Source organism: Oncorhynchus keta, chromosome 15 (assembly GCF_023373465.1).
Source record: "Oncorhynchus keta strain PuntledgeMale-10-30-2019 chromosome 15, Oket_V2, whole genome shotgun sequence".
Taxonomy (NCBI): domain Eukaryota; kingdom Metazoa; phylum Chordata; class Actinopteri; order Salmoniformes; family Salmonidae; genus Oncorhynchus; species Oncorhynchus keta.
Window position 1 is genome coordinate 13,380,351 of NC_068435.1, and position 72,089 is coordinate 13,452,439.

At 44.1% G+C, this 72,089-nt stretch overlaps 2 protein-coding genes across 5 annotated transcripts; both read right to left on the bottom strand.

Annotated features, from left to right (window-relative positions):
- Positions 1 to 11,825: 11,825 nt before the first annotated feature.
- On the bottom strand, positions 11,826 to 38,651 carry LOC118394435 (phosphatidylinositol 4,5-bisphosphate 3-kinase catalytic subunit alpha isoform-like). 4 transcript variants are annotated; one of them, XR_008065003.1, is made up of 21 exons: positions 36,924 to 38,651; positions 36,520 to 36,729; positions 35,700 to 35,950; positions 35,033 to 35,278; positions 30,992 to 31,077; positions 30,546 to 30,651; positions 28,653 to 28,805; positions 28,128 to 28,262; positions 27,642 to 27,766; positions 27,335 to 27,416; positions 26,931 to 27,095; positions 22,817 to 22,920; positions 20,360 to 20,531; positions 20,010 to 20,116; positions 19,696 to 19,817; positions 19,220 to 19,298; positions 18,354 to 18,524; positions 17,870 to 17,987; positions 17,023 to 17,174; positions 14,828 to 16,621; positions 11,826 to 14,783 (listed from the first exon to the last, which is right to left on the bottom strand). XR_008065003.1 is itself a non-coding variant. In XM_035787627.2 (21 exons), exons 2-21 carry the CDS (start codon positions 37,273 to 37,275, stop codon positions 16,351 to 16,353), a joined length of 3,207 nt encoding a protein of 1,068 aa, XP_035643520.1. In that variant the 5' UTR covers positions 37,276 to 37,334; positions 38,250 to 38,651; the 3' UTR covers positions 11,826 to 16,350. The 4 variants fall into 4 exon arrangements, 3 of the variants coding, with proteins under 3 accessions (XP_035643520.1, XP_035643521.1, XP_052319377.1); XM_035787627.2 differs by having other exon boundaries at positions 11,826 to 16,621; positions 36,924 to 37,334; positions 38,250 to 38,651; XM_035787628.2 differs by having other exon boundaries at positions 11,826 to 16,621; positions 36,924 to 37,334; positions 38,121 to 38,651.
- An 11,483-nt stretch (positions 38,652 to 50,134) lies between these two features.
- On the bottom strand, positions 50,135 to 59,015 carry LOC118394436 (calcium-activated potassium channel subunit beta-2-like). The gene is made up of 5 exons (XM_035787629.2): positions 58,971 to 59,015; positions 55,928 to 56,056; positions 55,535 to 55,705; positions 54,973 to 55,168; positions 50,135 to 52,161 (listed from the first exon to the last, which is right to left on the bottom strand). Exons 1-5 carry the CDS (start codon positions 58,979 to 58,981, stop codon positions 51,877 to 51,879), a joined length of 792 nt encoding a protein of 263 aa, XP_035643522.1. The 5' UTR covers positions 58,982 to 59,015; the 3' UTR covers positions 50,135 to 51,876.
- Between the last annotated feature and the right edge of the window lie 13,074 nt (positions 59,016 to 72,089).

Sequence of the window (72,089 nt, forward strand, 5' to 3'; positions counted from 1 at the left end):
TACGTCTCTAGGTCTCTCTTGATCTCTCCCACAGCCATACCCTCCTCCTCGGAGCTGACAGGTGGTATATCCCAGTACAGGGCCAGCACCACGAACTGGAGTAGGATCCACATCAGACACATGACGGTTTGGAAGAGGGGGAGGAGAGGGAGAGGAGAGGGAGGAGAGGAAAAGGGCAGGGAGGGGTGCTGAGATGGTTGAGTAAAACATTTCAGCATTTTAATTTGTGAGGGTGTTGAGAGTGCAGTGTTTTACAAATGTTTCCAAGTGTTTACATTGGTTTTATAAAGTATGTATGTGTGAATTGTGATGAATTAGTATGCATATGCAAGTTTAATAACATCATATACTGTAGGCTAGTGTTAATGTACCCACTAACTCTGATGATGGTGGTGATGGTGATGGTGGTGGTGGTGGTGATGGTGGTGATTGATTTGGTGATGGTGTTGATGATGGTGGTGGTGGTGATAGTGGTGATGGTGGTGTTGATGATGGTGTTGATGATGGTGGTGGTGGTGGGATGGTGATAGTGGTGATGGCGGTGATGGTGATGATGGTGATGGTGTTGATGATGGTGGTGATGGTGGTGATAGCTTTGGTGATGGTGTTGATGATGGTGGTGGTGGTGATGGTGATGGTGGTGATGATGGTGTTGATGGTGGTGGTGGGATTGTGATAGTGGTGATGGTGATGGTGATAGTGGTGATGATGATGGTGGTGTTGATGGTGTTGATGATGGTGGTGGTGGTGATGGTGATGGTGGTGTTGATGATGGTGGTGGTGATGGTGGTGATGGTGGTGGTGATGGTGATAGTGGTGATGGTGATGGTGGTGGTGGTGGTGATGATGGTGGTGGTGATGGTGGTGATGATGGTGATGGTGGTGGTGATGGTGATGGTGATGGTGTTGATGATGGTGGTGGTGGTGGTGGTGATGGTGATGGTGGTGATAGCTTTGGTGATGGTGTTGATGATGGTGGTGGTGGTGATGGTGATAGTGGTGATGGTGATGATGGTGGTGATGGTGTTGATGATGGTGGTGGTGGTGATAGTGGTGATGGTGGTGATAGTTTTGGTGATGGCGGTGGTGATGGTGAGAGTGGTGATGGTGGTGATGGTGGTGATGGTGATGATGGTGATGGTGTTGATGATGGTGGTGATGGTGATGGTGATAGTGGTGATGGTGGTGTTGATGATGGTGGTGTTGATGGTGTTGATGGTGGTGGGGATTGTGATAGTGGTGATGATGATGGTGGTGATGGTGGTGATGGTGTTGGTGGTGATTGTGGTGATGGTCGTGATGATGATGATGGTGGTGATGATGGTGGTGGTGATGGTGGTGGTGGTGGTGATGGTGATGGTGATGGTGGTGGTGGTGATGGTGTTGATGATGGTGGTGGTGGTGATGGTGGTGATAGTTTTGGTGATGGCGGTGGTGATGGTGAGAGTGGTGATGGTGGTGATGGTGGTGGGGATTGTGATAGTGGTGATGATGATGGTGGTGATGGTGGTGATGGTGTTGGTGGTGATTGTGGTGATGGTCGTGATGATGATGATGGTGGTGATGATGGTGGTGGTGGTGATGGTGGTGGTGGTGATGGTGGTGATAGTTTTGGTGATGGCGGTGGTGATGGTGAGAGTGGTGATGGTGGTGATGGCAGTGATGGTGAAAATGGTGATGGTGTTGATGATGGTGGTGATGGTGGTGATAGCTTTGGTGATGGTGTTGATGATGGTGGTGGTGGTGATGGTGATAGTGGTGATGGTGGTGTTGATGATGGTGGTGTTGATGGTGTTGATGGTGGTGGGGATGGTGATAGTGGTGATGGTGATGATGATGATGGTGATTATGGTGGTGATGGTGGTGATGGTGTTGATGATGGTGGTGGTGGTGATGGTGATAGTGATGATGATGATGGTGGTGATGGTGGTGGTGGTGTTGGTGGTGATTGCGGTGATGGTCGGTGATGATGATGATGGTGGTGATGATGGTGGTGGTGATGGTGGTGGTGATGATGGTGGTGATGGTGGTGATGGTGTTGGTGGTGATTGCGGTGATGGTCGTGATGATGATGTTGGTGGTGATGATGGTGGTGGTGATGGTGGTGGTGGTGATGATGGTGGTGGTGGTGATGGTGATGATGGTGGTGGTGGTGGTGGTGGTGGTGGTGGTGGTGGTGGTGGTGATGGTGGTGGTGATGGTGGTGGTGGTGGTGGTGGTGGTGATGGTGGTGGTGGTGATGGTGGTGGTGATGGTGGTGGTGGTGATGATGGTGGTGGTGGTGATGGTGATGATGGTGGTGGTGGTGATGTTGGTGGTGATGGTGGTGATGATGGTGGTGGTGATGGTGGTGGTGATGGTGGTGGCGGTGATGATGGTGGTGGTGGTGGTGATGGTGATGATGGTGGTGGTGATGGTGGTGGTGATGGTGGTGGTGGTGGTGGTGGTGGTGGTGGTGGTGGTGGTGGTGGTGGTGATGGTGATGATGGTGGTGGTGATGGTGGTGGTGGTGGTGGTGATGGTGATGGTGATGGTGGTGGTGATGGTGGTGGTGGTGGTGGTGGTGGTGGTGGTGGTGGTGATGGTGATGGTGATGGTGATGGTGGTGGTGGTGATGGTGATGATGATGGTGGTGGTGATGGTGATGATGGTGGTGATGGTGATGATGGTGGTGGTGGTGGTTATGGTGGTGATGGTGGTGGTGATGGTGGTGATGGTGGTGATGGTGGTGGTGATGATGGTGGTGGTGATGGTGGTGGTGGTGATGGTGGTGATGGTGGTGGTATTGGTGATGGTAAACGCTGACCCTGCAAATAGAGACGATACCAAGGTTGTGTTCATTAGGCATCAAAAGGAGGAAAAGAGACTTAAAAACAGCCGGTTAGCGTTTTTCATCGTGAATCTTGTTCTGGAGGCACAGACACAAATGTATAAAAACTGATTTTAAATATAAGCCTAACCTTAACAGGCTGAAATTTCAGGTGGTCTTTCCAAACAGTTCTTACACTAAACAGGAATTATAATAATTTTCGCCATTTCACAGTGTTAATAAACCTCATAGTGTGGAAATATATATAAACTTATACACAGGAAAATATATTTTTTTCTGCACTGGGCCTTTACGATTAGATACACTTGTTTTTGTTGTAGCAGATGAAGCCACAGGACTAATAAGAGTATGATGACATATGAGGAATAAAGAGTGACTGACCAACCAGGAGGCCAGCTTGGCGACATGTCATGATGGAGGCGAAAATGGCTGCTCCGTGTGAAGAAGCAAAAGATGGAGGAACCTGCTCCTGCGCCAGTACCTGTGGCATCAACACAGATTAAATAGATCTAGATTGTGTGACCGAATCATTGACTATAAAAATAACAGGACCACGCCATCCATCTCTTTCTCTATCAAGCTCTCTCTCTCTCTCTCTCTCTCTCTCTCTCTCTCTCTCTCACACACACACACACACACACACACACACACACACACACACACACACACACACACACACACACACACACACACACACACACACACACACACACAATTGTAAATCATTTACTTACCGTTCAAAGGACTGGGTATAGGCCTACAGTGCAGCAACAGGAAAAACCACTAACACTCACAGAATTTTTATGTCTCACTAGCTACAAGTAGACTGGAGAACAGTAGCCATTTTGAGTAGCCCATAAAATGCAGGTTTACCTGAGGGAGATTAATATGTAACTTCATCATTAGTTGTATCATCTGACGCTGGCACTAAGCCCTCTTTGAAATGTGGTCTTTCTGTGGCTCAGTTGGTAGAGCATGGCGCTTGTAACGCCAGGGTAGTGGGTTCGATTCCCGGGACCACCCATACGTAGAATGTATGCACACATGACTGTAAGTCGCTTTGGATAAAAGCGTCAGCTAAATGGCATATATTATTATTATTATATAATTGGTCTCAGGAATGAATTGCCTACTGCTGTTGCCATGAGTGCAAAGGGGTGCACTGTCACATGGACTTTATCGCTGCTGTTGCCATGAGTGCAAAGGGGTGCACTGTCACATGGACTTTATCGCTGCTGTTGCCATGAGTGCAAAGGGGTGCACTGTCACATGGACTTTATCGCTGCTGTTGCCATGAGTGCAAAGGGTGCACTGTCACATGGACTTTATCGCTGCTGTTGCCATGAGTGCAAAGGGGTGCACTGTCACATGGACTTTATCGCTGCTGTTGCCATGAGTGCAAAGGGGTGCACTGTCACATGGACTTTATCGCTGCTGTTGCCATGAGTGCAAAGGGGTGCACTGTCACATGGACTTTATCGCTGCTGTTGCCATGAGTGCAAAGGGGTGCACTGTCACATGGACTTTATCCCTGCTGTTGCCATGAGTGCAAAGGGGTGCACTGTCACATGGACTTTATCGCTGCTGTTGCCATGAGTGCAAAGGGGTGCACTGTCACATGGACTTTATCGCTGCTGTTGCCATGAGTGCAAAGGGGTGCACTGTCACATGGACTTTATCGCTGCTGTTGCCATGAGTGCAAAGGGGTGCACTGTCACATGGACTTTATCGCTGCTGTTGCCATGAGTGCAAAGGGGTGCACTGTCACATGGACTTTATCGCTGCTGTTGCCATGAGTGCAAAGGGGTGCACTGTCACATGGACTTTATCGCTGCTGTTGCCATGAGTGCAAAGGGGTGCACTGTCACATGGACTTTATCGCTGCTGTTGCCATGAGTGCAAAGGGGTGCACTGTCACATGGACTTTATCGCTGCTGTTGTTGGAGGTTTGGTTGATTTATTCATGAAACACCACAAAATCTTAACCTGGTAACAAGTCTGCACATATTATCAAAAGTAAAACAAAAGGCTATCCAAAATATTTCACTTTCCAAGGACTCCAACCCCAAATCCCTGCATTTCTTTACTGTCTTTGCAACATCACATCAGCAGGCTAGCTGAGAGGGTTGAATGGAATCGAATATTTTTCTTTATGACTCCCAAGTTGTTCATGTCTCAGTTCAATAAATCACTTGGTTCTTTGTTTGCGTCCCAAATGGCACCGCATGGGCCCTGGTCAAAAGTAGTGTACTATGTAGGTAATAGGGTACCATTTGGGATGCGGCCTTCATCTGCCATGAGACAGCAGGCTCCTGTCCTCCTGCCTGGAAACAATTATAGGCTGTGAAGCTCACCAACAATCTCAACGACATTGGAGTAGAGGATGATGGTAAACGCAGACAGGCCAGGAACCAGGAAATATGGAGGCGCCTCTTTATTGTACACTCTTAGAAAAAAAAGGTGCTATCTCGAACCAAACATATTTATTTGGCTGTCCCCATAGGAGAACCCTTTGAATAACCCTTTTTGGTTCCAGGTAGAACCCTTTTGGTTCTAGGTAGAACCCTTTTGGTTCCAGGTTGAACCATTCTGGTTCCAGGTAGAACCCTTTTGGGTTGCATGTAGAACCCTTTCCACAGTGGGTTCTACATGGAACCCAAAATAGTTATTCCTGGAAACAGAAAGGGTTCTATCTGAAATCAAAAGGGTTCTCCAATGGGGACAGCTGCAGAACCCTTGAGAAACAATTTGTGTCTAAGAGTGTAGGGAGGATGACAGCTGAGAGAGAGAGAGAGAGAGAGAGAGAGAGAGAGAGAGAGAGAGAGAGAGAGAGAGAGAGAGAGAGAGAGAGAGAGAGAGAGAGAGAGAGAGAGAGAGAGAGAGAGAGAGAGAGAGAGAGAGAGAGAGAGAGAGAGAGAGAGAGAGAGAGAGAGAGGGATCATTGACTGTATGAATTAGACGTCTCTCTTACCATATAACCACATTTGAAAGAGCAACATTTCTAGTGTTTGTTATTATACATGTTTTAGATTGGAATATGACAAAAGCCAACAAAAACATACAAATAATATGACAGACATGTTTTTAGTCACTGTGGGAATATGAAGTGTCAGCGGTTGAAATTAGCTTACTATACTCAATGCACTTAACTGAAAAATCAATATAACAGTGAGCACTGGTGGAAAAAATACCCAATTGTCAAACTTGAGTAAAGATACCTTAATAGAACATGACTCAAGTAAAAGTGAATGTCCCCCAGTAAAATACTACTTGAGTAAAAGTCTAAAAGGATTTGGTTTTAAATGTACTTAAGTATCAAAAGTGAATGTAATTGCTCAAATATACTTAAGTATTAAAAGTAAAAGCAAAAGTATAAATCATTTTAAATTCCTTGTATTAAACAAACCAGATGGTGCCATTTTCTTGTTTTTTTTTATTTCCTAAAAGCCAGGTGCACACTCCAACACTCAGAAATCATTTACAATAGAAGCATGTGTGTTTAATGAGTCCGCCAGATCAGAGGCAGTAGGGATGACCATGTGTTTCCTTGATAGTGTGAATTGGACCATTTCCTGTCCTGCTAAACATTCAATATGTAATAAGTACTTTGGGTGTCAGAGAAAATGTATGGAGTAAAAAGTACATTATTTTCTTTAGGAATGTAGTCAAGTAAAAATAAAAGGTGTAAAAATATAAATTGTAAAGAAAAGTACAGATACCCCCAAAAACTACTCAAGTTGTACTTTAAAGTATTTTTACTTAAGTACTTTACACCACTGATAGTGAGAAATGTACGATTCTTCTTTTGACGATAATCCATCAAATAAAATGTTGTTTCTGGCTATTGCGTATCCAGTTTTGCCTCAACATGTTGCACAAGTAATATTCAACCTTGTCCAGGAACAAATGTAGCTAATTAGAGGGATGATGACTCCATTAAGCCTTTTGCCTCAGTTAAACATCGGAATTTGGGGAATAGAGTTGCGGAATGGCATCTTCAGGCTATTGCCGACAATAGTCTGATAATGAGTAGGCCTAGGTGGGGCTCTATCCACTTTGTTCCCACAGGTAGTTGTCCCCACAGGTAGTTGTCCCCACAGTTAGTTGTCCCTACAGGTAGTTGTCCCCACAGGTAGTTGTTCCCACAGGTAGTTGTCCCCACAGGTAGCTGTCCCTACAGGTAGTTGTCCCCACAGGTAGTTGTCCCCACAGGTAGTTGTCCCCACAGGTAGTTGTCCCCACAGGTAGTTGTCCCTAAAGGTAGATGTCCCTACAGGTAGTTGTCCCCACAGGTAGTTGTCCCTACAGGTAGTTGTCCCCACAGGTAGTTGTCCCCACAGGTAACAGGTAGTTGTCCCCACAGGTAGTTGTCCCTACAGGTAGTTGTCCCTACAGGTAGTTGTCCCCACAGGTAGTTGTCCCTACAGGTAGTTGTCCCCACAGGTAGTTGTCCCTACAGGTAGTTGTCCCCACAGGTAGTTGTCCCCACAGGTAGTTGTCCCCACAGGTAGTTGTCCCCACAGGTAGTTGTCCCCACAGGTAGTTGTCCCTACAGGTAGTTGTCCCCACAGGTAGTTGTCCCCACAGGTAGTTGTCCCTACAGGTAGATGTCCCCACAGGTAGTTGTCCCCACAGGTAGTTGTCCCTACAGGTAGTTGTCCCCACAGTTAGTTGTCCCTACAGGTAGTTGTCCCCACAGGTAGTTGTCTCCACAGGTAGTTGTCCCCACAGCTAGGTACTATAGGAGCCTCGGCAGAGCTGGTAAAAGAAGACATGCCTAGATGTCAGCATTGGGGTCATTATCCTCCATGAACCCCTATAATCCAATTAGAAAACAGCCCAGATGAGCCGTAATTTATTCAAATACCTCAAGGAAAATGCAGTTTGCTTTCAGCAATCGGCATTTGAGCTCTGCATCTCCATAAAGGTATAGCCAATCTCTTCTTCGGCCATGTTGTGTTAAAAGGTGTAAAACACACAGAACATGATACATGACATGACCAAAAGTAAGTGGACACCTGAACATCTCATTCCAAAATCATGGGCATTAATATGGAGTTGGTCCCCCCTTTGCTGCTATAACAGCCTCCACTCTTCTGGGAAGGCTTCCACTGGGACTTGCTTCTATTCAACTGCAAGAGCATTTGTATTTGTATTTACTATGGATCCCCATTAGTTCCTGCCAAGGCAGCAGCTACTCTTCCTGGGGTCAAGCAACATTAACACAGATATACAATTTTAAAAAGATTACAATACATTCACAACAGATTTCACAACACATTAAGTGTGTGCCTTCAGGCCACCACTCCAGATTTACAAATGCCACGTGTATGTGTGTGTATAGTGCGTATGTTATCGTGTGTGTGTATGCATGTGTCTGTGTCTATTCACAGTCCCCGCTGTTCCATGAAGTGTATTTTTATCAGTTTATAAAATCTGATTCTACTGCTGCATCAGTTACCTGATGTGGAATAGAGTTCCATGTAGTCCTGGCTCTATGTAGTACTGTGCACCTCCCATAGTCTGTTCTGGACCTGGGGACTGTGAAGAGACCTCTGGTGGCATGTCTTGTGAGGTATGTTTGGGTGTCCGATCTGTGTGCCAGTTGTTAAAATATTCAACATGTCAATACCTCTCACAAATACAAATAGTGATGAAGTCAATCCACTTTGAGCCAGGAGAGATTGACATGTTAGCTCTCTGTGTACATCCAAGGGCCAACTGGGCTGCCATGTTCTGAGCCAATTGCAAAAGTCCCTCTTTGTGGCACCTAACCACACAACTGAACAGTAGTCCAGGTGCAACAAAACTAGGACCTGTAGGACCTGCCTTGGTAATAGTGCTGTTAAGAATGCAGAACAGCACTTTATGATGTACAGACTTCTCCCTATCTTAGCTACTGTTGTTTCAATATGTTTTTACAATCCAGGGTTACTCCAAGCAGTTTTGTCACCTCAACTTGCTAAATTTCCACATTATTCATTACACAATTTCATTGAGGTTTAGGGTTTAGTGAATGATGGTATTTCTGCCTGTAATTAAGCCCTTTTGTGGGGAAGAACTCATTTTGATTGACTGTACCTGACTCCCTAGTTGGTGGGCCTATGCCCTGTCAGGCCTGCCCATGGCTGCATTCCTGCCCAGCCATGTGAAATCCATAGATTAGGGCCTAATTATTTCCTTATAGGAACTGTAACTCAGTAAAATCTTTGAAATTGTTGCATGTTGCATTTATATTTTTGTTCAGTAGTTCACATAAGAATCAAATATACAGTGCATTCAAAAGTATTCAGATCCCTTGACACAGTACTTAGTTGAATCACCTTTGCAGCGATTACAGCCTCGACTCTACTTGGGTATGACGCTACAAGCTTGGCACACCTGTATTTGGGGCGCTTCTCCCATTCTTCTCTGCAGATCCTCTCAAGCTCTGTCATTTTGGATGTTGAGCATTGCTGCACAGCTATTTTCAGGTCTCTCCAGAGATGTTTGATCGGGTTAAAGTCCGGGCTCTGACTGGGCCACTCAAGGACATTCAGAGCCTTGTCCCAAAGCCACTCCTGCATTGTCTTGGCTGTGTGCTTAGGGTCATTGTCCTGTGGAAGGTGAACCTTCGTCCCAGTCTGAGGCCCTGAGTGCTCTGGAGCAGGTTTAAATCAAGGATCTCTCTGTACTTTGCTCCGTTCATCTTTGCCTCGATCCTGACTAGCCTCCCAGTCCCAGCCGCTGAAAAACATCCCCACAGCATGATTCTGCTACCACCATGCTTCACCGTAGGGATGGTGCCAGGTTTCCTCCAGATGTGACACTTGGCATTCAGGCCAAAGAGTTCAATCTTGGTTTCATCAGACCAGAGAATCTTGTTTCTCATGGTCTGAGAGTCCTTTAGGTGCCTTTTGGCAAACTCCAGGTGGGCTGCCATGTGCCTTTTACTGAGGAGTGGCTTCCGTCTGGCCACTCTACCATAAAGGCCTGATTGGTGGAGTGCTGCAGAAATGGAAGAACCTTCCAGAAGGACAACCATCTCCACAGAGGATCTCGAGAGTTCTATCAGAGTGACTATTGGGTTCTTGGTCACCTCCCAGACCAAGGTCCTTCTCCCCTGATTGCTCAGTGTGTCCGGGCGGCCAGCTGCAGGAAGTTTTGGTGGTTGCAAACCTCTTCCATTTATGAATGATGGAGGCCACTGTGGACCTTCAATGCTGCAAAACAAAATTGGAATTGGTACCCTTCCCCAAATCTGTGCCTCGACACAATCCTGTTTGTAGAAACATCTCAAGGATGATCAATGGAAACAGGATGCACCTGAGCTCAATTTCGAGCCTCGTAGCAAAGGGTCTGAATACTTATGTAAATAAGGTATTTCTGTTTTGTATTTTTAATACATTTGAAAAAAATTCTAAAAACCTGTTTTCGCTTTGTCATTATGGGTTATCGTGTGTAGATTGCTGAGGAGTTTAAAAAAAATCCATTTTAGAATAAAGCTGTAATGTAACAAAATGTGGAAAGCGTCAAGGGGGCTTAATACTTTCCAAAGGCCCTTTATCATAAGATGAATAAATTGCACACACAGACGGCTGGCGGCACCTTAATTGGGGCGGACAGGTTCAAACTAATGCCTGGAATGGAATAAATGGTTGTGTTTGATACCATTCCATTCACTTCATTCTACCCATTAACACGAGCCTGTCCGCCCCTCAGCAGCCTCCTGTGATTTCACATGATGGTCAAACATATTGTAACATATTGTAAAATCCTCCATCACAGAAAATATAGAGCTTACTCCTCCATCATGCTCAGACTCAGGTTACTAATGGACATAGGCCTAACTGTACTGTAGGCTAATGCGTTATTGAGTTGTCTTTCCCCATTCACAAGCTGGCGTGGGCCGGATGCCCCGGGGCTGTTAAACAATTATGTCATTGAGTTAATATCTCCACATGTCCATATGTTTTCCTTTTACATAATCAACATTGCATGAATAATACAAGTTGTTTTGGTATAGTAAAATCATGAATAATTGATTCATAAATGTATGTTTATGAAACTCCTGATGTCACGGTCATATAGAATGTGATTGGACATTTCAGTCTTTCCACCAACAACTTGGGAGACCAACATGACAAGGAGGCTTGGCAGAACACATCCAGTCGGGTAGGACAGCCTTTAGCGGCCACCTGTATCTTGTGTGTGTGTGTTGTGTGTATTCCATATGCTTGTATGTCACAGGAAGATCCTCCAGGAACAGGTGTGGGTAGGGGAAGGGACAGGGCCAAGGCCCAGGTAATAGTAACAGATCGTCATCCTGGGCTTCACCATATACTCTGGTCAAACCACCTAAACAGGTTGGAAGGCTTTTACGTCCTGTGTTGGAAATGACAGGCTGTGGTCTATCTTGGGTTAGGTATGAAAAACATATTTGGCTGGTGGCCTGGCGAAGCTCAACCAGAGACTGGAGCTGGGTAGTGAGGCAGCAGCGGGTAGGCAGACACTGACGAAAAGCTAATTCTACCAGCTTCCAAGGTGGTCTAGGTCTCCTATGTAGGATAACTCACGTCAAGGTGACAGTGGCATACTACAATGTGTATTTGAACATAGTCAGTGACAGGACATGGAGATTATATACTGTGTATGTGATTCCCACTGTATGGAGAGAAGTCAATGGGCTGATGTAGTGTGAAATGGAAAAGAGGATGATTACATTACCAACTCTCTCCTGGAAAGTTAGTTTCATGCGCTAGGACTATAGGAACTCCTACTGCATGTCTGAATTTGCTGATTTTAAGGAAAAATGTTCCTGGACTGGTTACTCATAGCAGGTACTTTGTCGATATGGGGCAGCAGTTAGCCTGGGGACGAGGCTAGATCTTACTGACGAGGCTAGATCTTACTGACACTGAATGTATCAAATTGAAACAATTTAGGATTCATTTAAGTCTTTATAATTATATTTCTTTTAAATCATGAGATTAATGATAAAATGAGGCAAGAAATGGATCATTAGAAATGACATTTATTGGTTCTCAAAATATCTGGGGATACAGAGCAAAGATTTTTTTTTTTTGTTGCAAACAGTACAATGAGTGAATGAATACAGAGTTCTATCCAGACATGGTATATGAATTAGTTTGAAAGAATAATGAGTGCATAGTACAGGGATGAATAGATAACTCATGAATAGTGGGTTTGAAAACATGCAGGATAGCTTTTCATCATTGTGCTTTTACACTGTACTTCTAGCCAGAGCAGAAGACCTTCAGTGAAATTCCACTCGATACATTCTCCTCCTTACCAAGCTCATGTTGTCCATCACTAGTGTCTCATATTCCAATAACTACAAGCTGTCTAGTGGGGTGTGAAACGATGTACTATGCATAATTCCAGTTTTTTGTTTTGTTTAGTGATTATATTGAGTTAGTCTATATTTAGAATACAAAAATATATTATCTCTGTAGTTACTCAAGGAAAGCGATTTACACACATATAGTTCATGGGTGCCAGACATTATTCCCTGGCCCCAGGGTAGTATTGCTTATCTTCATGGTGTGATGACATTGTACCTCACAAGTAACAAAATGTCATTTAAACATGAACTTCAAGTAAACAACACTTGGTTGAACAAAGTAAGTATCTTCAGGGACCTCATGCATTAACAGTGGAAATAAAAGGATGACATTTAACCACAACAAAAATTAAAAGGAAAAATGTTCTATGATAGCGCTTGCATATTGTTTGTAATACGGTTATTGTAGTTGTCTTGTTTTGAATGGGACCTGCCCAACCATCTGTAACCTGCACAGAAACACATACCATGTAATTTGGTAAAAACTGGCAAACAACTGACTAATAAAAGTATATTTATGCATAAGGAAAACTGCAGAATCCACACTTAAAGGGCAGTTGTCAGGGAAGGCAAAACCACAAATCCACCTGTTACACTTTTATTTTATTGATCTTAAACAACTTTACTGATTAGGGAGTTCATATGACAGAATGCTGGGGAAGTCTGGAATAGGGTCAAATCTATACATACTTGTATTCTGAAAATATAGGATGAAGCAAATTCCAAGTCACCAAATAAAAAACGCTCCAAAAGCTTTCTGAAAATGTCTGGTTAGATCTGAAGAAAAAACAACTAAAGTGTAAGGCAGGGTACAAGAGGCTCATTAAAAAAAAAAATTTTTAACAGTTCTTCCGTTCTTCCAGAGTCATCCTGTGAGGGAAGAAATCAGTGATACTGTCAGTGCATAATTGTGCATTCGTCTTCTGTGTACTGTCTCGTCTGTAAAGTTGATAGACATCTTTAATGCTGTGTATATGATTAGATACTCCCATCGACTCTACTTTGCAGTACAGTACATTAAGATCACAAATTGCATAGTGTAACAGAACTATAACATTGCACATCCATTTTGCCCCCATTTCCCTTTTAAAAATACAACCCGAAAAAACAACAAAACGAAGAGGATGAATTCAATGAATTTACAGTTACAGGATAAATCTACAGTAATTTTCTGTCGGTCATCGTAAACTTCTGTGTTGCATCCAACTGGGTGCTGGACGGCAGCCATTTTACTCCAGAACGCTGCACACGCATCATAATACTGATAGACAAACAAACAAATACTGTAGAGATCAGTGCTACAAAGGAGATACACAGGGATTGGAATAGTAGTGACTCATGGTTAGACTGATAAGTCAGATGTAGTTGGGGAGAGATATATATATATATATATATATAGTACTTTGGCTCAGTAGAAAATGAAGACTAAAAAGGAATAATGTATGCATACAAGACCATTGGGATACTTCTGTACAAAATCTCAAACTTTGAGGTCACGAAACATGACCGTTTCCATCTGTGGAGGCGGGGGGGGGGGGCGACGACACACACACATACACACACACACACACACACACACACACAATGTGTGATCGTCAATTGAGATCAAACACGATTTGTCAGTTCTCTTCGCTAATCTTACAGTTGACTGCAGACGATGAAAAGGACATCCTAGTGTCTGTCAACCATCCATCACTGGGAATTAACAATGCTGGTGGTATTCTGGGTCGTGTTCAATGGGCACCAAGAGGAAGAAAACATGATTGAAAGAGACTGCCAAGATTTGTCCAATAAGAATTTTTGTTTTGTTTTTCCGTATCAAACAATTTTCCGTTGCGTGCCCTGGGCAGGCCTTCACGGTATCCTGGTGTTAGCAGGGCAGGCCTTCACGGTATCCTGGTGTTAGCAGGGCAGGCCTTCACGGTATCCTGGTGTTAGCAGGGCAGGCCTTCACGGTATCCTGGTGTTAGCAGGGCAGGCCTTCACGGTATCCTGGTGTTAGCAGGGCAGGCCTTCACGGTATCCTGGTGTTAGCAGGGCAGGCCTTCACTGTATCCTGGTGTTAGCAGGGCAGGCCTTCACGGTATCCTGGTGTTAGCAGGGCAGGCCTTCACGGTATCCTGGTGTTAGCAGGGCAGGCCTTCACGGTATCCTGGTGTTAGCAGGGCAGGCCTTCACGGTATCCTGGTGTTAGCAGGGCAGGCCTTCACGGTATCCTGGTGTTAGCAGGGCAGGCCTTCACGGTATCCTGGTGTTAGCAGGGCAGGTCTTCACGGTATCCTGGTGTGTTAGCAGGACATGAACCTGGGCAGGCCTTCACGGTATCCTGGTGTGTTAGCAGGACATGAACCTGGGCAGGCCTTCACGGTATCCTGGTGTGTTAGCAGGACATGAACCTGGGCAGGCCTTCACGGTATCCTGGTGTGTTAGCAGGGCAGGCCTTCACGGTATCCTGGTGTGTTAGCAGGGCATGAACCTGGGCAGGCCTTCACGGTATCCTGGTGTTAGCAGGGCATGACCCTGGGCAGGCCTTCACGGTATCCTGGTGTTAGCAGGGCATGAACCTGGGCAGGTCTTCACGGTATCCTGGTGTGTTAGCAGGACATGACCCTGGGCAGGCCTTCACGGTATCCTGGTGTTAGCAGGGCATGAACCTGGGCAGGTCTTCACGGTATCCTGGTGTGTTAGCAGGACATGACCCTGGGCAGGTCTTCACGGTATCCTGGTGTGTTAGCAGGACATGACCCTGGGCAGGTCTTCACGGTATCCTGGTGTGTTAGCAGGACATGACCCTGGGCAGGTCTTCACGGTATCCTGGTGTGTTAGCAGGACAGGACCCTGGGCAGGTCTTCACGGTATCCTGGTGTGTTAGCAGGACAGGACCCTGGGCAGGCCTTCACGGTATCCTGGTGTGTTAGCAGGACATGACCCTGGGCAGGTCTTCACGGTATCCTGGTGTGTTAGCAGGACATGACCCTGGGCAGGTCTTCACGGTATCTTGGTGTGTTAGCAGTACATGACCCTGGGCAGCTCTTCACGGTATCCTGGTGTGTTAGCAGTACATGACCCTGGGCAGGTCTTCACGGTATCCTGGTGTGTTAGCAGTACATGACCCTGGGCAGCTCTTCACGGTATCCTGGTGTGTTAGCAGTACATGACCCTGGGCAGCTCTTCACGGTATCCTGGTGTGTTAGCAGTACATGACCCTGGGCAGCTCTTCACGGTATCCTGGTGTGTTAGCAGTACATGACCCTGGGCAGGTCTTCACGGTATCCTGGTGTGTTAGCAGTACATGACCCTGGGCAGGTCTTCACGGTATCCTGGTGTGTTAGCAGGACATGACCCTGGGCAGGTCTTCACGGTATCCTGGTGTGTTAGCAGTACATGACCCTGGGCAGGCCTTCACGGTATCCTGGTGTGTTAGCAGGACATGACCCTGGGCAGCTCTTCACGGTATCCTGGTGTGTTAGCAGGACATGACCCTGGGCAGGTCTTCACGGTATCCTGGTGTGTTAGCAGGACATGACCCTGGGCAGCTCTTCACGGTATCCTGGTGTGTTAGCAGGACATGACCCTGGGCAGGTCTTCACGGTATCCTGGTGTGTTAGCAGGACATGACCCTGGGCAGGCTTTGATATAGGAAGGGAAAAAAACGGCCATCATATCGGTATCGGCTGATAATACAATAGATCGCTTTCATCTTAAAAATGACATAACTTTTGCAAAATGGCTGTTTACAATCGTGGTTGTTCCCCTAATTTTACAAAGAGAACTGTGGCTATATTGCCACACCAATATGAGAAAGATAATGTCCAGTAAATATGATTATCGCATCAGTCCGTCATTTCCCTATCGATGCATCCCTAATATCCACTTTTGGCGCCTCCTAGTGGATGGTGTACAGATGTGCATTTCCCTCAGAGCTCAGAAGTTAGCAGATGATGTAGCGATCCGTTCTAGCCTCTCAATTCAGCAAATGGTTTCTATCCATTCATAGCTCCATCCGTGGACGCTAGCGTTGTCCGCTCTGCCATCTCAGCTCATGGCATGCTTAGCTGGCGGATGGTGCAGAGATCCGCTCTAGTCTCTCCGTTGACACACAGTCCAGGCGGATGGTGTAGAGATCTGCCCTTGTCCTCTCTGCGTTGCTGCTACTCTCCGGGCAGATGGCCCCCTCTCAGTTCATGGCGTGCTGGCGGATTGTGTGGAAGATCCAGTCCATCTTGGTGGTCCAGCCGCCGTGGTGGGCGTCGTTCATCTGCTTCATAAAGTAGTCCAGGGCCTCCTGCTCCGTCTTGTCCAGTGCCAGGGTCTTGCGGATGTAAGCGATGTCATCGAAGGACTGCAGTTCGGGCATCCCCGAGCCCAGCATCATGGAAAACAAGTTGATGAAGAGGTTGGCGTGCTGCCGGATGGCCAGGTAGGCCTTGTAGCACATCTCCTGGAACCTGGTGGGAATGGAAGGACAACGGTGAGGGACGATTAGTCTGGGAAATGTTGAACCTAGCTGGGTTAGGAGATGTATGTATGTATGTATGTATGTATGTATGTATGTATGTATGTGTATGTATGTATGTATGTATGTATGTATGTATGTATGTATGTATGTATGTGTATGTGTGTGTGTGTGTGTGTGTGTGTGAGATAAAGTTGCATTGTATTACCGGTTGGAGTAATGATATCATTCTGTAACACAATGACATGTACACATCCATTTAAAGCAAAGGAAGACAAAAAGGGTACGGCATCATATATTCAAGCACGTACCTCGACCTTTAGGGTAGTGAACCTAACACCTAATATTCACTTATAGGAAAGCTAACATAAACACAAAATAGTGAAACTGTACCTCTCAAACTCCCTGGTTTTGGTGCACTCCTGGGTTCCTTTACTGATGACGATTAAGAAGTCCTGTGTCAAGACGAAGGGCACCCGCTCTCGCTTGTAGCCGAACTTCTTCTTCTTGTGATCCAGGAAATGGCCAAAGTCTATGTGGAATAGCTGCAAGGAGAAAATATTTGTACAACTATTTTTTAACCTATAACTAAAGAACGTCAAGAGAAAAGAGTAGTGTGTAGGATTGCAAAAAATCTGGCAAACTTTCACAAAATTCCCCAGTTTTTCAGAAATGCTGGTTGGAGGATTCCCAGGTTTCCTGCTTATTCCAGGAATCTTCCAACCAGTTCTACCTGCTACATAGAGCGTGTTGTTTTGAGAGCGGAGGAGCATCTTTACTCCATTCTCCCCTACTGCACCACAGTCATCAATTATGTGTCAGTACAACAGCTTAGGTCCATTTTTTGTATTTTTTAAATTTTATTTTATACATTGTTGCTAGTGGCCATTCTAAATGATCCTGTAATTACACAAGTTGTTTTTGTTTATATTCTGAACCTAGCTAGTCAATGTAGCTCGCTAGAGTTTCTCCTACTAGCTTCTTGACGTCATAAATCTTAGTAAAATAACCAGGGGTGTGTAATCGAGGCCATATGCAACCAATAAACAATTTCTCGTTATTTCAATTCACAAGATATAAAGATCGGTGCGTCAAGAATTGAACCTCAGAGTCTTGAGCTTGGATCCTGCCATTGGACGTGACATAGCGCAGGCAGGGAAGCAGCTTTCATTGATTTTAAAGGAAGCATTTCCTCAACGGCTGACGGCTATAGTGTAGCAGGGCCGTTAGTCTGAAGTACCTGTCCATCATCTTTGACCATGATGTTGCTGTTGTGTCTGTCACCGATCCCCAGGATGAAGGTGGCTACGCAGTAGCCCGCACACGACCGTGTGAACAAGTCAATGGCCTGGTCGTACCTGGACAAAGTTTAATGGGTTTTCCATGAGTCAAATGGCATTTAACTGAAGAGGAAGTTGTAATAATAGGAATACCAAACACAGTACAATCCACTCCTAAGCAATTCCAGGAACCCTTTGCCCTGTGGAGAATAAACTTGATATGTTGTCCCCCAATAAGCAACGGACTGTTCCAAATAGTTTCACTGCTTGGAACTATGAAATGTCTCACCAAATCTCTATCCATTACAATAGTATCATTTAGAATTAATTAGGATTGCTTCGAATGAAGCAATGTAGAAGAACAAAGCTACGTAGGGCTACTGGGCATTCGTTCTATGTGGTGTTCAAGTGTGGCTATTGGAACCTAGCCCAGGCATCACTCACATCTCCCCCCTGTTCTTGTCCTTGAGCCACTGGTGCAGTGTGTGGCTGTTGAACTGCAGCGCCCCCTTCAGGCCTCCTTTACACTGGATCTGCATGATGGTGTGGGAGTTTCTCACCACCTCTATCAGGCCCACGCAGTCACCGATGGACAGGCAGCCGTACGGCAGCATCCTGAATGACACAGAGGAAGCAATAGGATATATTTCAATTGATTTAAAACAGGAAATCCCATGAGACCAAGAAGCCCTGCACACAATCATACAAATTCACAATTCCAACAGAAATATACAATATTTACAATTTAAGAAAAGTAACTTACAAAATATGATCATGAAAAAGATTGGATGGGTCTATAAATCCCTCAAAATACTACAGTCAAACACATCTATGCCTCCGTCTATCCAGCCATCGACACAGGCTTAAAACTGCTTCTTTAACCTGCCTCCTCTCCTTCATCTACACGGATTGAAGTGGATTCAACACGTGACATCAATAAGGGATCATAGCTTTCACCTGGTCAGTCTGTCATGGAATTCCAACCTATGAGGTTGGAATAATACTGTGGAATTGTGAAAATTATAATAAATGCCCTTTTAGTGTAAGAGCGGTTTGAAAAGACAGCCTGAAATGTCAGCCTGTTTTGGTGGGATGGAGTTTTGGCCTGCCTGTGATAAATTAGATAATAGACCAATAAGAAAGCGACCTGACTTTCAGTCCACCCACATGGACATTCTTCCTGCTCGTATCTCATTTAGGCTACACGTGTCGCTCCTAATTTTAGGCTCCTGCTATTAAGGAGAAGAACACGAAGGGTGAAATCGACTATTCATGCGTGCTGCTGCTGAGCGGCTACAAAGAGACAGTACCTGAGATCAAGGCCCTGGTTCTGCCAGATGTTCTCCATTATTCTAATGATCTGCAAAGTCAGCATGTCCTGCCTCAGATCTGAAGGAGACAGGGGGGGGTGGGGGGTGGAATAGCAAGATGATGAGCAGTTCAAGCTTTGATCACACTTTAAAATGCAGCGTTTCCCAAACTCAGTCCTGGGGACCCCAAAGGGGTGCACGTTTTGGTTTTTGCCCCTAACACTACACAGCTGATTCAAATAATCAAACCTTAATGATCAACGTTGGATAGTTGAATCAGTGGTGTAGAGTTGTGGACCTCATTGGGGTGCCCAGGACCGAGTTTAGGAAACCCTGCCATAATGCATTATTAATCGGTGCCAGGGCAATGCAAAGTGAGTTTGGGGACATGCATGTAAAATGGGATCCTGTAAGCATGTTTATCGTCTAGTGAGTGAAGGGGGTTGAGTGATTCGATATGCATTAGCGAGATATACCATCTCCGTTTTTAAATATGATCTCGTTGCTCTGGAAGAGCAGCTCTGACATCATGTCGGGGTTCTCCCAATTGAGCCACAGGGGCCGCTTGGCCGATGACATCATCCGGCACTCTTCCAAGCTAAAACAGATCGTAAACATTGTATCAACACGGAGGCGCTGAGAATATCGTTAGGAAAACATTTGACCTGTGATTAACCCTCATTTTCACAGGATACATTTCTTGGTTTCTTTGTTCAAACATTCCCGGGGAAATATGTGGACGTTTGTGGTCATGTCTACTGCGCTTTCTGGATTGAAAAAGTGTCTGTACCGGAGGTTTCCCAGCTGGTGCGCTGGGTTGAGTGGAGAGGTGAAGCTCTGTAGGGCATCCATGTAGTCAGGCCGTTTCATCTGCTCCACCAGGAACTTCATCTGAACCTGAGGGCAGAGAGAGAGAGAGAGAGCTTCACTTTACTGCAAGGAGTCCATAGTCGTGAAGACCATTTGGGCCTGTTGGCTTGTATAGCAGTTCTACTCGTTTTGCTTAGTATCGCTAGTTTGTTGTATGACTGTGGGTTGTTATTTTGTGTTGTATTGAGGATAACAAAAACGTGGTCATCTATTGAGGATTCCATGTTAGAGCATGAAGTGGAAGGGCCTTGACCACAACGTAAACTTGACCTTCTGGGCCTCGTCCTTCTTCTCCTGCTTGAGGAGGTCGGTAAGGTTGATGAGTTTCTCCATGGCCTCCACCTGTCTGCTCAGGTGCTTGAGGTACATGCCACAGGCCCGGCAGTAGGACTCCAGCAACAGGCCAAACCGCTGGCTCACAGTCTTGTTGTGCATCTCCGACCTGGAGGCAGAGACAATAACTTATGTGATTGTGATTGGTTCAGCACCTCTTCTACGATATGCTACTATAAATATTGCAATATAATCGTTTTGCAACATTAATATAAGTAGATAATAATACAAATATATATATATTTTAGTCACATTTTCATTCAACAATCTTAGTATGGCGAAAAAAATAAGGCTTAGTTAATTCATTCAGACTTAACAGATAGATATAGCTCAAATACAGCATAGTCTTGACCTTCAAGATATATCGTCAATGTCAAATGACATCATATGAGATTAAGTTTTCATAACAATCGGAAATTGGTATTTTTGGACACCGATTTGGCCGGTATTTTATTTTTACACCTTTATTTAACTAGACAAGTTGGTTAAGAACACATTCTTATTTTCAATGACGGCCTAGGAACGGTGGGTTAACTGCCTTGTTCAGGGGCAGAACGACAGATTTGTACTTTGTCAGCTCAGGGATTCAATCTTGCAACCTTACGGTTAACTCGTCCCACGCTCTAACCACCTGCCTTACATTGCACTCCACGAGGAGCCTGCCTGTTACGCGAATGCAGTAAGAAGCCACGGTAAGTTGCTAGCTAGCATTAAACTTATCTTATAAAAAACAATAAATAAAAATCACTAGTTATATCTATACATGGTTGATGATATTACTAGTTTATCTAGCGCGTCCTGCGTTGCATATAATCAATGCGGTGCGCATTCACAAAAAAGGACTGTAGTTGCTCCAACATGTACCTAACCATAAACATCAATGCCTTTCTTAAAATCAATACACAAGTATATCTTTTTTAAACCTGCATATTTAGCTAAAATAAATCCAGGTTAGCAGGCAATATTAACCAGGTGAAATTGTGTCACCTCTCTTGCGTTCATTGCATGCAGAGTCAGGGTATATGCAACAGTTTGGGCCGCCTGGCTCATTGCAAACTAATTTGCCAGAATTTTACGTAATTATGACATAACTTTGAAGGTTGTGCAATGTAACAGCAATATTTAGTCTTATGGATGCCACCCGTTAGATAAAATACGGAACGGTTCCGTATTTCACTGAAAGAATAAACGTTTTGTTTGAGATGATAGTTTCCGGATTTGACCATATTAATGACCTAAGGCTCATATTTATGTGTGTTATTATGTTATAATTAAGTCTATGATTTGATAGAGCAGTCTGACTGAGCGATGGTAGGCACCAGCAGGCTCGTAAGCATTCATTCAAAGAGCACTTTAGTGCATTTTGCCAGCAGCTCTTCGAATGCTTCAAGCATTGCACTGTTTATGACTTCAAGCCCATCAACTCCCGAGATGAGGCTGGTGTAATTGATGTGAAATGGCTAGCTAGTTAGCGGGGTGCACGCTAATAGTGTTTCAAACGTCACTCGCTCTGAGACTTGGAGTAGTGTTCCCCTTGCTCTGCATGGGTAACGTTGCTTCGAGGGTGGCTGTTGTCGATGCGTTCCTGGTTCTAGCCCAGGTAGGAGCAAGGAGAGGGACAGAAGCTATACTGTTACACTGGCAATACTAAAGTGCCTATAAGAACATCCAATAGTCAAAGGTATATGAAATACAAATTGTATAGAGAGAAATAGTCATATAATTCCTATAATAACTACAACCTAAAACGTCTTACCTGGGAATATTGAAGACTAATTTTTAAAGGAAGCACCAGCTTTCATATATTCTCATGTTCTGAGCAAGGAACTTAAATGTTAGCTTTCTTTCATGGCACTTTGTTTTTGCATTATTTAAACCAAATTGAACAGGTTTCATTATTTATTTGAGGCTAAATTGATTTTATTAAGATAAAATAAGTGTTCATTCAGTATTGTTGTAATTGTCATTAAAAAAATTTAATTGTCAGATTAATTGGTATCGGCTTTTTTTGGTCCTCCAATAAAATCGGTATCGGCATTGGAAAATCATAATCGGTTGACCTCTAATTGTGCACCCTCATACAAAATGTACAAGCAAGACTTCTCAAACTGCATGACCCATAGAAATGTATGCAAAAAATATTTCCAAAAACACATGTCTTGTGATTACGCAAATAAATGCATGAACACACAGTGAAAATAAATGTGTAACTTGATCTGGCGAATTGCCCTCGGTCAGCTTTTCTTTACGTAAACCATGATATGCACAAATTAAGCTTTTTAGAGGACCGTGGAGAAAGATGTATTATACCAGCAGAACGGCATTCCAACTGCCTGTGGCAACATCAAGCCATCCATAATACACGCTGTAGAAACAACCGGGAAACAAACTCACTTGAGATGCCAAAAGAAGAAATGTCCTATCCGCTGATTGGTCAAAGCCTTCTTCAGCAGGAAGCGGGCCAGCGGGTTGTCGAGGTACTGTTCGTACTTAAGAACCTGGTGGCCAGAAGAAGAAAGAAAACACAGGGCATGTTTACAACACACACCCACAAAGTGCATTCGTAATGTATTCAGACAATCAGAAATCGGTAGTTTTGGGCGCCGATTTGCCGTAAAAAAAAATGTTATACCTTTACTTAAATAGGCAAGTCAGTTAAGAACAAATTCTTATTTTCAATGATGGCCTAGGAACAGTGGGTTAACTGCCTCGTACAGGGGCAGAACATCAGATTTTCATCTTGTCAGCTCGGGGGAATCCAATCTTGCAACCTTACAGTCAACTAGTCCAACGCAATAACGACCTGCCTCTCTCTCGTTGCACTCCACAAGGAGACTGCCTGTTACGCAAATGCAGTAAGCCAAGGTAAGTTGCTAGCTAGCATTAAACGTATCTTATAAAAATCAATCAATCATAAATCACTAGTTAACTACACATGGTTGATGATATTACTAGATATTATCTAGCGTGTCCTGCGTTGCATATAATCTGACTGAGCATACAAGCATACAAGTATATAAGTATTTGACTGAGCAGTGGTAGGCAGAAGCAGGCGCGTAAACATTCATTCAAACAGCACTTTCGTGTGTTTTGCCAGCAGCTCTTTGTTGTGCGTCAAGCATTGCGCTGTTTATGACTTCAAGCCTATCAACTCCCGAGATGAGGCTGGTGTAACCGAAGTGAAATGGCTAGCTAGTTAGCGCGCGCTAATAGCGTTTCAAACGTCACTCGCTCTGAGCCTTCTAGTAGTTGTTCCCCTTGCTCTGCATGGGTAACGCTGCTTCGATGGTGGCTGTTGTCGTTGTGTTGCTGGTTCGAGCCCAGGGAGGAGCGAGGAGAGGGAAGGAAGCTATACTGTTACACTGGCAATACTGAAGTGCCTATGTTCTTATAGTCAATAGTAGTCAATAGTAGTCAAATAGTCAAAGGTTAGTCAAAGGTTAATGAAATACAAATGGTATAGAGGGAAATAGTCCTATAATTCCTATAATAACTACAACCTAAAACTTCTTCCCTGGGAATATTGAAGACTCGTGTTAAAAGGACCCACCAGCTTTCATATGTTCTCATGTTCTGAGCAAGGAACTTAAATGTTAGCTTTCTTACATGGGACATATTGCACTTTTACCTTCTTCTCCAACATTTTGTTTTTGCATTATTTAAACCAAATTGAACATGTTTCATTATTTATTTGAGACTAAATGGATTTTATTAAGTTAAAATAAGTGTTCATTCAGTATTGTTGTAATTTACATTTTAACAAATAACAATAAAATATATATTTTTTTTATAATAAAATAAAAACAAAATAATTTTTAAATTTTTTAAATTATAAATCGGCCGATTAATTGGTATCGCCTTTTTTGGTCCTCCAATAATCTGTATCGGCGTTGAAAAATCATAATCGGACGACTTGACTTTTTCCACATTTTGTTACATTACAGCCTTGTTCTGAAATGTATTAAATATTTGAGGTGAATAGTCCATTTCACCCGTCGTGTTCTTCTCCTTAATAGCAGGAGCCTAAAATTAGGAGCGACTTGTCCAATTCATTAAACTGTTGAGTTCATTACCTCTCTGTAGGAGCTGATAGATGTAAACTCTGAACTGGAAACCAGTGTAGCCTAAATGAGATACGAGCAGCCTAAGAACCTTTGTTTCCAAGATGAAAAGAATCGATGGATCCTCGTTAAGTCAAACGACAAGAATGTTCATGTGGGGGATGAAATATCCACCCGGACTATTTACATTGACCGACCCCCCCGCTTGTTTTTACACTGCTGCAACTCTCTGTTTACTGTCTATGCATAGTCACTTTACCCCTATCTACATGTACAAATGACCTCAACTAACCTGTACCCCCACACATTGACTCGGTACTGGTACCACCTGTATATAGCCTCATTATTGTGTTTATTTTTTTACTTTAGTTTATTTATTAAATATTTTCTTAACTCTAATTTATTGAACTGCATTGTTGGTTAAGGGCTTGTAAGTAAGCATTTCCTGGTAAGGTCTTTTTACCTGTTGTAGTCGGCCCGTGACAAATAAAATGTGATTTGATTTATGTGGATTGAAAGTCGGGTCTGTGCCTCGACACAATCCTGTCTCAGGGCTCTTTAGACAATTCCTTTGACCTCATGGTTTGGTTTTTGCTCTAACATGTACTGTCAACTGTGGGACATTCTATAGACAGGTGTGTGCCATTCCAAATCATGTCTAATGAATTGAATTTACCACAGATGGCCTCCAATCAAGTTGGAGAAACATCTCAAGGATGATCAATGAAAACAGGATGCACCTGAGCTCAATTTCAAGTCTCATAGCAAAGGGTCTGAATACTTATGTAAATAAACTATATCTGTTTTTTAATTTTAATACATTTGCATAAATGTCAAAAATGTCTGTTTTTGCTTTGTCATTATGGGGTAGCGTGTGTAGATTGTTTTTTTCCTTCATCAATTTAATCGATTTTAGAATAAGGCTGTAACGTAACAAAAAGTGGAAAAAGTCAAGGGGTCTTTCTGAATATACTGTAAATCAAAAAGGATTACTTTAGCAAACCACAGAAAGACGTAAGACGGAATAAAGCCACCATGTAAAATAAAGCATTTAGCCTAAAGGGTCATATTGAATTATGTCATTACGTAGTGTTAATTATTTAAAACGTTGTCAGATGGTGTCAAAAAAAACAACTATCAAGATGGCAGTGGCATTCATGTTGAGTCAAAGAAAATGAATAGAAAAGTATGTGGTTTCTATGTGGCCATTCTGTCTCTACACAGCACAGACTATGAGTGGGTCGTATGACTGTACCTGGACCAGCTGGACGAGGTATTCAGAGAGTCTGTCTGGTAGGTACACTACAGTTCAAAGGTTTGTGGTCACTTAGGAATGTCCTTGTTTTTGAAAGAAAATCAATTATGTTAGCACAGCTGAAAACTGTTGTGCTCATTACAGAAGCAATAAAACTGGCCTTCTTTGGAATAGTTGAGTATCAGGAGCATCAGCATTTGTGGATTTGATTACAGGCTCAAAATGGCCAGAAACAAAGAACTTGCTTCTGAAACTCAGTCTATTCTTGTTCTGAAAAATGAAGGCTATTCCATGCTAGAAATTGCCAAGAAACTGAAGATCTCGTACAACGCTGTGTACTACTCCCTTCACAGAACAGAGGGAACTGGCTCTAACCAGAATAGAAAGATGAGTGGGAGGCCCCGGTGCACAACTGAGCAAGAGGACAAGTACATTAGAGTGACTAGTTGGAGAAACAGACGCCTCACAAGTTCTCAACTGGCAGCTTCATTAAATAGTACCCGCAAAACACCGGTCTCAACGTCAACAGTAAGGCGACTCCGAGATGCTGGCCTTCTAGGCAGAGTTCCTCTGTCCAGTGTCTGTGTTATTTTGCCCATTTTAATCTTTTCTTTTTATTGGCCAGTCTGAGATAGGGATTTTTATTTGCAACTCTGCAAAGACAAACAAGATAGACTAACAAGTTCCAGAAGAAAAGTCTTTGTTTCTGGCCATGTTGAGCCTGTAATCGAACCCGCAAACGCTGATGCTCCAGACACTCAACTAGTCTAAAGGTCAGTTTTATTGCTTCTTTAATCAGAACAACAGTTTTCAGCTAACATAATTGCAAAAGGGTTTTCTAATGATCAATTAGCCTTTTAAAATTATAAACTTGGATTCGCTAATAGAACGTGCCATTGGAACACAGGAGTGATGGTTGCTGATAATGGGCCTCTGTACGCTTATGTAGATAATCCATAAAACACCAGTTGTTTCCAGCTACAATAGTCATGTACAAGATTAACAATGTCTACACTGTATTTCTGATCAATTTGATGTTTGTTTTTTTAAACGGACAGAAAATTCGCTTTTCTTTCAAAAACAAGGACATTTTTAAGTGACCCCAAACTTTTAAACACGAGTGTATTTATTACTGTACCTGGACCAGCTGGATGAGGTAATGAGTCTGTCTAGTAGGTATTTATTACTGTACCTGGACCAGCTGGATGAGGTATTGAGAGAGTCTGTCGTCTGTTAAGTATTTCTCAAGGCACTTCACGGCAAAGTCTCGAATCATGGGATCGGGGAAGTTGCAGTCCAGCAACTCCATGGCTTGTTCTGGCTTTATGGCTGGCCAGTCCTTCAGAAGGCAATACATCTGAGACAAAGAACAACAAATATAAAAAAGCATGTCTAAAATAAAATGCAAAGCTAGAGGAAATTATTTAAAAAATAAATAAATAAATAAATCATATTTACTGACATGACCGTCTCAGAAATGGAACCAAATGGCTAAATTAGTCAAATCAATTAAAATGAATATGCAGCAAATAGCCCATGCTATGCTAGGCTATTAAAAAAGACAAGTGTCAGCAGTTGAAATGTGAGACTGTTTACCTGTGCAACCTCATCTCTGGAGTTCCATTTCACTGCCAGGAGAATCTTGGGAAGTATCTCTGGGATAGTGCCGCAGTAATGTCTACAGGTGGAGAGTATAGTGCATTAGTTTCCTCTCCTAACATCACACACTGGGATAGTTAGTAGAAGAGCAGGTTGAGTAGCTTGAGCAAGTAACCAAACAATTTCAGGTAAGAAATGTTAGATAGATCTTGCGAGGGTTTTGTTTACGAGTTTTTCATAACAAATATGCATTTGTTGATGAAGCATACACACTGTATGTACACACACACATACTGCATATTACCTGTGCCTCCACAGGAAGTCCTTCTCCTGCTCAGTGATTTCAGACAGTGGGTCTCTGTTACACACCAAGCGCAGCTGTTCATTGTCACTGTCCGTCAGGGGGTTGTCCCTCGCCAGTCTGTTACTCTGCAATAGAGACCATTATGCTGCTTATTAAACGACGGTGGGAAACAGGGTTGTGTTCAATAAACACTCCGTTGTACAACGTTTTGCAACAGAAAACTAAAATCTGTGTTCTTATTGGACACACTCAGGTAGTACCCTCCCTGTTTCAAGATGGGGGTTTTTCCTTCCTGTTTTGAGCCTAATGAACATGCCTCAGGGAGAGACACTATTAATGAAATATGATACCACAGGCGTCTCAGGTTGTGTGGTGACTGCTAGTGACGTCTCTAGTATACCCGACTTGTCAACAGCATTAAATCAACATAACAGATTAACGTACAATGTTAATATTGACTTAGAAACACAAACGCTTGGGAATTACCAAACCGGTGTGGCAGTAGTTGAAGCCCAGCTCCCGGGATATGTTACAGTTGGCGTGCTCCTCGATGGCCGGCATGTCGGGGAACTTGACCGGGTTACTGAAGTGATCAAACTCCAGCTCCAGGCAAGGGGTTTCCTGTGGGCCCATGGTAATATAATGAAAAGGTCACAAGAGGTCATTCAAAAGGGCCTTAAGAGAACCATGGTGTCCTATTGTGGGGTTAGGTGGCGCGTAAATTAGTCATTAATAAGGGAGATAAGAGGCTTAGACAGCGAGAGCGGAGGATTATTGCTAGCCGCTCAAGCTGTATGTGAATGAATTTGGGGTCGTGATGGTGTGTGTAACTTTGTCTCTGTAGGTGTGTGTAGATGTGTGTGTGCGGCTTACCGTTCGCCACTCTAGCTGAGTGTCTTTGAGAAAGTGTGTCTGTGTGTGTGTGTCTGTGTGTGTGTGTCTGTGTGTGTGTGTGTCTGTGTCTGTGTCTGTGTCTGTGTGTGTAAAATCGAGCTAGCTAACTCCTCCGACCTTGTTTGGATTGGAGCCAGTGACTCCGATGGCATTGAGCAGGTCTTCCAGGCCATGGGGCACAGGCCACAGGTTGAGGGCCATCTTCCCGGCCACTAGAGTGTGGGTGTAGTCAAACAGATTGATGTTGCCCCAGGCTAGCGGACAATGCTCCTGCAGCAACAATAGAGCAACGTTGGATTGTATTGCAGTCAAATGTATGGAGTTAGAATGGAATCGCGGTTAATGTAAATAGTTAAATTATTTTGTTAAACGATATAGCATTCCAAGCAATGGAAGGATAAAATTGAAGGCGATGGTTGCACAAAGACAACAACAGGATTGGTCAAAGCCAGGAAATGTACTGGTAATGTATTTGTCATAAGGTGTATGCACCAATTTGTAAGTCGCTCTGGATAAGAGCGTCTGCTAAATGACTTAAATGTAAATGTAAATGTATTTTTCTCCATATCCATCTGCAACAGGAGTCTCAAACTGGGTGCCCGAGGGCCACATCAGGCCCAAAAGCTGCTTCGCTCTAGCCCCCTCCTGACAACACCAAGACCGACATTGCCTGCCCCCCTGACAACACCAAGACCGACATTGGCCCACCCCTGACAACACCAAGACCGACATTGGCCCCCTCTCCCTGACAACACTAAGACTGACATTGGCCCCCGACAACACCAAGACCGAAATCCCCCCCCTGACAACACTAAGACCGACATTGGGCCCCCTGTCAACCGTAAGACCGACATTGCCCCCCGAGACAACCGTAAGACCGACATTTCCCCCTGAGACAAAAGTAAGACCGACATTGGGCCCCCTGACAACCGTAAGACCGACATTGGCCCCCTGACAACCGTAAGACCGACATTGCCCCCCCTGACAACCGTAAGACCGACATTGCCCCCTGACAACCGTAAGACCGACATTGCCCCCTGAGACAAAAGTAAGACCGACATTGCCCCCGAGACAACCGTAAGACCGACATTGGCCCCCTGACAACCGTAAGACCAACATTGCCCCCGAGACAACAGTAAGACCAACATTGCCCCCCGAGACAACAGTAAGACCGACATTGGGCCCCCTGACAACCGTCAGATCGACATTGGCCCCCCGACAACCGTAAGACCGACATTGGCCCCCTGACAACAGTAAGACCGACATTGGCCCCCTGACAACAGTAAGACCGACATTGGCCCCCTGTCAACCGTAAGACCGACATTTCCCCCTGAGACTAAAGTAAGACCCACATTGCCCCCGAGACAACCGTAAGACCGACATTGCCCCCTGACAACCGTAAGACCAACATTGCCCCCCGAGACAACCGTAAGACCGACATTGGCCCCCTGACAACCGTAAGACCGACATTGGCCCCCGAGACAACAGTAAGATCGACATTGGCCCCCTGACAACCGTAAGACCGACATTGGCCCCCTGACAACCGTAAGACCGACATTGGCCCCCCCTGACAACCGTAAGACTGACATAGGCCCCCCTGACAACAGTAAGACTGACATAGGCCCCCTGAGACAACAGTAAGACTGACATAGGCCCTCCCCTGACAACAGTAAGACTGACATAGGCCCCCTGACAACAGTAAGACTGACATAGGCCCCCTGACAACAGTAAGACTGACATAGGCCCCCTGACAACAGTAAGACTGACATAGGCCCCCCCTGACAACAGTAAGACTGACATAGGCCCCCCCCTGACAACAGTAAGACTGACATAGGCCCCCCCTGACAACAGTAAGACTGACATAGGCCCCCCCTGACAACAGTAAAACTGACATAGGCCCTCTGGTATTTTGAGTTTGAGACCTCTGATACTTTCTGACAGGGGGAAAAAGTTACTTTTGGTTTGGCCAAACTAAGTTCCTGGCACCGGTAGGCAGGAGGGTGAGCTCACCTCTTTCGCCCCCTTCCTCCCTTTCACAGAGCAGATGGACAGACAGAGGCGGGCGGCACGTGGGATGTCTGGAATGTACATGTCGTAGTTCAGCCACTCATTCCACCTGGGACGGACAACAAGAACATTTCACCAATCAATCAAATAAACATACTTATGAAGCTAACAATAGGCTTCGCTATTTTACAAGGAGCACATATGAGCCTAAGTTGAAAAATAAAGGCACACCGAAAGACATTTAGGAGCACAAACGCAAAATAGGAAGTAGTAAAAAGGTAGAATCATAAATTTTTCTAGGCACACTGGTGCTCCTAAATTAAAAAAACAGATCCCACAGCAAAATACATATGCGAGTAAAAATGGTCTCACTGTAACGACCTGCAGTATGTGATTTAGCAAGTACTTCAAAAAGAAAGCACAGTTTATTATGACGCTGGATGGCATACCTGGGATTTGAGCATGGCACGCGCTGAGTGTTCACATTGTCACACAGCTGCTCCCCACCGTGGTAGATCCCAGTCCGGACATAGATCTAGATCAATAGCAGGGACACATCAATCATTTATATAGATGCCTTTGATACAGAAACTGACATCCAGGACATTAGGGCCCAAACCGGATCTATTCAGATATTACATCTAAATGTTGTTCCTCTTCTTCACGAGGACCTGCACTGACATGTACAACAGAACTGACAACAGGATCGTGTTCAGTGGGGAGAAAACCTTTTGTAAAGCGGTACTGCCTGAACTTGTTCATATGACTATACACATCAAATCGTACTGGTCACATACACATATTTAGCAGATGTTATTGCGGGTGTATCAAAATTCTCCAACAGTGCAGTAATATCTAACGATACACACATATCTAAAAGTAAAACAAATATTAGGGCGAGCAATGTCGGAGTGCTAGAACAGACAGGAATATGTTCCGGGATTCATCCAATGGCATTGAGGAGTATACCACCTCAGTCACCAGCTTCATCAATAAAGTGCATCGACGACGTTGTCCACACAGTGACCGTACGTACATTTCCCAACCAGAAGCCATGGATTACAGGCAACATCCGCACCGAGCTAAAGGTAAGAGCTGCCGCTTTCAAGGAGTGGGACACTAATCCAGATGCATATAAGAAATCCTGCTATTCCCTCAGACGAGCCATCAAACAGGCAAAGCATCAATAAAGGACTAAGATTGAATCCCACTACACCGGCTGTGATGCTCGTCGGATGTGGCAAGGCTTGAAAAATGTTATTGGTCTACAAAGGGAAACCCAGCCGCGAACTGCCCAGTGGAGCCAGCATACCAGATGAGCTAAATGCCTTTTATGCTTGCTTCGAGGCAAGCAACACTGAAGCATGCGTGCGAGCGCCAGCAGTTCCGGACGACTGTGTGATCACGCTCTCCGTAGGCAATGTGAGCAAGACCTTAAAAAAAAAAGGCAATATTCCCAGAGCCGCAGAGCCAGACGGATTAACAGGACATGTACTCAAAGCATGCGATGACCAACTGGCAAATGTCTTCACTGACATTTTCAATCTCTCCCTGACCGAGTCTGTAATACCTACATGTTTCAAACAGACCACCAAGAAGTGAAGGTAACCTGCCTAAATGATTACCGCCTCGTAGCACTCATGTCGGTAGCCATGAAGTGCTTTAAAAGGCTGGTCATGGCTCACATCAACACCATCATGACGGAAAGCCTAGACCCACTTCAATTCGCATACCGCCCCAACAGATGACGCAATCTCAAATCGCACTCCCCGCTGCCCTTTCCCACCTGGACAGAAGGAACACCTATGAGAATGCTGTTCATTGACTATAGCTCAGCATTCAACACCATAGTTCCCACAAAGCTCATCACTAAGTTAAAGACCCTGGGACTAAACACCTCCATCTACAACTGGATCCTGGACTTCCTGACAGGCCGCCCCCAAGTGGTAAGGGTAGGCAACAACACATCTGCCACCTGATTCTAAACACTGGGGCCCCTCAGGGGTGCATGCTTAGTCCCCTCCTGTACTCCCTATTCACCCACGACTGCGTGGCCAAGCACGACTCCAACGGCACCATTAAGTATGCTGACAACACAAGAGTGGTAGGGCTGATAACAGACAACGATGAGGTAGGCTATCGGGAGCTGAGAGACCGGGCAGTGTGGTGCCAGGACAAGAACATCTCCCTCAATGTGAGAAAGACAAAGGAGCTGATTGTGGACAACAGGAAAAGGAGGGTCGAACAGGCCCCCATGAACATTAACGGGGCTGAAGTGGAGCAGGTCGAGAATTTCAAGTTCCTTGGTGTCCACATCACCAACAAACTAGAATGGTCCAAACACACCAAGACAGTTGTGAAGAGGGCACAACAACACCTTTTCCCCTTCAGGAGACTGAAAATATTTGGTATGGGTCCCCAGATCCTCAAAAAGTTCTACAGCTGCACCATCGAGCGCATCCTGACTGGTTGCATCACCGACTGGTATGGCAACTGCTCGGCATCTGACCGCAAGGCGCAACGGAGGGCAGAGCATACGGCCCAGTATATCACTAGGGCCAAGCTTCCTGACATCCAGCACCCATATACTAGGCGGTGTCAGAGGAAGCCCCAAGAAATTGTCAAAGACTCCAGTCAGCCAAGTCACAGACTGTTCTCTCTGCTGCCGCACGGCAAGCTGTAGCAGAGCGCCAAGGCTAGGACCAAAAGGCTCCTTAACAGCGTCTACCCCCAAGCCATCAGACTGCTGAATTAATCAAATGGCCACCCGGACTATTTACTGTACATTGAACCCCCCCTTGTTTTTACACTGCTGCTACTCACTGTTTAATATCTATGCAGTCACTTTACAAATGACCTCGACTAACCTGTACCCCCAAACATTGACTCGGTATAGGTACCCCTGTATATAGCCTCGTTATTGTTATGTCATTTTCTTGTGTTACTTAAAAAGAAAATGTTACTTTAGTTTATTTAGTAAATATTTTCTTAACTCTTTCTTGAACTGCATTGTTGGTTAAGGGCTTGTAAGTAAGCACTTCACAGTAAGGGCTACACCTGTTGTATTCGGCGCATGTGACAAATAAAATTTGATTTGATTGACTAATATAGGGTAGAATAGAATACAGTATTTACATATGAAATTAGTAAATATGAGCCCAAGCCCCCCCAAAAAATAACAGAATTAAAATAATGATTGTGCTGTTATATAATACATAGTCTACCGCATATTACACATGGCAGAAAAACATTCACACACAGTAAAGATACCCCAACATAGTGGCTTAAGATCTCTTCGAAACATAATTGGTCTACCCTAAAATCAAATTGAGATTTAGCCTAGAATTATAGTGAATTTGTTTTCGATTTTGAATAGCCTAGTAAGAGGGCATTTTGTATATAATTAATAGGCTGACAATACCTTCAGCTACAGAATATCTAACCACTGCATTTCTGTCTCTGTCCCCCCCTCTCCTTCATTCCTTTCTGCAACATGCAGAGGCTCAAACCAAGCACTGGGTAGCTGCAGGACACGGGTTTGGGTGAGCCTATGGCATACAGAATTTGGGCACGATAATATAATAATAATATATGCCATTTAGCAGACGCTTTTATCCAAAGCGACTTACAGTCATGTGTGCATACATTCTACGTATGGGTGGTCCCGGGAATCGAACCCACTACCCTGGCGTTACAAGCGCCATGCTCTACCAACTGTGCTACAGAAGGACCACGATATCACCTGTGCACAGCGAAACGACCAGAGTAGCCTACCCAACTTGAGTGGAAAATGTACCGGTAGGAAGATGGCCTCCATTCACTATTCCAGTGCATATGCATTAAAAGAATATTCCCCTGCCCATTTGATTATGTGGCATTCTAAATTGAAACTAATTTGACATGTTAGTAAAGATTAAATTGAGAAGTCTGATGGGTGAAAATATGATCACTTGAGAGAACAGCGTGAGGCAAAGAACAGAACACCAACTTTTGTTTTGTGAATTATATTCTTGCTTACTAGAAAATCATAATATTAAATAACGTCACAGGACTTATAAGCATATCTTGTATGCTAACAAGCCTACAGCCTATGACATGGAGAATATCCAGATAACATACAGTCGGCCAACTCATATTCTGTTCTTCTGAAATACCTTTTATTCATATCATGTTTCTTTAGACCTGCCTAAAATAAATAATGCATTTATTGTGTTGGTGCATAATCAATTAATTAGACTTTTTTTTTTAAATTTAGATATTCCAAAGGCAGGCATCAGAGGCTTTTATGCATGGAGCCTGGAGATGCTAAAAGTGTTTGTTAATTAACGGTCAATTGCCGTGAGACCGGCAGTCTTTTGCTTGACAATAACCGGCTGATAAAAATGGCATGACCGCCACAGCCCTAAACACAGGTATTCGTTATCAGTTGCAAAACATTTCATTACGATATGCTCTACTGAACACAACCCAAAAGTCCTCAAATACAGTACCTTGTCAATGTCCCTGATGTTTACATTGACATAGGTTGCGCACAGTATCCTGATCCTCAGCGTGCCGTTGATGGTCCACAGGGACTTGGTGGCCGTCTCGCCGTTCATATAGGGCGTTGCCGTGGAAATCCGTCGGGCGTACGAGGGCATGGTAAAGGTGTCGATGGGCAGCTGGGAGTAAAGGCTATCCTTGGCCATTAGCATGAGGTTAGGCATGCGCCCCAGCATGATGCAACTCCTCACGTACTGGAAAGGAAAGGCATAGACATAAGGACATTAGACACTACACCAAGCCAGAGGTAATTGAACATGCAACGGATGGCTACCTATGTTTTGCGTATCTGCTTTTACCTCTGCAACATTGCTAGCCTGTCATTGGCTAGTCATTCTAAAAGGCTTCAGAAAGGATTCAAAGGAAGAATGTCCTAACAGAGTACGCTTGTAAAAAAAAGTGTTTTTCTTCTTATTTTCCTCTCAAACGCCAACATTTCAGATCAGACTGTTGCCATAAAAAGCAGCATTTGGGAATTATTTATTTGGTATCATATTTCTATATTATATTTAAAAACACACCGGTAAGAGTTGAACTACATCAGATGTGTAATTGTATTCCTATTCAAGATGTGGAATACGCGTCAGAGCAATGTGTGTGTGGATCTGTGTTTACCTTGTACTGGCTAAGGGGGTACTTCTCCAGCAGGTACTCGTCACAGCCACACACCTTGAGGATGTACTTTCCCTGATACTCCTGCACACACATCTTGAGCTGCTCGTGGGACAGCAGCATGCTACGCGTCTTCTTGCGGATGGCCTCTGCGATCACATGCTCCGGCACGCAGTCGTGATTGATCTTCAGGGTGTACTTCTGCTTGTCGTTGCTCGGCGACACGATGACCCAGATGACCACTATGATTTGACCTGGGGGAGAAAACAATATGGTGGTCAGTCCCAGGGTCCTGAATAAATGTGCTACTACAGTAACATGGTAAAAGTAAGTGAGGTAAGTCTTCCACCATCCAGTAACATGGTAAAAGTGAGGTAAATGTTCCACCATCCAGTAACATGGTAAAAGTGAGGTAAATGTTCCACCATCCAGTAACATGGTAAAAGTGAGGTAAATGTTCAAGTCTTCCACCATCCAATCAGAAATGTCACACCATTTCTGATTGTATTACTTTTTTAAAAATTATACTTTAGTTTATTTTGTAAATATTTTCTTAACTCCATTTGTTGAACTGCATTGTTGGTTAAGGGCTTGTAATGCAAGCATTTCACGGTAAGGTCTACAACACCTGTTAATTTTGGCACATGTGACAAATTACATTTTATTTTAATTGATTAAAATCACAAAAAAAACAAGTGGATGGTGATTCTGTCAATGTTTACAATAGTGTCTGTTTCTAGAATATTAGGCTGTACGTGGCTGGGACATTTTGCCTTTCCCAGACCAAAACCTTCTTTATGTGTCACTGTCTCCCATTTCCTACCTTTGTCAAGCTTATTGAAGATGTGCTTGGGCAGTTCTACTGACGACTCTACATTGGGAGGGTAGACGTACAACGCTCTACTGATGGGTCCATTAGTGTCTCGGAGGTCCACAGACTCCTTGCAGACATTCAATATGTTCCTTCTAAAGTCCTGCACTTCCGAGTCCTTGACCAGGTCAAACTCGCATATAGGCATTCCTATTGCAAAACCTGTACAAAGAAAAATAACATTTCACGTACTCCTATAGCTTCAAGACACATTGTATCAATCTTAATCACACTCAGTATTCATTAATGAAATTTGAGTGCTGTATTTGAAAACAGCCAGATGTCACACTATACTCAAAGAAAGCGCCTATGTGACGTCAGTGACCAAGTATAAAGAATACGAGAGACATACATACCAATTTCTCGGTTGAGTATTTTCTCCTCTCGGTTGCCCACTGGTTCGATGACTTTCAGGAAGGCCTGAAAAAGCCTGAGGTCGCACAGTCTCCTTGTCTCGTCGTAGAACTCCTCTCTCTCAGCCTCTTGGGTAACACTGACAAAGATGTAGGAGGTCTCCTCTTGTAGGAGGTGGTGGAGAGGATACTTCCTGGCCTCTTTGAAGAGTTCGTGTTTGACTGAGATGAGTGTTGCTTCGCGTGTGCACACCAATGTCAGAATCATCCCATTTGGGAGAAGGCAGTCCACCTGGATGCTCGGGGGCATCAAGTGCATGCCCCATAGTTCCCCAGAAGACGGTCTGGGAGGCATGGTGGTCAGGTTGATTGCTCCTCACTATGCTAATAATTAGGATGAGACGGGTAGACCAACTGGACAGAGAGAGAGGGGGACAATTCCATAAGACGCAGTGACCTGTTTAAAAAAATCTCCATACCGCTAGCTAAATATATTGAATGAGAGTGGAAGTGCAAAAAACGAATTACTATCACATTATAAATCAGGCGGTTGCTTACAGTAGATTATAAAATGATGAACTCAAATTGTTCATTGTCCCAGAAAATGTAAATGCATGGGGGCAGCTAAAGCATGACAAAGGACATATGTTGCTCGAGGAAAATATTTAACATAATAGGTAGTTTGGTAGCTAAGTGGAGAGGTTGACAGCTCAGTCACTGTAATCATTAGCTAGCTAATGAACAAGCTGTGTCACAACAAGCAATGCCAATGGAATTTGAAGACAGTAGCTAGCTGGTTCGCTAGCTTGCTAATAAAGTAACTAGTTACCTAGTTGTTTAGCTAATTTGGCAACCTATTAATTCAGCCCAACGTGGGTGTATTAGGATGGCAAAAGTTCGAGAACTAACCGGCAATTGTTATTTTCCTTTTCCTTGCTGGAATGCGTCTAGTTACAGAGTTAGCTTAAACACTTTACCTAGCTAGCTAAAACACCGGTGCTACTACCTATAGCAAGTTTGCTAATATTAGCTGACAAACCGCTAGCCATTAGCTAGTTGTTTGTGCCGACTTAGCTTGCGTGTGCCAGCTAGCCTAGCTAATTGTCCAACGTCTCATTATACAACTACGCCGTACTGTCGTCTCGTTGAAAAGTATGTATTTATTTGATATGTATTTTGACACATTTTATGATTAAATACCTGGCATCTGCAGACAAACAATAGTTTGGTTATTGTCTCGCGCAAGTAACGCCCTGTTTTCACTCGTTTACAGGCAACTTTCTCCCGATAATAGCTAGCTGACGTTAGCTAAACCAACCCGATTCGTACCCGTTCTACACCTCCTCGGTCGTGGCGCTTGCTTGCACCTCCATCCAAGTCTCAGGGGCAGTCCGATTTCTCAACAAAGACGTCCGTTGGCTATAATATATAGTTTTCCCCAAGGAATAAGTTCATTACATTCCATGATGTGACGTCCAACCCAATAGCGAAAAATACGGCATTTTTTGATGGCTCACAAGCCCGCTAGTGTTCGTTTAGCCACAGCTAGCCGCCTGGCTTGTCGTTAGTACCGCCCCACCAGAGACCCCCAGTGGCATCGGGCTTTGACCTCGGAAGACATGATGCGTTCTCTGTCGTTTTCATTTCACCAACAGCATTGTATACATTTTTACATACTGTTTAAACGTGTAAGAAAACATACTCTTGAAATAAAAAGAAAATGTTCAATTCTGACAGCATAGCAACACAACTCAAGTAAAAATGCATTAATAGTAGGCCAGGGATTGCTATTAGGGAGGACCAGGGATGGGTTCCACTGATGGTTTGAATCGAATGTTTTAATGAGAGACTTGAACAAAACCCTGACCTACAGCCGACCAGAGCCGTTACGCTTTTATCTGAGGTTTAATGGCGGTTAAGCATCCAATAAATGTTGCATTACAGCCACCGACTAAACTGGAGTATACATCCCTTATACTTTTCTTGAATTGTTATTATTTTTACATTTAAAAAAATCTGAATAAATCAACAAATACCCTACCATCTAACCATACACCCACCACCCAACTCCACTATTTTAATATATCTAACCCTACCTCAGGCCAACAGCCTGAAAGAACAGGATACCACCACTCAACACACCCTGTAACTCTTTTGAGGTCAAATCTCATACACCCAAATACCTCTCTGCAGTTGCCACTACAAATTAAATGTTCTACAACTTACGTTCCATTCCTGCAGTACAGATGATATCCATGACTATATCCAAGCTTTTGATACGGTAGACCATTCCATTCTTGTGGGCCGGCTAAGGAGTATTGGTGTCTCTGAGGGGTCTTTGGCCTGGTTTGCTAACTACCTCTCAAAGAGTGCAGTGTATAAAGTCAGAACATCTGCTGTCTCAGCCACTGCCTTTCAACAAGGGAGTACCCCAAGGCTTGAGCCTAGGCCAGACACTCTTCTCAATTTACATCAACACCATAGTTTAGGCAGTAGGAAGATCTCTCATCCATTTATATGCAGATTATACAGTCTTATACTCAGCTGGCCCCTCCCCGGAACTTTGTTAAACACTCTACAACAAAGATTTCTTAATGTCCACAAACTTTCTCTGCCCTTAAACTTGTTCTGAACATCTCAAAAACAAAGGTCATGTGGTTTGGTAAGAAGAATGCCCCTCTCCCCATAGGTGAGAGGCAAATAGTCCAGGTAGCCATTTGATTACCTGTTCAGGAGTCTTATGGCTTGGGGGTAAAAACTGTTGAGAAGCCTTTTTGTCCTAGACTTGGCACTCCACTACCGCTTGCCATGCGGTAATAGAGAGAACAGTCTATGACTGGGGTGGCTGGGGTCTTTGACAATTTTTAGGGCCTTCCTCTGACACCGCCTGGTGTAGAGGTCCTGGATGGCAGGCAGCTTAGCCCCAGTGATGTACTGGGCTGTACACACTACGCTCTGGAGTGCCTTGCGATCGGAGGCCGAGCAATTGCCGTACCAGGCAATGATGCAACCAGTCAGGATGCTCTCGATGTTGCAGCTGTAGAACCTTTTAAGGATCTGAGGACCCATGACAAATCATTTTAGTTTCCTGAGGGGGAATAGGCTTTGTCGTGCCCTTTTCACGACTTTTGGTGTGTTTGGACCATGTTAGTTTGTTGGTGATGTGGACACCAAGGAACTTGAAGCTCTCAACCTGCTCCACTACAACCCTGTCGATGAGAATGGGGGCGTGCTCGGTCCTCCTTTTCCTGTAGTCCACAATTATCTCCTTAGTCTTGGTTATGTTGAGGGATAGGTTGTTATTCTGGCACCACCCGGCCAGGTCTCTGACCTCCTCCCTGTAGGCTGTCTTGTCACTGCCGGTGATCAGGCCTACCACTGTTGTGTCGGCTGCAAACTAAATGATGGTGTTGGAGTCATGCCTTGCCATGCAGTCATGGGTGAACAGGAAGTACAGGAGGGGACTGAGCACGCACCCCTGAGGGGCTCCGGTGTTGAGGATCAGGGTGGCAGATGTGTTGCAACCTACCCTCACCACCTGGGGGCGGCCCATCAGGAAGTCGAGCATCCAGTTGCAGAGGGAGGTGTTTAGTCCCAGGATCTTTAGCTTAGTGATTTGCTTTGAGGGTACTATGCTGTTGAACACTGAGCTATAGTCAATGAATAGCATTCATAATATATGCAGTCATATAGGCACATTGCCTTTGTGTTCTTGGGCACAGGGACTATGGTGGTCTGCTTGAAATATGTTTTTATTACAGACTCAATCAGGGACATGTTGAAAATGTCAGTGAAGACACCTGCCAGTTGGTCAGTACATGCCCGGACCACATGTCCTGGTAATCCGTCTGGGCCCGCAGCCTTGTGTATGTTGACCTGTTTAAAGGTCTTACTCACGTTGGCTACGGAGAGCGTGATTACACAGTCATCAAGAACAGCTGATGCTCTCATGCATGCCTCAGTGTTGCTTGCCTCGAAGCGAGCATAGAAGTGATTTAGCTCGTCTGGTAGGCTTGTGTCACTGGGCAGCTCGTGGCTGTGCATCCCTTTGTAGCCTGTAACAGTTTGCAAGCCCTGCCACATAAGACGAGCATCTGAGCCGGTGTAGTATGATTCAATCTTAGCCCTGTATTGACTTTTTGCCTGTTTGATGGTTCGTCAGAGGGCATAGCAGGATTTCTTATAAGCTTTCGGGTTAGAGTCCCGCACCTTGAAAGTGGTAGCTCTACCCTTTAGCTCAGTGCGAATGTTGCCTGTAATCCATGGCTTCTGGTTGGGGTATGTCCGTACAGTCACTGTGGGGACGACATCCTGAATGCACTTATTGATAAAGCCAGTGACTGATGTGGTGTATTCCTCAATGATATTGGAAGAATCACGGAACATGTTCCAGTCTGTGATAGCAAAACAGTCCTGTAGTCTAGCATCTGCTTCATCTGACCACTTTTTTATAGACCGAGTCACTGGTGCTTCCTGCTTTAATTTTAGCTTGTAAGCAGGAATCAGGAGGATAGAATTGTTGTCGGATTTACCAAATGGAGGGCGAGTGAGAGCTTTGTACGCGTCTCTGTGTGTGGAGTACAGGTGGTCAAAAATTGTTTTCCCTCTGGTTGCACATTTAACATGTTGATAGAAATTAGGTAGAACTCATTTAAGTTTCCCTCTAGGACTTCCGCCTCTGGATGAGCGGTTTCCTGTTTTCTTATTTCCTTATACAGCTGTCTGAGTGCGATCTTAGTGCCAGCATCCGTCTGTGGTGGTAAATAAACAGCCACGAAATGTATTGCTGAAAACTCTCTAGGCAGATAGTGTGGTCTACAATTTATCACAAGATACTCTACTTCAGGCGAGCAAAATCTAGAGACTTCCTTAGATTTCGTGCAACAGCTGTTGTTTACAAATATGCTTTCAACTCTGTCAATCACCGCATTCTTATCGGCAGACTCAATAGCCTTGGCTTCTCAAATGACTGCCTCGACTGGTTCACCAACAACTCTTCAGATAGAGTTCTGTGTGTCAAATCGGAGGGCCTGTTGTCCGGACCTCTGGCAGTCTCTATGGGTGTGCCACAGGGTTCAATTCTCGGGCCGACTCTTTTCTCTGTATATATCAATGATGTCGCTCTTGCTGCTGGTGATTATCTGATCCACCTCTACGCAGACGACATCATTTTGTATACATCTGGCCCTTCTTTGGACACTGTGCTAACAAACCTCCAAACGAGCTTCAATGCCATACAACACTCCTTTCTTGGCCTCCAACTGCTTTTAAATGCTAGTAAAACTAAGTGCATGCTCTTCAACCGATTGCTGCCTGCACCACCCGCCAGACTAGCATCACTAATCTGGACGGTTCTGACTTATGTGGACAACTACAAATACTTAGGTGACTGGTTAGACTGTAAACTCTCCTTCCAGACTTAGCATCTCCAATCCAAAATTAAATCTAGAATCGGCTTCCTATTTTGCAACAAAGCCTCCTTCGCTCATGCTGCCAAACATACCCTTGTAAAACTGACTATCCTACCAATCCTTGACTTCGGCAATATAATTTACAAAATAGCCTCCAACACTCTACTCAGCAAATTGAATGCAGTCTATGACAGTGCCATCCGTTTTGTCATCAAATCCCGAAATACTACCCACCACTGCGACCTGTATGCTCTTATTGGCTGTATGCTCTCGCTACATATTCGTCGCCAAACCCACTGGCTCCAGGTCATCTATACATCTTTGCTAGGTAAAGCCCCACCTTATCTCAGCTCACTGGTCACCATAGCAACACCCACCTGTAGCACACACTCCAGCAGGTATATTTCACTGGTCATCCCCAAAGCCAACACTTCCTTTGGCCACCTTTCCTTCCAGTTCTCTGCTGCCAATGATTGGAACAAATTGCAAAAAATCTCTAACTTTAAGCATGAGCTGTCAGTGCAGCATACCGATCACTGTATCTCTACACAGCCAATCTGTAAATAGCCCACCCAACTACCTCATCCCCATATTGTTATTTATCCTCTTGCTCTTTTGCACCCCAGTATCTCTACTTGCACAACATCATCTGCAGATCTATCACTCCAGTGTAAACGCAACATTTTAATTATTTTGCCTCTTTTTACATTTGCACACAATGTACATAGATTTTTCTATTGTGTTTTTGACTGTCCGTTTGTTTATGTGTAACTCTGTGTTGTTGTTTTTTTTGCACTGCTTTGCTTTATCTTGGCCAGGTTGCAGTTGTAAATGAGAACTTGTTCTCAACTGGCCAACCTGTTAAATAAAGGTTAAATAAAAATAAATAAAAATACTATTTGGCCATCAGATTTGCCACCAATGTTCCTTATAGGACACATCACTGCACTGGTTATCTCTGTATACCCATCGCAAGACCCATTGGTTGATGCTTATTTATAAAATCCTCTTAGGCCTCACTCTCCCCTATCTGAGATATCTACTGCAGCCCTCATCCTCCACATACAACACCCGTTCTGCCAGTCCCATTCTGTTAAAGGTCCCCAAAGCACACAGATCCCTGGGTCACTCGTCTTTTCAGTTCGCTGCATCTAGTGACTTGAACGAGCTGCAACAAACACTCAAACGGGACAGTTTCATCTCAATCTCTTTAGTCAAATATTCAATCATGGACACTCTTACTGAAAGTTGTGGCTCCTTTGCGTGATGTTTCGTTGTCTCTACCTAATGTTTGCAGCATGTTTTGTGCTGCTACCATGTTGTGTCGCTACCATGTTGTTGTCATGTTGTGTTGCTACCATCCTGTGTTGTCATGGGTTTCTGCCATGCTATGTTGTTGTCTTAGGTCTCTCTTTATGTAGTGTTGTGTTGTCTCTCTTGTCATGATGTGTGTTTTGTCCTATTTTTTTATCCCAGCCCCTGTTCCCGCAGGAGGCCTTTTGTCATTTGGTAGGCCGTCATTGTAAATAACAATTTGGTCTTAACTGACTTGCCTAGTTAAATAAAGGTTAAATAAAATAAAGAAAAAGAAACGCAAAAAATCCAATCTTACTGAAGAATATATCACTTGCTGGCCTATCCCTATGTACTGGTAGAGATCTACTGCTCACACCACTTTTCTCAGGATGCCTCCCCCTTGCACCAACTTCCTCTACTTTTTTCACTGCCTCAGCATAAGACAACTTCTGCACTACTCTAACCCTGGAAACCTCAACCTGCCTCTCTCGCACCGGACATTTCTGATCCCCACCCCCATGGGCACCTCTACAATTAACACATACCACTACTTTCCCCAATGCTACACATTCATTTGTCTCATGCCCTTCTGCACATTTATCACACCTAGGAACCTCCCTCCTACACACTGCTGCCACATGCCCATCAGCTTGACACCTGTAACAACGTAATGTATTCGGCACAAAAGCTCGTACATGATAACTTATATACCCTAACATTACTTTGTCGAACAAAGACTCAACATCAAAACTCAAAATAACAGACAACGACTCTTCTGTTTCACCACCACTGTTTCTCTGCGTCTTACCAAACGACGAGCATCACAAACACCAGGAAACTTCCCCTTCGGTTGGTCAACTTTCACGTCTTGTAAGGACCGACGACGGACAGGAGAAGCAGGTACAGGGAGTCAGACATTTATTCAGGGACAGACAAGGAAACAAGACAGGAACCGCGTCGGAACACGGGTAACATGGACATGAGACAAATAATCCTGAAGCAGGGAACAGAGCTAGGAAACAGACAGATATAGCGAAGGAAATTACACAAGTAATGGAGTCCACGTGAGTCCAATGAGCGCTGATGCCTGTGATGGGGAAAGGCAGGTGTGCGTACTGAAGGTGGCTTGAGTGCGTAATGTTGGGGAGTCTGGCGCCCTCGAGCACCAGAGGGAGGAAGAGCGGGAGCAGGCGTGACAGTACCCCCCTAGGGCTGCCACCCAGCGCCCACCTGGGCGAACCGGCCGAGACATAGGAGTTGGGCAAGCCGGCTGGGAGAGGGGGAGGAAGAGCGGGAGCAGGCGTGACAGTGTACCCTTGGTTTGTCCGCCGCTGTCAACATACCTGGAAAGAGCCAGGGCGGCTATTCTCAAGACCAACTCCAGGTATCGTCGACAAGCTGACCGTCGCTGGACCCCAGCTCCCCGCTAATCGCATTGGGCAGAGGGTATGGCTTTCAACTCGGGATCTGCCCCTTTGGGTAGATCCCGAAGGGATCGATTCATTGGTCCTCGGTTCATTGGCCCTCGGTTTGACCTCGGTTCATTGGTCCTTTTCCCATCTCCAGAGTCCTGAGTTCCACTGCTGTCCGTCTTGTGTTACCCCGTACCCTCCGTATTCCCCCCCCGGGTTATTGGTGGCCAGCCAGTGTATACGGTAAGACACCTCCTGAAGGTTCGACCACGGGGCAGGGATTTCTAGTACCTGGTTGACTGGGAGGGTTATGGCCCGGGGGAGTGGTGGGTTCCTGCTGAAGACATATTGGACCCGGCCCTCGTCGTCATTTTCCACCGCCGACACCACGGTCAGCCAGGTATGCGCCCAGGTAGGACACCAGAAGGCGTCCCTGGGGGTACCGTCACACCCTGATCTGTTTCACCTGTTCCTGTGATTGTCTCCACCCTCTCCAGGTGTCACTTATTCTCCCCAGTGTATTTATCCCTGTGTTTCCTGTCTCTCTGTGCCAGTTCGTCTTGTATGTTCCAAGTCAACCAGCGTTTTCCTGTTCTCCTGCTTTTGCATTCTCCTTTTTCTAGTCCTCCCGGTTTTGACCCTTGCCTGTTTCTGGACTTACCACGAGCCTGTCTGCCACTCTGTACCCGCCTGCCTGACCATTCTGCCTGCCTTGACCACGAGCCTGTCTGCCACTCTGTACCTCCTGGACTCTGATCTGCTTTTCACCTTTTTGCCTGTCCACGACCATTCTCTTGCCTATCCCTTTGGATTAATAAACATTGTAATACTTCCAACCATCTGCCTCCTGTGTCTGCATTTGGGTCTCGCCTTGTGCCTTGATACATTTACCCAGTGGTGGAAAAAGTACCCAATTGTCAATTGTAAAAGTCTAAAAGTATTTGGCTTTAAATATACTTAAGTATCAAAAGTAAATGTAATTGCTAAAATACAGTTAAGTAGCAAAAGTAAAATCATTTCAAATTCCTTATGTTAAGCAAACTAGACGGCAACATTGTCTTGTTTTTTAAATTGACGGATAGCCAGAGGCACACTCCAACACTCAGACATCATTTACAGATAGCCAGAGGCCCACTCCAACACTCAGACATCATTTACAGATAGCCAGAGGCACACTCCAACACTCAGACATCATTTACAGATAGCCAGAGGCACACTCCAACACTCAGACATCATTTACAGATAGCCAGGGGCACACTCCAACACTCAGACATCATTTACAGATAGCCAGAGGCACACTCCAACACTCAGACATCATTTACAGATAGCCAGGGGCACACTCCAACACTCAGACATCATTTACAGATAGCCAGGGGCACACTCCAACACTCAGACATCATTTACAGATAGCCAGGGGAACACTCCAACACTCAGACATCATTTACAGATAGCCAGAGGCACACTCCAACACTCAGACATCATTTACAGATAGCCAGAGGCACACTCCAACACTCAGACATCATTTACAGATAGCCAGAGGCACACTCCAACACTCAGACATCATTTACAGATAGCCAGGGGCACACTCCAACACTCAGACATCATTTACAGATAGCCAGAGGCACACTCCAACACTCAGACATCATTACAGATAGCCAGAGGCACACTCCAACACTCAGACATCATTTACAGATAGCCAGAGGCACACTCCAACACTCAGACATCATTTACAGATAGCCAGAGGCACACTCCAACACTCAGACATCATTTACAGATAGCCAGAGGCACACTCCAACACTCAGACATCATTTACAGATAGCCAGAGGCACACTCCAACACTCAGACATCATTTACAGATAGCCAGAGGCACACTCCAACACTCAGACATCATTTACAGATAGCCAGGGCACACTCCAACACTCAGACATCATTTACAGATAGCCAGAGGCACACTCCAACACTCAGACATCATTTACAGATAGCCAGGGAACACTCCAACACTCAGACATCATTTACAGATAGCCAGAGGCACACTCCAACACTCAGACATCATTTACAGATAGCCAGGGGCACACTCCAACACTCAGACATCATTTACAGATAGCCAGGGGCACACTCCAACACTCAGACATCATTTACAGATAGCCAGGGGCACACTCCAACACTCAGACATCATTTACAGATAGCCAGAGGCACACTCCAACACTCAGACATCATTTACAGATAGCCAGAGGCACACTCCAACACTCAGACATCATTTACAGATAGCCAGAGGCACACTCCAACACTCAGACATCATTTACAGATAGCCAGGGGCACACTCCAACACTCAGACATCATTTACAGATAGCCAGGGGCACACTCCAACACTCAGACATCATTTACAGATAGCCAGGGGCACACTCCAACACTCAGACATCATTTACAGATAGCCAGAGGCACACTCCAACACTCAGACATCATTTACAGATAGCCAGAGGCACACTCCAACACTCAGACATCATTTACAGATAGCCAGAGGCACACTCCAACACTCAGACATCATTTACAGATAGCCAGAGGCACACTCCAACACTCAGACATCATTTACAGATAGCCAGAGGCACACTCCAACACTCAGACATCATTTACAGATAGCCAGAGGCACACTCCAACACTCAGACATCATTTACAGATAGCCAGAGGCACACTCCAACACTCAGACATCATTTACAGATAGCCAGAGGCACACTCCAACACTCAGACATCATTTACAGATAGCCAGAGGCACACTCCAACACTCAGACATCATTTACAGATAGCCAGAGGCACACTCCAACACTCAGACATCATTTACAGATAGCCAGAGGCACACTCCAACACTCAGACATCATTTACAGATAGCCAGAGGCACACTCCAACACTCAGACATCATTTACAGATAGCCAGAGGCACACTCCAACACTCAGACATCATTTACAGATAGCCAGAGGCACACTCCAACACTCAGACATCATTTACAGATAGCCAGAGGCACACTCCAACACTCAGACATCATTTACAGATAGCCAGAGGCACACTCCAACACTCAGACATCATTTACAGATAGCCAGAGGCACACTCCAACACTCAGACATCATTTACAGATAGCCAGAGGCACACTCCAACACTCAGACATCATTTACAGATAGCCAGAGGCACACTCCAACACTCAGACATCATTTACAGATAGCCAGGGCACACTCCAACACTCAGACATCATTTACAGATAGCCAGAGGCACACTCCAACACTCAGACATCATTTACAGATAGCCAGAGGCACACTCCAACACTCAGACATCATTTACAGATAGCCAGAGGCACACTCCAACACTCAGACATCATTTACAGATAGCCAGGGGCACACTCCAACACTCAGACATCATTTACAGATAGCCAGAGGCACACTCCAACACTCAGACATCATTTACAGATAGCCAGGGGCACACTCCAACACTCAGACATCATTTACAGATAGCCAGAGGCACACTCCAACACTCAGACATCATTTACAGATAGCCAGAGGCACACTCCAACACTCAGACATCATTTACAGATAGCCAGAGGCACACTCCAACACTCAGACATCATTTACAGATAGCCAGGGGCACACTCCAACACTCAGACATCATTTACAGACAGCACACTCCAACATCAGACATCATTTACAGAGCACACCCAACACTCAGACATCATTTACAGATAGCCAGAGGCCACACTCCAACACTCAGACATCATTTACAGATAGCCAGGGCACACTCCAACACTCAGACATCATTTACAGATAGCCAGAGGCACACTCCAACACTCAGACATCATTACAGATAGCCAGAGGCACACTCCAACACTCAGACATCATTTACAGATAGCCAGAGGCACACTCCAACACTCAGACATCATTTACAGATAGCCAGAGGCACACTCCAACACTCAGACATCATTTACAAATGAAGCATGTGTTTAGTGAGTCAGTCAGATCAGAGGCAGTAGGGATGACCAGGGATGTTCTCTTGATAAGTGTGTGAATTAGACAATTTTCCTGTTCTGCTAAGCATTCAACATGTAAAAAGTCATTTTGGGAGTAAAAAGTACATAATTCTCTTTAGGAATGTAGTGAAGTAAAAGTAAACGTCGTCAAAAATATAAATAGTAAAGTAAAGATACCCAAAAAAACGACTTAAGTAGTACTTTAAAGTATTTTTACTTAAGTACTTTACACCACTGCATTTACCGCTATCCCAGAAATCACTCCTGTCAATGGAGCCCTTTTCTTGAGAGAAAACAATTCACATCTTATGTCCCCATTCGTTACACGCAGAGCACCTATATTCCCTCTGACCAGCAGAAACACAAACAATTATCACAAGACAATTATCACCTTCACCGATTCCACAGCATCCAACTGTTTTCACCCATCCTGAAACCACAAATGGATTAGCCTGAAGGCAAAGGTTCACTTTTCACAAAATTACCCTCCTTACCGTCGCTGACTCATATTTATCCTGACCATCGGTGCAGTCCTCAGGCTCCGAGAACTTCATCACACCTGCCATCTCCAATACCTTGCCCTCACTCACATCCAATTCTCCTCCTGTCTTAAATCCGGCATACAGCTCCATCTGCTTCTCCCTCATCTTCCCCCTCTCTCTTCGACCTCCTCTGCCTCTCTTTTTCCTTCCATTACTCCTCTGTATTCCAAGTATACGTCTCCATATGATATTGCACTTCTCCTGACATACATCTTGTTCTTGTCCTCTGAAGGGACGCCATTTTCATAAACGCAGATGTATCTTCCGAAACCACCTGACAGCCATTAGACCTACTGGGCACTCCTTATGGCTCTCCCACTCTAAAATGGACTAGGCTGCCTACACTGCTTCTGGTCAGGGGGTAATAACCTTGTCATGAAGTGGACAGCAAAGGGGGGGAAATTCAAGGAAACCCCCTTGCTTAATTGTAAAATATTTTCTGCGTTCCATTGCTGTAAAAGGGAGATGGAAGAGGGCAGTTGGCCAAGCAAACAACACGTGTGTCATAACAAGGGAGAGCAGTGAAACCAACAATATCAATTTATTTTTATTTTTTATGATTTAACCAGGTAGGCTAGTTGAGAACAAGTTCTCATTTGCAACTGCGACCTAGCCAAGATAAAGCATAGCAGTGTGAACAGACAACACAGAGTTACCAATTTGTAAGTCGCTCTGGATAAGAGCGTCTGCTAAATGACTTAAATGTAAATGTACACATGGAGTAAACAATTAACAAGTCAATAACACAGTAGGAAAAAACAAAAAGGGGAGTCTATATACAAGATGTGATTAATGCAGCCATAAAATGTGTATTTCTATCCAAAGCCAGTCTAATGCTGTCACGCCTTGGTCTTAGTATTTTGTGTTTTCTTTCTTTATTTGGTCAGGCCAGGGTGTGACATGGGTTATTGTGGTGTGTTTTTTGTCTTGGGGTTTTGTGGGGTGTCTAATTAGTCTATGGCTGCCTGAGGCGGTTCTCAATCAGAGTCAGGTGATTATCGTTGTCTCTGATTGGGAGCCATATTTAGGCAGCCATATTCTGTGAGTGTTTTTGTGGGTGATTGTTCCTGTCTCTGTGTAGTTGTTCACCAGACAGGCTGTATAGGTTTTCTCGTTCCGGTTTTTGTATATTATAAGTTATTTCATGTCTCGTTCACTTTTATTAAAGAACATGAGTAACCACCACACCGCATTTTGGTCCGATCCTTATTCTACCTCTTCGTCAGAGGAGGAGATAGAAGAACGCCGTTACAAATGCAAAGCCAGGTGTGACATTTTTCTCAAGCAAGGAAAGGCTCAAAGGCTGTTATGCCAAATGCCCTCAAAGGAAGGAATTTCTGAACAAGAATGTAGGGTTTATTACAGTTGCATCATTTGTAAACAATTACTTGATTCACCATTAAAGGATTTATTTCATTTTGATATGCCTCACCATGGGAAGGCATAAGTGCATGTATATGTTTTGAGAGGTCAATTTATTGCATACAGAGCAAAATGTATTAAAAATAAACAGAATGGATTTTGCAGCTTTCCCGGGGTTGTCATCAGAGCAACACAAGACACTGATTTTTGTTGTTGCTGCATAGCACACAAGTTCTGTATGACAGACTGAACAATAAAATGGTATCTACTATAAATAATATAAGCTATAGCTGACCCCTAAAATATGTTGATGGTGTCATTCAGCATTTTCCCCATTTAGATTCTGCATATTCTACCTAGTTCGAGTATATCCACAATGGTCTTTAACCCTCTTCATTGTGAACATACAGGAACTGAAACAGGGTTCTAACTTTGACACAGTAGGACGTGAACAGTTATCTTCAGCAAATACATTGGACAATTTAGGAGAATGAACTCTCTGTCTCACTCCGTCAGCACAAATGTAGCTTGGCATTGTCATCTGTGTTAGATAAAGTGCTCACCAATACTCAACACTTAGGATTGTACCCAACTTTCTGTGAAAGTCCCATGTTCAGCGTTGGTGAATAATTTAATAACTTTCAAATAGCCTGTTAAATGTATATAAAAAGCTTACATATTCAGTAAGAAAACATGCATGCAAGTTGCTTTCCAGGCAACAGGGGTCAAACATTCATTTATCTGCTTTCCAAGATGTCAGTTTCAGAACAGAAGCCAGTCCAGCCACCTGTTCCAAATCTCTCAGCGCTGAGAGAGCGACATTACAAGAGGTCACAGGGTCATTCGGTTGAAACAATCCCTTTCATGTCATCATCTGTCCGGACTGGCGGCCATGTTTGACGCTCTCAGCTGCCACGCCAGCAAGCTTCACCTTTCGATCTTGATAACCTGCTCGCACATAATGGAGAGGTACTGGGTGAGTTTGACCATGAAGATGATGGCGGTGCCCCCCGTGAGCATACAGGAGGGCCAGAAGAGCGAGTGGAAGACGGGACTGTGGCCGTACTGCCGGGTCAGGAGGACACTCTCCTGCTGGTCGCTGGGGTCGTAGTAGCACAGGACCTGGTGGTGCGGCTTCAGGCGCTCTGAGATGTTCACGATAATGTGGTGCATGGCATTGGTGTCCTTCTGGCACTTTGGCACGTAGAAACACTGGAAATAGGAAAGTGGGTGGGTGACATTGATGTTAGTTCGGGGGCTTTCAGCATGCATACCTAACCTACAGGCTTAGTAAGCATCCTTTGATAGTCAACATAAATATTTATTCGTATAAACATTTGTTCCTGTTGAGAGAAACAGGTACATAGCGCATCATGAGTCATGCATAGGGCTAGGAGTTTCCCAGACCACCTGAACAGGAAGAAGCAGGCCATGCTGGCTAGACAGGGCACATGCGTGCGTCCGCGTTTGATTTTGTCCATCACCACCAGATGAAATCAGAACACGCAGGTTGAAATATCAAAATAAACTCTGAACCAACCATATTAATTTGGGAACAGGTCAAAACACATGAAACATTCAGGGCCATTTCGCTAGCTAGCTTGCTGTTGCTAACTAATTTGTCATGGGATATAAACACTGGGTGTTTTTTTTTACCTGAAATGTACAAGGTCCTTTTTTTCTGTATCTTTGTAGAATCTTTACCCATTTTGAATCACTCAAAATCGTGTGTTCTCTTCTCCGACAATTAATTCACAGATAAAAGGGGAAACCTAGTTATTTTATTGTAATCTCCTCCATCGGTATTCTTCTTCTTCTGTGGACTTTATATGGCGGTTGGCAACCAACTTTAAGTTGCATTACCACCACCAACTGGACTGGAGTGTGGACCTTGGTTCATCTTTCAATCACCCACGCGGCTATTGTCACACTCGTTGAAAGGAGTAGACCAAGGCGCAGCGTGCGTAGAGTTCCTAAATATGATCCCCAATCAGAGACAACGATAAACAGCTGTCTCTGATTGGGAACCATACCAGGCCAACATAAACCATTAATCACCTAGATGACCCACCCTAGTCACTATCACGCCCCAACCAGCAGAGAAAAAACAGCTCTCTATGGTCAGGGCGTGACAGTACCCCTCCCCCCAAAGGTGCGGACTCCGACCGCAAAACCTGACTCAATAGGAGAGGGTCCGGGTGGGCATCTACCATCGGGGGGGGCTCCGGTGCGGGGCGAAGTACCCTCTCCGCTCGCAGATATGATGTCTTCCTCCATGGCGGCTCTGGTGCGGGGATCGTCGCAGGAGGAACCGGACCGTGTGGCGTCGCTGGAGGCACCGGACTATATATCGTCGCCGGAGGAACCGGACCGTAGATCATCACAGGAGGCTCTGGACTGAGAACCCCTGCTGAAGGCTCTGAACTGCAGACCATCGCTGGAGGCTCTGGATTGTCGACCGTCGCTGGAGGCTCTGGACCGCCGACCGTCGCTGGAGGTTCCGGACTGTAGACCGTCTCAGGAGGTACCGGACTGTGGACCGTCTCAGGAGGTTCCGGACTGTAGACCGTCTCAGGAGGTTCCGGACTGTAGACCGTCTCAGGAGGTTACGGACTGTAGACCGTCTCAGGAGGTTCCGGACTGTAGACCGTCTCAGGAGGTTCCGGACTGTAGACCGTCTCAGGAGGTTCCGGACTGTAGACCGTCTCAGGAGGTTCCGGACTGTAGACCGTCTCAGGAGGTTCCGGACTGTAGACCGTCTCAGGAGGTTCCAGACTGTAGACCGTCTCAGGAGGTTCCGGACTGTAGACCGTCTCAGGGGGTTCTGGACTGTAGACCGTCTCAGGAGGTTCCGGACTGTGGACCATCGCTGGAGGTTCCGGACTGTGATACGTCGCCAGAAGCTCTGGACTGGGAAATGTTGCTGGAAGCTCTGGACTGTGGAGGAGCACTGGAGGCCTGATGCGTGGTGCTGGCACTGGTGGTACCGGGCTGGTGACACGCACCTCAGGGCGAGTGCAGGGAAGAGGCACAGGAAGTACTGGACTGTGGAGGCGCACTGGAGGCCTGATGCGTCATATCGGTACAGGTGGCACCGGGGTCATGACACACACCTCAGGGCGAGTGTGGGAAAGAGGCACAGGACTTACTGGACTGTGGAGGCACACTGGAGGCCTGATGCGTGGGACCGGTACAGGTGGCACCGGGCTGATGACAGGCACATCAGGGCAAATTTGGGGGCTGCCTCTCGGGCTTCCGTCGTGGTACTGAATTTCGGAGTCGCCGTTGCTCCTCCTTCGCTGCCTCTGCCTACTTCCATGGCAGGGTCTTATCCCCTGCCATAACTTCCTCCCATGTCCATGATGTCCTCCACTCACTTTTCTCCCGGGCACAGGATCCCTGCTCCTCCTGACCACGCTGCTTGGTCCCTTGGTGGTGGGATCTTCTGTCACGCTCGTTGAAAGGAGTAGACCAAGGCGCAGCGTGCATAGAGTTCCACATATTTTAATCAATAGAAACTCACCAAACAAAACAAACAAGCACAAACGAAATGTGAAGCTACTGGTGTGCACACAGGCAAGTATCTGTAGACAAGATCCCACCAAGCACAATGAGGAAATGGCTCCCTAAATATGATCCCCAATCAGAGACAACGATAAACAGCTGTCTCTGATTGGGAACCATACCAGGCCAACATAAACCATTAATCACCGAGATGACCCACCCTAGTCACTATCACGCCCCAACCAACAGAGAATAAACAGCTCTCTATGGTCAGGGCGTGACAGCTATATGCTCCTAAAAACCAATGAGGAGATGGAAGAGGTAGGACTTGCAGTGTGTTAAGCGTCCAAAATAGAACCAAGTTCTATTTTAGTGCCTGGCTACTCAGACGCTCGCCGACGCACGCAAGCAGTTTAGACGAAATGAGTGAATAACATGCATGTGTACATATGGTGTGGTCAGAATATCACAAGCCCCGTGTCAACATACGCTATCCAGTCTTTCACAACCTCCGTTCACCTCAAAGTTGGCGTCCCAGCTCTCCTCATTGTGGGATAAGCGGCTGACCCTGCCCGTGGTGTTGACACTGACGTAGACCTGCAGACAGGGATACTTGGAGCCTCTCCAGCAGTCCGAGCCACAGCTATAAGAGCAGTTCATGTCTGCCGTGATGGTGGAGTTGAGCACGATACAGACACTCCCCTCTGTCCACACACTATATGGAGAGATAAAGGTAATAGTTCAAGGCTATTGTAGGATTTACACAGTGGCATGTAAATATAGATTTTTCTCTGTATTCAAATCAAATTGCAGAAAGATGTTGGGGTGTAAAAATACCAGGTAGAGAGGTAGATGCGTCATTTTCACATTTCAATTTAGCATTTAAGCATTGCATTTTAGAATTGGCGCTGATAACCCGCCATAATACTGTGGCATGCTGTGCAGTGACTTGCACAAAGAAAAGACTGACAAACAAACATACCTCATCAACACTACAAAGGCAGATTGAACGAAAGCCGAGTCCACCCAAAAGTACAAAATCCACACAAAACAATCCACTCTCAGATTGATAGTCCAGTACCTGTCTGCATAGGAGCGCAGTACAGTGATGCCCAGGACAAAGTACATCATGGCCGACGCAATGACCATGCCCAGGCCTAGGAGAATAGCCCGGTCCTCCCCAGCCTTCATAGCTGTCATCGTCTTCTTCTTGTCCAGCAGGTCAACATCTCGGAATTTCTGGTAGATGGACCTGAGGTAGTGGTCAGGCCAGTGTTGGGGTCAAGTCCATTTCAATTCATTTTACAAAGAGGATTTTTTTATTTTGTTGAATTAGTTGACATTTTTCTCAATTTAAATTAGAATAACCATTATCTGTTATCTGATCCTTCTTTTCCTCCTTCTGACTGCATGTCAGAAAAAAAATATTAAAATGAATGACTCAAATATAGTGTTTTTAAGGGTGACAGTGTACCTCGTCGCTCCTCCTCCTGATGCTGCCCATCCTGTACTTTTGGTACCTGTCACAAAGAGCCTCTTTCCAGATGTCTCACGACCTCCTCTTCTCACAGAAGAAGTGGTGCGGAAAGACTGATGGAATGACCTGCACAAAATAACAGTCTGTTATCACTCTAAACCAGTGGTTCCCAACCTTTTTTGGGTTACTGTACCAGCAACTGAATTTTGCTCTTACCGGAGTACCCCTGAAGTACCCCGTCATGTGCATTTTACCAGTAGACCAATGGTTTTATGAGTCTTCTCAAGTACCCCCTGTGGATAGGCCAAGTATCCCTGGTTGGGAATCACTGCTCTATTCAATATACCTGTTTGTTCTCAGACACTCGCCAACAGTTCAACTTGCTGGACAGTTGGCAATGAGATATACTACTGCAGGGTTTCCTAAACTCGGTCCTCGCGACCCCAAGGGGTGCATGTTAACTACCCTGTTAACTACGCTGTTAACTACCCTGTTAACTAGCCTGTTAACTACGCTGTTAAATATGCTGTTAACTAGCCTGTTAACTAGCCTGTTAACTACGCTGTTAACTACCCTGTTAACTAGCCTGTTAACTACCCTGTTAACTAGCCTGTTAACTACGCTGTTAAATATGCTGTTAACTACCCTGTTAACTAGCCTGTTAACTACCCTGTTAACTACGCTGTTAAATATGCTGTTAACTACCCTGTTAACTAGCCTGTTAACTAGCCTGTTAACTACGCTGTTAAATATGCTGTTAACTACCCTGTTAACTACCCTGTTAACTACCCTGTTAACTACGCTGTTAAATATTCTGTTATCTACCCTGTTAACTACCCTGTTAACTACCCTGTTAACTAGCCTGTTAACTACCCTGTTAACTACGCTGTTAAATATGCTGTTAACTACCCTGTTAACTACGCTGTTAACTACCCTGTTAACTACGCTGTTAACTAGCCTGTTAACTAGCCTGTTAACTACCCTGATAACTACGCTGTTAACTAGCCTGTTAACTAGCCTGTTAACTACGCTGTTAACTACCCTGTTAAATATGCTGTTAACTACCCTGTTAACTACAATGTTAAATATGCTGTTAACTACCCTGTTAACTACCCTGTTAAATATGCTGTTAACTACCCTGTTAAATATGCTGTTAACTACCCTGTTAAATATGCTGTTAACTACCCTGTTAAATATGCTGTTAACTACCCTGTTAAATATGCTGTTAACTACCCTGTTAAATATGCTGTTAACTACCCTGTTAAATATGCTGTTAACTACCCTGTTAAATATGCTGTTAACTACCCTGTTAAATATGCTGTTAACTACCCTGTTAAATATGCTGTTAACTACGCTGTTAAATATGCTGTTAACTACCCTGTTAAATATGCTGTTAACTACCCTGTTAAATATGCTGTTAACTACCCTGTTAAATATGCTGTTAACTACCCTGTTAAATATGCTGTTAACTACCCTGTTAAATATGCTGTTAACTACCCTGTTAACTACCCTGTTAAATATGCTGTTAACTACCCTGTTAAATATGCTGTTATCTACCCTGTTAAATATGCTGTTAACTACCCTGTTAAATATGCTGTTAACTACCCTGTTAAATATGCTGTTAACTACGCTGTTAAATATGCTGTTAACTACCCTGTTAAATATGCTGTTAACTACCCTGTTAAATATGCTGTTAACTACCCTGTTAAATATGCTGTTAACTACCCTGTTAAATATGCTGTTAACTACCCTGTTAAATATGCTGTTAACTACCCTGTTAAATATGCTGTTAACTACCCTGTTAAATATGCTGTTAACTACCCTGTTAAATATGCTGTTAACTACCCTGTTAAATATGCTGTTAACTACCCTGTTAAATATGCTGTTAACTACCCTGTTAAATATGCTGTTAACTACCCTGTTAAATATGCTGTTAACTACCCTGTTAAATATGCTGTTAACTACCCCGTTAAATATGCTGTTAACTACCCTGTTAACTACCCTGTTAACTACCCTGTTAAATATGCTGTTAACTACCCTGGTAAATATTCTGTTATCTACCCTGTTAACTACCCTGTTAACTACCCTGTTAACTAGCCTGTTAACTACCCTGTTAACTACGCTGTTAACTAGCCTGTTAACTAGCCTGTTAACTACCCTGTTAACTACCCTGTTAAATATGCTGTTAACTACCCTGTTAACTAGCCTGTTAACTACCCTGTTAACTACCCTGTTAAATATGCTGTTAACTAGCCTGTTAACTACCCTGTTAACTACCCTGTTAAATATGCTGTTAACTACCCTGTTAACTAGCCTGTTAACTACCCTGTTAACTACCCTGTTAAATATGCTGTTAACTACCCTGTTAACTAGCCTGTTAACTACCCTGTTAACTACCCTGTTAAATATGCTGTTAACTACCCTGTTAAATATGCTGTTAACTACCCTGTTAAATATGCTGTTAACTACGCTGTTAAATATGCTGTTAACTACGCTGTTAAATATGCTGTTAACTACCCTGTTAACTAGCCTGTTAACTACCCTGTTAACTACCCTGTTAAATATGCTGTTAACTACCCATTATATTGTGCCATTACTACATAAGATTTTCGACTACTAGATAGTACAGATAGACAGATCAACAGTTGTTATACATTTTGCTCAATAGCGATTTCATAGATTATATATCAAGGAATGAAAGAAATGGCATGAATCATACTCAATGACAGATTGTCAACTATGACATTAATTTAGATTAATGATGGTAATTCATTGTATTTCTTCACCGTAGATCTTCAGTCAACCCGCTTATGACCACTCTTGCCCACTTTCGTGTCATGGGAACAACACTGAACTAGAACACTATTGTTTGAAACATAGCTTTACCATCACAGAGAAACATGTTAAAAGATGCTCTACTGTTCTTTCAAGATAGTTGTGCAACTCAAAGACAGAAAGCCTACCTGTGTTCCATAACTTTGACGTAAAATTCACCATGTGTGAAATCTCAAAGATAGAGATAGAGCAAAAGAAAGCCTACCTGTGCTGCATGACTTTGCTGTCAAATTCACTACGTGTGAAAGCCAAGGTGTTGAAAAAATATTATTTGGTTTATACAATTCAAAAGTAACGACTAAGTATTTATCCTACGACATCAACAAGTACGTAGTCGTGATCCACCATAACCAGGAAGAAGAACAAATTACTTGAATAGGACAGAAGTGTTCCTTTAATGTAGTTGACATTCAGGTGCAGCGCCACCAGATAAACAAACATCTCATTTTGCAACACAAAGAAACGTTAATAATGTGAGACAGGAGGATCGATGAACATGGATAAAAGGTGTTAATGTCGATTAATTTATCATGAAAGACGTAGCTCCTGGAGCATGAACCATATGAATGCAACCCCTGTCAACACAAACTCATTGTGTCCTCTCATTTAACATCAACAACTTGCCAAGGCGGGCACACTGAATCATGGTCACTGAACACTCCACCCAATCGCACACAGCTTTCTCCCATTAAAAGTCACATGCATATTCAATTGGGCAGCAGCCAGGGCCATGTTCTTTAGCACTGGGGATTTTAGCATGTAAATCCTGGTGGGGCAAAACATAAAAACATGTGTTATGTAGATTGTCAACGTGATTCATGATGATGACTGCTAGCTAAGATTTTGAAAGTATGATGTTGACATGATCAGTCCAATCAAAACTACCGTAGATATGTGATTTGACGTCGTTTTGTCCGTTGCCAATTACGGTGAGCCTTCTTGAATGGTTGTGCATCTTTTTTGGCATTGTATGCATGTAAGAAAACTGTGGCAAGACATCAGTAGGTTTATAATTGAACACATTTATGAAGATTTTACACTATTGTGGAGAGATGTACTGTTTGGATTCTTTACATACAATAGAAATAAGCGGAATCATTTTTATGTAATTAATTTCATTATTCTTTTGGCCAAATTTCATATACACAAATGTAAATTTACAAACAGAAAACCACATTTTCGTATCCTACAAAAATAAATTGAACTGTATTTTAAGACGGTTAAATGCTCTACTAACAAAAAAGCTGTTAGAATTGTAAGTATATGCATGTCCCTTAAGGTCCTTGTGTAATTGTAATGTGATATTGTACCCCCTAGCTCGATTGTCCATTGTTTGTAATCTATGTATGCTTGTGTTCCCTCATGTGCTTTATGTATTGATTTGTTGTTAATAAAAATAAAAAAATATTTTAATTTTTTTTTTTAAAAAGAGCCTTCTTGAATGGGCACTTCTAATGTAACTCTATGGCAGCACCCAAGGGGCTTGATTTTTCGAGCTCTCCCTGTAGATTTTGCTGTGACGTAGTGTCCCCATGAGTGACAGAACACTGAGCCAATCGCGGGGAAACTAAAGAACATTACCAACTCTTGCGCTCCGTATTTTCCGCTGGCTGCCCCAGGTACTCTACAGATTGTATCATGGAAACAGCCAGTTCATTTAAGCAGTGAAAATGCATTTTCCTATTTTATATACAGTATTCAGACCCCTTGACTTTTTCCACATTTTGTTACATTACAGCTTTATTCTAAAATTGATTACATAAATAAAAATATCAGCAATCTACACAAAATACCCCATAATGACAAAGTGAAAACATGTTTTTAGACACTTGTTGCACATTTCTTAAAGATAAAAAACAGAAATAAGTTATTTACATAAGTATTCAGAACCTTTGCTATGAGACTCGAAATTGAGCTCAGGTGCATCCTGTTTCCATTGATCATCCTTGAGTTTCTACAACTTGTTTGGAGTCCACCTGTGGTAAATTCAATTGATTGGACATGATTGGGAAAGGCACACCTGTCTATATGAAGTCCCACATTTGTAAGTTCATGTCAGAGCAAAAAACAAGCCATGTGAGGTCCAAAAGAATTGTCCGTAAAGCTCAGAGACAGGAGACACAGTGGCTTCTATCATTCTTAAATGGAAGAAGTTTGGAATCACCAAGAGACTTCCGAGAGCTGGCCATCTGCCCAAACTGAGCAATCGGGGGAGAAGGGCCTTGGTCAGGGAGGTGGGATAACCTTCCAAAAGGACAACCAATCTCTACAGTACTCCACCAATCAGACCTTTATGGTAGAGTGACCAGGCGGAAGCCACTCCTCAGTAAAAGGCACATGACAGCCCACACAAAGTTTGCCAAAAGGCACCGAAAGACTCTCAGACCATGAGAAACAAGATTCTCTAGTCTGATGAAACCAAGATTGAATTCTTTGGCCTGAATGCCAGGTGTCACGTCTGGAGGAAACTTGGCAGCATCCCTACTGTGAAGCATGGTGGTGGCAGCATCATGCTGTGGGGATGTTTTTCAGTGACTGGGATACCAGTCAGGATCGAGGGAGATGAACGGAGCAAACTACAGAGATATCCTTGATGAAAACCTACTCCAGAGCGTTCAGGACCGCTGACTGGGGTGAAAGGCCACCTTCCAACAGGACAATGACCCTAAGCAGACATCCAAGACAACGCAGGAGTAGCTTTGGGACAAGTCAAATCAAATCAAATATCAAATTTTATTGGTCACATACACATTGTTTGCAGATGTTATCATCGTAGCACCATTCGGTGCAAAAACTCGACTTACCAGTTGCGGCCCACTTGTTGGAAGCAAACCACTCGATTTTGTCCCTACATTATATCGGCATTGAACATGTCACCCTCCCTAGGAGAGGGGGTGACCTCGACAATTTATTATTAAAACGAGAGGCTGCCTGGATCTTTAATTTAAGGACTCTTGCTCCCTCTCTCAACGTGGACTTTGATCTGAAACCATTCTTGTGATTATTGTGATTTTGCTATTCATTGTAAATGTTTGTAGGCCTATGTAGCCAAATTGTATCTATGATTGGAAAGAAAGGAAAGAAATTCCACAAATTAACTTTAAACAAGGCACACTTGTTAAATGAAATGCATTCCAGGTGACAACCTCATGAAGCTGGTTGAGAGAATGCTAAGAGTGTGCAAAGCTGTCATCAAGGCAAAGGGTGGCTACTTTGAGGAGTTACATTTGTTTACCACTTTTTTGGTTACTACATGATTCCATATGTGTTATTTCATAGTTTTGATTTTTTTCACTATTATTCTACAATGTGGAAAATATTAAAAATAAAGAAAAATCCTTGAATGTATATTTTTATGTTTTATTTTTCAACCTTTATTTAACTAGGCAAGTCAGTTAAAAATATAGGACAAACACACGTCACGACAAGAGAGACACCACAACACTACATAAAGAGAGACCTAAGACAACAACATAGCATGGCAGCAACACATAACAACACAGCATGGTAGCAACACCACATGACAACAACATGGTAGCAACACAACATGGCAGCAGCACAACATGGTAGCAGCTAAAATCATGGTACAAACATTATGGGGCACAGACAACAGCACAAAGGCATGAAGGTAGAGACAATATTACATCACGCGAACCAACCACAACTGTCAGTAAGAGTGTGCATGACTAGGTATTTGAATGAAGAGATGGAGATAAAACTGTCCCGTTTGAGTGTTTGTTGTAGGTCGTTCCAGGCGCTAGCTGCAGCTAACTGAAAAGAGGAGCGACCCAGGGATGTGTGTGTTTTGGGGCCCTTTAACAGAATGGGACTGGCAGAACGGATGTTGTATGTGGAGGATGAGGGCTGCAGTAGGTATCTCAGAAAAGAGGGTTTTATAAATAAGCATCAACCAGTGGGTCTTGCAACGGATATACAAAGAAGACCAGTTTACAGAGGAGTATAGAGGGCAGTGATGTGTCCTATAAGGAGCATTGGTGGCAAATCTGATAGGCCCGAATGGTAAAGAACATCTAGCCACTCGAGAGCACCCTTACTTGCCGCTCTATAAATTACATCTCCGTAATCTATATATATTAATTTCAGGACTTACTGGAGAAAATGGGAGACAGTATTCAACTAACCATTGTTGTGGAAAATTAGATCCAAAGATTAAATCAGAGACTATTTAATTATATAATAGAAAAATCTTTAGTACAAGCAGCTGCAGTGGAGATGTACCTCTGGTTTCACAGGGAAGAACTCCAAGAGTAAATGGTTCCATGTCTCTTATATTGTGGGAGGTGACGATACAACCATATTGTTTACACAACAGTTCTTTATACAAGCAAAGGTTCCGGGAACACAATGGCCTTGTGTTAGGGTGCAGACATACCAGGAGTATTATGAAAGGCATGACATCACAGTCCAACACAGAACATATCCCCTTGAGAAGTTACAACAGCTCACCCCAAATTCTGCCATCACACCATCATAAAGCCCCCTACACATAAACATGGAGAAGAACATATTGGTTATAGATGGTTGCGTACGTTTTACAGTCACCACCATTTTGAGAGCGTAATTAAGAATAAGCCCATACGTCCTCCATGTTATTGAATAATGTAACGGTTGCTGTACCTCTCTGTATTCCCATTATCTCTCTAATGACGCATGTCCTCCTAATGCCGTTGACCTTGTGTGACAAACTCCATTACTACTCTCAAATGCTTTCCCAACTTTTAGTTTTGTATTACAGTATAATCACCACACCTCTGCATTTGTTGAATGTGTCAGTGTCAATTTGTTGATGTGTTGATGCTTTTGTTCATGTCAAATCATTAGAAAGTGTTATAAATGTCAACTTTCCAACTTGTACTTTTCGCTTGTTAAATGTGATGTTCAAAGTATGCTTGAAATACACTTACATCAGCAACCAATGTGTTTGAGTTGACATTACACATGAGTTTGAGTTGACATTACACATGAGTTTGAGTTGACATTACATGAGTTTGAGTTGACATTAAATATGAGTTTGAGTTGACATTACAAATAATATTGAGTTGACATTACGCATGAGTTTGAGTTGACATGACATATGAGTTTGAGTTGACATGACATAAGAGTTTGAGTTGACATTACAAATAATATTGAGTTGACATTACGCATGAGTTTGACTGGACAAGACATATGAGTTTGAGTTGACATGACATATGAGTTTGAGTTGACATGACATGTGAGATTGAGTTGACATGACATATGAGTTTGAGTTGACATGACATATGAGTTTGAGTTGACATGACATAAGAGTTTGAGTTGACATTAAGCATGAGTTTGACTGGACATGACATATGAGTTTGAGTTGACATGACATAAGAGTTTGAGTTGACATGACATATGAGTTTGAGTTGACATGACATATGAGTTTGAGTTGACATGACATAAGAGTTTGAGTTGACATGACATAAGAGTTTGAGTTGACATTAAGCATGAGTTTGAGTTGACATTACACATGAGTTTGAGTTGACATTACATGAGTTTGAGTTGACATTAAATATGAGTTTGAGTTGACATTACACATGAGTTTGAGTTGACATTACACATGAGTTTGAGTTGACATTACATGAGTTTGAGTTGACATTGCACATGAGTTTGACTGGACATGACATATGAGTTTGAGTTGACATGACATATGAGTTTGGGTTGACATTGCACATGAGTTTGACTGGACATGACATATGAGTTTGAGTTGACATTAAATATGAGTTTGAGTTGACATTACAAATAATATTGAGTTGACATTACGCATGAGTTTGAGTTGACATGACATATGAGTTTGAGTTGACATGACATAAGAGTTTGAGTTGACATTAAGCATGAGTTTGACTGGACAAGACATATTAATCATAAGCAAAGGAAAGTGGGTGATAATGATGTTAGTTATAGGGTTTATTTCTTTGGTTACAACCCCTCTGGGAAATTGTCTTTGATAGTCCACAGTTTAGTGTCTAAGTCTCACCATAAGGCCTGGCATTTTTACACTCACCACAGGCCACAATGCATTTCAAAGCTGGCCCATATTAATAATCTGCCTCTGACTGCTTGGAGACGACAACATCTGCTTCTTAGACAATGTCTCGGGATGTATTTTCTGCCTTGTCCTTCGAGTGGTTATTGCTCTGTGGCCAGGTGTCCCAGTATTTAGTCTTTAGAAAGACACATGCTCCACTGAAAGACACATGCTCCGCTGAAAGACACATGCTCCACTGAAAGACACATGCTCCGCTGAAAGACACATGCTCCACTGAAAGACACATGCTCCACTGAAAGACACATGCTCCGCTGAAAGACACATGCTCCACTGAAAGACACATGCTCCACTGAAAGACACATGCTCCACTGAAAGACACATGCTCCGCTGAAAGACACATGCTCCACTGAAAGACACATGCTCCACTGAAAGACACATGCTCCGCTGAAAGACACATGCTCCACTGAAAGACACATGCTCCACTGAAAGACATACTACTGAAAGACACATGCTCCACTGAAAGACACATGCTCCACTGAAAGACATACTACTGAAAGACACATGCTCCGCTGAAAGACACATGCTCCACTGAAAGACATACTACTGAAAGACACATGCTCCACTGAAAGACATACTACTGAAAGACACATGCTCCACTGAAAGACATACTACTGAAAGACACATGCTCCACTGAAAGACATACTCTACTGAAAGACACATGCTCCACTGAAAGACATACTCCACTGAAAGACATACGACTGAAAGACACATGCTCCACTGAAAGACATACTCTACTGAAAGACACATGCTCCACTGAAAGACACATGCTCCACTGAAAGACATACTCTACTGAAAGACATACGACTGAAAGACACATGCTCCACTGAAAGACATACTACTGAAAGACACATGCTCCACTGAAAGACATACTCTACTGAAAGACACATGCTCCACTGAAAGACACATGCTCCACTGAAAGACATACTCTACTGAAAGACATACGACTGAAAGACACATGCTCCACTGAAAGACATACTCTACTGAAAGACATACGACTGAAAGACACATGCTCCACTGAAAGACACATGCTCCACTGAAAGACATACTCTACTGAAAGACACATGCTCCACTGAAAGACATACGACTGAAAGACACATGCTCCACTGAAAGACACATGCTCCACTGAAAGACATACTCTACTGAAAGACATACGACTGAAAGACACATGCTCCACTGAAAGACATACTCTACTGAAAGACATACAACTGAAAGACACATGCTCCACTGAAAGACATACTCTACTGAAAGACATACAACTGAAAGACACATGCTCCACTGAAAGACACATGCTCCACTGAAAGACATACTCTACTGAAAGACATACAACTGAAAGACACATGCTCCACTGAAAGACATACTCTACTGAAAGACATACAACTGAAAGACACATGCTCCACTGAAAGACACATGCTCCACTGAAAGACATACTCTACTGAAAGACATACGACTGAAAGACACATGCTCCACTGAAAGACATACTCTACTGAAAGACATACAACTGAAAGACATACGACTGAAAGACACATGCTCCACTGAAAGACATACTCTACTGAAAGACATACGACTGAAAGACACATGCTCCACTGAAAGACATACTCTACTGAAAGACATACGACTGAAAGACACATGCTCCACTGAAAGACATACTCTACTGAAAGACATACAACTGAAAGACATACTCCACTGAAAGACATACTCTACTGAAAGACACATGCTCCACTGAAAGACACATGCTCCACTGAAAGACATACTCTACTGAAAGACATACGACTGAAAGACACATGCTCCACTGAAAGACACATGCTCCACTGAAAGACATACTCTACTGAAAGACACATGCTCCACTGAAAGACATACTCTACTGAAAGACACATGCTCAATTTTAATGCTCCCAGCATGAAGCAGAATAAACTACACATTGGGCACAAACTGGTTGAATCAACGTTGTTTCAACTTAATTTGTCAGCATATTGTGACATGGGATCTATGTGGAAAATACATCGGATTGGAAAAAGTCTTCAACCTAGTAAACTGTTGTTTTGAGGGTGAAATTTCAACCACAGAATCATGTCATCATGGTAACCAATTTTAAACGTAGACAAATCTTGTATACAATATGTTGAATTTGTACCTTTTGAAACAAAGTCCGATCTTCAATGTTAAAATCAATAGACTGTGCAGCACCTCCTACTGAGGAGTTTATTTATATACTGCAATTGATTTGGTCTCCCATCCAAGGTTCTAACCAAACCTGCTTAGGTTTCATATTTGTCTGCTGGTTATTACCCATATGCTATCATGAGAATGAGTATTGAGAGGTCTCTTTATAACTAAATACATTCACTGTTACTGTCAAAGTCATTCCAAAGGGTAGTTTTAACAGAGCAAATTAAATATAACCATACTTTCTATAATTCATATATCACCAATGATACTATTTAGGCCTACATAGCATTTGCGAAGTCATCAACCACTATTGTTTCAATTCAACCCAGGATTCAACTTAAAATAGGCAACACGTACAGACCTAGGGTTTCAAGCTTTGGTTTATGGGAAATTTAATCTTCAGGTTAATTAAGAATATGTTGGATTGAAGTTAAAGAATAGTACTAAATCAAATAAAACTTGATTTAAAGCACCTTTTTTGTTGAGATATCAATTATTAATTTTTTAGACAAACTGGAATTAGTTAGGCTAATTCAGTGGCACAAAATATACATCTCAACATACAACACAATTCAATATGAACTTTGCAGTACAGTAAATAGCCTATTAACTAGTCGACAAGTTAACAAATAATATGTTGGCTTCACGTCTCCAACGAAACCAAAAATAAAAGTTAAAGAATAGGACAAAGCAGTGGCTCAGATGGAACTATACAAGTATTAGATATATATCCTTTAAATATTGATATTTAGTCCTGGGTCCAATGTCCGGGCCTGCCCTTGGCTCATCAGCTGACCAAATGTCACTCCTGGGTCCATTGTTTTCACCGGCCCCTGAGAACCCATCACTGATAGACATCACTCATACTCAAACCCCAGTCACTGATAGACACCAAAAACCTTGAAATCTCCATCGCTAACTATAACATTTTCCACCAAGATAGAACTGCCAAAGGGGGCGGTGTTGCAATCTACTGCAAAGATAGCCTGCAGAGTTCTGTATTAAGTCTTTACCAAAACAATTCGAGCTTCTACTTCGAAAAATTCACCTTTCCAGAAACAAGTCTCTCACAGTTTCCGTTTGCTATAGACCTATTTCTGCCCCCAGCTGTGCCCTCGATACCATATGTGAATTGATTGCCCCCCATCTATCTTCTGAGCTCGTGCTACTAAGTGACCTAAACTGGGACATGCTTAACACCCCAGCCATCATACAATCCAAGCTTGATGCCCTCAAGCTCACACAAATTATCAATGAACCTACCAGGTACAACTCCAAATCCGTGAACACGGTCACCCTCATAGATGTCATCCTAACTAACTCGCCCTCCAAATGCACCTCTGCTGTTTTCAATCAAGATCTCAGAGATCACTGCCTCATTGCCTGCATCCGTAATGGGTCTGCGATCAAACGACCACCCCTCATCACTGTCAAACGCTCCCTAAAAAACTTCTGCGAGCAGGTCTTTCTAATTGACCTGGCTGGGGTATACAGGAATGACATTGACCTCATCCCGTCAGTAGATGATGCTTGGCTATTCTTTAAAAGTGCCTTCCTCACCATCTTAAATAAGCATGCACCATTCAAAAAATGTAGAACCAGGAATAGGTATTGTCCAAAGACCTGTCTGCCCTTGACCAGCACAAAAACATCCTGTGGCGTTCTGCATTAGCATCGAATAGCCCCCGTGATATGCAACTTTTCAGAGAAGCTAGGAACAAATATACACAGGTAGTTAGGAAAGCTAAGGCTAGCTTTTTCAAACAGAAATTTGCATCTTGTAGTACTAACTCAAAAAAGTTCTGGGACACTGTATGATCCATGGAGAATAAGAGCACCTCCTCCCAGCTGCCCACTGCTCTGAGGCTAGGAAACACTGTCACCACCGATAAATCCACTATAATTGAGAATTTCAATAAGCATTTCTCTACGGCTGGCCATGCTTTCCACCTGGCTACCCCTACCCCGGTCAACTGCCCGGCACCCTGCACAGCAACCCGCCAAAGCCCCCACCATTTCTCCTTTACCCAAATCCAGATAGCTGATGTTCTGAAAGAGCTGCAAAATCTGGACCCCTACAAATCAGCCGGGCTAGACAATCTTGACCCTCTCTTTCTCAAATTATCTGCCGAAATTGTTGCAACCCCTATTACTAGCCTGTTCCACCTCTCTTTCGTATCGTCTGAGATTCCCAAAGATTGGAAAGCTGCTGCAGTCATCCCCCTCCTCAAAGGGGGAGACACTCTAGACCCAAACTGCTACAGACCTATATCTATCCTACCCTGTCTTTCTAAGGTCTTCGAAAGCCAAGTTAACAAACAGATTACCGACCATTTCAAATCCCACCGTACCTTCTCCGCTATGCAATCTGGTTTCAGAGCTGGTCATGGATGCACCTCAGCCATGCTCAAGGTCCTAAACGACATCTTAACCGCCATCGATAAGAGACATTACTGTGCAGCCGTTTTCATCGACCCGGCCAAGGCTCTGTCAACTCTGTCAATCACCACATTCTTATTGGCAGACTCGACAGCCTTGGTTTCTCAAATGATTGCCTCGCCTGGTTTACCAACTACTTCTCTGATAGAGTTCAGTGTGTCAAATCGGAGGGCCTGTTGTCCGGACATCTGGCAGTCTCTATGGGGGTGCCACAGGGTTCAATCCTCGGGCCGACTCTCTTCTCTGTATACATCAATGATGTTGCTCTTGCTGCTGGTGATTCTCTGGTACACCTCTACGCAGATGACACCATTCTGTATACTTCTGGCCCCTCTTTGGACACTGTGTTAACTAACCTCCAGACGAGCTTCAATGCCATACAACTCTCATTCCGTGGCCTCCAGCTGCTCTTAAACGCAGGGGAAACTAAATGCATGCTATTCAACCATTCCCTGCCCGCACCTGCTCACCCGTCCAGCTTCACTACTCTGGACGGCTCTGACTTAGAATACGTGGACAACTACAAATACCTAGGTGTCTGGTTAGACCGTAAACTCTCCTTCCAAACTCACATTAAGCATCTCCAATACAAAATCTAAAATTAAATCTAAAATTAAATCTAAAATTGGCTTCTATATCGCAACAAAGCATCCTTCACTCATGCTGCCAAACATACCCTTGTAAAACTGACCATCCTACCGATCTTCGACTTCGGTGATGTCATCTATAAAATAGCCTCCAACACTCTACTCAACAAACTGAATGCAGTCTATCACAGTGCCATCCGTTTTGTCACCAAAGCCCTATACACTACCCACCATTGCGACCTGTATGCTCTCATTGGTTGGCTCTCGCTTCAAACTTGTCGCCAAACCCACTGGCTACAGGTTATCTACAAGTCTCTGCTAGGTAAAGCCCCACCTTATCTCAGTTCACTGGTCACCATAGCAGCACCCACTCGTAGCACGCGCTCCAGCATGTATATCTCACTGGTCACCCCCAAAGCCAATTCCTTCATTGGTCGTCTTTCCTTCCAGTTCTCTGCTGCCAATGATTGGAACGAACTGCAAAAATCTCTGAAGCTGGAGACTCATATCTCCCTCACTAGCTTTAAACACCAGCTGTCAGAGCAGCTCACAGATCACTGCACCTGTACATAGCCCATCTGTAAACAGCCCATCTATCTACCATCTATCTACCTATTGTAATTACTTCGCCACCATGGCCTATTTATTGCCTTAACTCCCTTATCTTACCTCATTTGCACTCACTGTATATATACTTTTTGTTTTCTTTTGTTCTACTGTATTATTGACTAAGTTTTGTTTATTCCATGTGTAACTCTGTGTTGTTGTATGTGTTGAATTTGCTATGTTTTATCTTGGCCAGGTCGCAGTTGCAAATGAGAACTTGTTCTCAACTAGCCTACCTGGTTAAATAAAGGTGTACACATTTTTTTTTAAATACAAAAAAGTGCTGAGGAGGGCATGGCTGTCTGTAATGCTGGGGAGGGCATGACTGTCTGTAATGCTGGGGAGGGCATGACTGTCTGTAATGCTGGGGAGGGCATGACTGTCTGTAATGCTGGGGAGGGCATGGCTGTCTGTAATGCTGGGGAGGGCATGACTGTCTGTAATGCTGGGGAGGGCATGGCTGTCTGTAATGCTGGGGAGGGCATGGCTGTCTGTAATGCTGGGGAGGGCATGACTGTCTGTAATGCTGGGGAGGGCATGACTGTCTGTAATGCTGGGGAGGGCATGGCTGTCTGTAATGCTGGGGAGGGCATGACTGCTGGGGAGGGCATGACTGTCTGTAATGCTGGGGAGGGCATGGCTGTCTGTAATGCTGGGGAGGGCATGACTGTCTGTAATGCTGGGGAGGGCATGACTGTCTGTAATGCTGGGGAGGGCATGACTGTCTGTAATGCTGGGGAGGGCATGGGCATGGCTGTGCTGGGGAGTGCTGGGGAGGCATGGCTGTCTGTAATGCTGGGGAGGGCATGGCTGTCTGTAATGCTGGGGAGGGCATGACTGTCTGTAATGCTGGGGAGGGCATGACTGTCTGTAATGCTGGGGAGGGCATGACTGTCTGTAATGCTGGGGAGGGCATGACTGTCTGTAATGCTGGGGAGGGCATGACTGTCTGTAATGCTGGGGAGGGCATGACTGTCTGTAATGCTGGGGAGGGCATGACTGTCTGTAATGCTGGGGAGGGCATGACTGTCTGTAATGCTGGGGAGGGCATGACTGTCTGTAATGCTGGGGAGGGCATGGCTGTCTGTAATGCTGGGGAGGGCATGACTGTCTGTAATGCTGGGGAGGGCATGGCTGTCTGTAATGCTGGGGAGGTCATGACTGTCTGTAATGCTGGGGAGGGCATGGCTGTCTGTAATGCTGGGGAGGGCATGACTGTCTGTAATGCTGGGGAGGGCATGACTGTCTGTAATGCTGGGGAGGCCTTGGCTGTCTGTAATGCTGGGGAGGGCATGGCTGTCTGTAATGCTGGGGAGGGCATGACTGTCTGTAATGCTGTAATGGGGAGGGGCATGACTGTCTGTAATGCTGGGGAGGGCATGACTGGATGCTGGGGAGGGCATGGCTGTCTGACTGTCTGTAATGCTGGGGAGGTCAT

Bases quoted from the DNA above. Each gene is read 5' to 3' on its own strand.
- LOC118394435 (XM_035787627.2), bottom strand. From the start codon at position 37,275: ATGCCTCCCAGACCGTCTTCTGGGGAACTATGGGGCATGCACTTGATG. The intron at 22,921-26,930 runs GTACAGTAATAA...TCTGGCCACCAG, and splicing joins ACCTCATCCAGCTGGTCCAG to GTTCTTAAGTACGAACAGTA. The intron at 19,299-19,695 runs GTATATCTCGCT...TGTCTCCTTCAG, and splicing joins CATATTTAAAAACGGAGATG to ATCTGAGGCAGGACATGCTG.
- LOC118394436 (XM_035787629.2), bottom strand. The intron at 55,706-55,927 runs GTACACTGTCAC...CCACTACCTCAG, and splicing joins TCAGGAGGAGGAGCGACGAG to GTCCATCTACCAGAAATTCC. The intron at 55,169-55,534 runs GTACTGGACTAT...CTCTCCATATAG, and splicing joins CTGCGCTCCTATGCAGACAG to TGTGTGGACAGAGGGGAGTG.